At 42.4% G+C, this 72,089-nt stretch overlaps 1 pseudogene; it reads right to left on the reverse strand.

Moving 5' to 3' along the window:
• Positions 1-26,789: 26,789 nt before the first annotated feature.
• Positions 26,790-35,547, reverse strand: LOC148025078 (uncharacterized; annotated as a pseudogene).
• Positions 35,548-72,089: the final 36,542 nt, after the last annotated feature.

Raw genomic sequence — 72,089 nt, forward strand, 5'->3', positions numbered from 1 at the left:
GTGAATGCAGGTCACTCTTATGTGGATGGTGAATCCAATGGCTCAGAACAGAGCATTGATGATGAGTTGGGTATTCCTTCTATTGTTACACCTGGAGTAAGGAAGACCAGGGATATTTTGAGAGCACCTGGGAGTGAACCTACTTTGCCAGGTCTACCAGAGCTAGGTATCCTGTGGATAGGCTGAAATATGAAGGATTTATAGCCATTCACTATGCATATATGGTCAAAGTGATACAGGAACCAGAACCCACTTCTTTTAAGCAAGCCATGGGAAAATAAAAATGAGAGAAAGCCATGGATGAAGAAATGGATGCCTTGGAAGCAAATGCTACATGGGAATTGGTACCTTTGCCTAAAGGTAAAAATGCAATTGGCTGTAAGTGGGTTTATAAGGTGAAGCACAATGCAGATGGTTCTGTGAACAGATACAAGGTAAGATTAGTAGTCAAGGGGTATACACAAACATATGGCATTGATTATGAAGAAACATTCAGTCCGGTTGCAAGGATGGCAACCATAAGAGCAGTCATTGCTATGGCTGCATCAAAGGAATGGTCTTTACATCAGATGGATGTAAAGAATGCCTTCTTGCATAGTGATTTGCAAGAAGAGGTCTATATGGAGCAGCCACCAGGTTATGTGCATGTTGTTCATCCTGAGTTTGTTTGCAAGTTGAAGAAAGCATTGTATGGCTTGAAGCAAGCACCTAGAGCATGGTCTGATAAGATAGGACAATATCTTGTCACTATTGGCTTTCAGATTTCCAAGGCAGACTTCTCACTTTATGTGAGAAAAACAGAGAAATGTATTATGCTACTTGTCATTTATGTTGATGATTTGATTATGACAGGTGACAATGATGAAGATATCCTTCATGTGAAAATGTGCTATTGAAGCAGAAGTTTGAGATGAAGGATTTGGGAGAGCTGTGTTATTTCTTGGGCATTGAGGTGATTAGATCACCGAGTGGAATACAGCTCTTGCAGAGGCAGTATGGATTGGACATGCTATCCAAATATGGGATGACAGGCTATAAGCCTATTTCAGTTTCTTTGGAGCAGAATGTGAAGCTGAGCGCAGATGCAGGTGAGCTTCTGGAAGACCCTACTATGTACAGACGCATAGTAGGAAGCTTGATTTATATGACTATTACCAGGCCAGATTTGAGCTATGTTGTTGGACTGGTAAGTCAGTTTATGCAGGCTCCAAGGAAACCGCATTTGGATGCGGCTAGACGCATACTCAGGTATGTGAAGTCCACATTGCAGTATGGACTACTTTATGAGACTGGGGTTCAAATACAGTTGCATGGATACACTGATGTTGATTGGGCTCGTAGTATTTCTGATAGACGATCTACCAGTGGATATATGTTCTCTTTTGGAAGTGGTGCAGTCACTTGGAGTAGCAAGAAATAGCCTACATTTGCCTTATCGAGCACAGAGGCTGAGTTCAGGGGCGCAGCAATGGCTGCATGTGAGGTAGCTTGGTTGCATAAGCTACTTTATGATATGCATCAGCCTACAGATGGGCCAGTTGTCATTTATTGTGACAACATGAGTAGTATACACTTGGAAAATAACCTAGTCTATCATGCTAGAACAAAGCACATTGAGGTGCATTATCACTATGTGCGGGAGAGGGTTTTACTAGGTCTTATTGATCTAGTTTATGTCAGCACAGAGGATCAGGTAGCTGATATATTCACGAAGGCATTGGGCACAGAAAAGTTGCGCAAGTTCAGAGACCTGCTTGGTGTGCAGGAATTGGGATTGAGCTCGAGGGGGAGTGTTGAGATATCGAGCTCCACTCGTGATATGCCAGGGTGACCGTTGTGCATTTATGTCACCGACGTGTCAGTTGCAGATGCGGTTGGTACACCGCCCATGAATAATAGCTATATGACAGCTATCCTTATCTACTCTAGTTCGTGGCTCAGTTAGTATGCCACCTTAGTTAGTTGAGTTTGGTTTGAGACCTATATATAGGGTTCTTTTATTTCTTTGTACGTGAGTTCTTTTTGGCTTACACAACTAAGAAGAGGAAAACTGTTTTCAGCCCTCCACCTTTGTGTGTATTCCCCCATTGTGCAAGCAAGAAAGCTACAAGTGAGACTCTTTCCTTCTCTCCCACAATCTTGACAGGCTGCATGTCTCCTCTAGTATTGATGATATAGATTGGGTAGTACCTTCCAAGTGGTGGATTGGCTCAGGCACTCCATCCATTGCACGCCCACGAACTAGTCTTCTAACTGGCCACAAAGGGTGCAGATGTCACCTCCCTAGATAGAAATTTTGCCAGCCACACCCAATGTTTTGTATATGGTATTCAATTAGCTTGTGAATACAATGCATGATTGATATACATTTTTCTTACCATTTGCTCAAAATCTGAGATTGCTTGATCAATGATCTCTCATTGAAACTCACCAAAGCATCATACATGTTCTATAGACAATCGACATTTTCGTCTAATTGTTAGCTTATGTTGAGAGCAAGGAAATGGGACATGCTGATTAAGATACGCCTTACAATCTTGAATATCATGACGTTCATCATTTTCCATTTGGTCTACATTACAACAAATAATTTGTTCTTGTTATCATTCTTTTTTTCTTTCTTACATTAATTGAGAATGGATTTCTTCTATTGTAACTCAACAAAATTAATGTATGTAAAGTCTCTACCCATCCACAAATTAACGTATGTTGGAGTATTTTCCGTCTCGTGGTATTGTACTAGACCTCGCCACCACCACCACCACCACTACTGCTACTACTACTACTAATACAAACAAGAAAATAAGAACAAGATCTTACTCTCTTAGTTTTTTATCCATTCATTCTCTTCTCTCATTCCATCTCTCTCTCTTTTTCTCTTTCTTTATTATGTTGTATGTTTATTATCTCTCTCTCATTCCTTCTTTATTTTTCTCTTCCTCTCCCTCTCTCATTTCCTTTAACAAAACATCTTTCTACCACTACCACTACCACTATCACTACCACTACCACTACCACTACCACTACCACTACCACTACCACTACTAGTACAATAAACTAGAAAAGAAGAAAAAACAACAACTACTACTACTGCTACTACAACAACAAGAATAAATAAGAAAAGAAGAAAAAACTACTACTACTACTATTATAACAACAACAACAACAACAAACAAGAAAAATAAACAACAATAAACAAGAAAAGAAAAGAAAAGAAAAGAAAAACAAAAACAACAACAACAAACAAGAAAACTACTACTACACAACTACCACTACCACTACCACTACCACTACCACTACCACTACCACTACCACCACCACTACCACTACCACTACTACTACTAGTACAATAAACAAGAAAAGAAGAAAAAACAACAACTACTACTACTACTGCTACTACAACAACAAGAATAAATAAGAAAAGAAGAAAAAAACTACTACTACTACTATTACAACAACAACAACAACAACAAACAAGAAAAATAAACAACAATAAACAAAAAAAGAAAAGAAAAGAAAAGAAAAACAACAACAACAACAACAAACAAGGAAACTACTACTACACAACTACCACTACTACTACCACTACCACTACCACTACCACTACCACTACCACCACCACCACCACCACCACCACCACCACCACCACCACTATTACTACTACTATGACTACCACAACAATATTAAAAAATTAAAAAAGAAAAGAAGAAATAAAACAACAACAAAAATAACAACAACCTCTCCCTCCCTCCCTCCCTCCCCTTCTCTTTCTCTCTTTCTCTATTATGTTTAATATTTTCTCCCTCTCTCGTTCCTTCTTTCCTTTTCTCTGTTCCTCTTCCTCTCTCATTTCCTCTCTTTCTCTCACAATACACATGATTTTTAACAAAAAAAAGCAAAAGAAAAGGAGAAGAAACAAAAACAAAGCAAGAGGGAACAATGCACTTATTGCAAAGGCCCAAAGATGGATTCGGTGGCTCCTCTTCCCGACAGCAACACCTCTTCACCCTTCGTACACTTCCTCCTCTTCTTTACAAACAGTGGTTACGGCGGTGAGAAGCTTTCTTTCTCACTCTTTCTCTCTTTCTCTCCCTCCCTCTCAAACGCAAGATGGAGGTCACTCTCTCTTTTGTTCGTTCGTGCAAAATGACGCGCTTGGGTTTTGACCTGAGTTTTTTCATCTGAGTACCATCACTATTTGCATTGCATTTGCGATGAAAATAGTAATGTTGCTAATTTACATTGGAAACCGCCATCGCTATGCACATGTATCCTTGTAGTGCACCTAGTCTCTTCATTCTAAATCATTTATCAAAGTATGATATCAAGAAGCATTTAAGACAAAGCTTCCATATAAATATGAAGGTACACCAAATCTAGCTGTGAGATGGATAATAATTAGAGTTTAAAATAGAGATACGTTAGTGAATGAAGCTAGATTTGGGGCTTCGATATGAAATAACTCATAGAGAAATAGCCCAACATGCCTTGTAGATATAAAAGATATTGGCAAAGAAGTTAACAATTCTTGAAGAGTGCACAAGGATACCATAGAGAAAGAGAGAATCAATAAAGCTCTCGATGGGGCCTTTGACCTCTTCTTTGTGGATGAAGTCATCATGGGAAGAAAAATGATATTTTTTATTTTAGGATATAAAGATATAAAGAAGATATCAACTATAGTTTGAATCTCTCATTGATCTCGATCCTGCTATCCCTTGATTTGCACCTGAGGTATTAGTGTGCTTATGATCTATACAAAATGGAGGCTTTTTTGGCTTTCGCAAGGAAGAATGTAGTGTGCAACTAGGAGACTTTGATAGCAATGATGAAAAGATTTATAATGTGATCTCTATCCCTACCCAAAGTGGTTGCATGGGGGAAGATTACAACCAATACTCAACTTTGCATTAGAGTGTGAGTTGTGATGTACCAAGGAGCTTTAACAGCTCAAAAGCAATACCAAAAGAGTACCAGTAGGTAAGGTAGAGTTCTATTGTGGACACTAAGTTAAACTTCAATATGAGAGAGAGAGAGAGAGAGAGAGAGAGAGAATAAAAATGGTGACTCACCCTAACTCAATGCAAGGGTATCCCAAGGGAAAGAGAAATAGAGAGGAGAAAATGAGAAAGAGCTAGGTATCAGAACATTATACAACTACCGCACCAATTGATACAAGGTTCATGAACTCTACCAATTATAATGTAATATAGCATGGTTAGTTCACTACATATATATCCTTTATATCACATACATTCAAGTGTTATTTATAAATATTATTATCCATGAGTTTTTTTTGAATAAAACACAACTCTTTTTTATTCAATCTATAAGTAACTCATTTATATGATACCCTTTTGTATATAAAAAGTATACAATTTTTTTTAAAAAACCCCTTATTTTGAATTTACGTGATACATACATATATTCATGAGTGACCTTCTCAAGCAAAATAGATACTCTATACTCTAGATTATTCAAAGCCATTCATAGTCACATGTATTTTGTCACTTGGGAAAAGAAATCAATATCTAGTAGCAATGATACATAAATTAGAACAGCTCAAGGTCAAGGTGAGATCAATATAGTATGTTTAATATGTTTGGTAACTCTTGTCAAAATTATACATTAGTGTGGAAGATCTTTTTTATAGCTTTAAAAAGATTGGCAATGGCTTCTTTGGAATGACAATGGCTTTTTTGTCATGAATTGGAGCTTGATGGATGTGCCATGAGCCCCTTCATATGAGACATGAACTTACCCAATTCTTCTCCTTGCTTATACTCCATGCTAAAAAACCCATTCTTGAGGAAAAATTTAGAGTTATTTCCTCTAGCCCCATAAATCTTTTCAAGCTCTTCCCATTTCTCCTTGGCAGTGGAGAGCTAATCAATGTGAGGAATCAAAGACTCATCTAGATGAAGCATGATTATGGCTTGGGCTCTTTCATCATCTTCTACATCATTAAGGTTGGATGGGTCAATAATTTTGGTTGCTTTGATAAAGGGCCAGTAACCCCGCTCCATCATTTCATACTTCACTAATATCTGATATGAATTAAAGTCTTTTCCATTGAACAACTTATGGATTTGAGGTTGGACATTGGCATAGGCCACCATGATAGGAAGGTCTTACTGATTGTACTAGGAAAGGGAAGTGTCTAATCCATTACACAATAGCCAATAAGTGTGGAAGCGAATAAATTGATGTTTATATTAACAAGTAGCACACTCAAATGTGATGTTCGACAAGCTAAGATAAGAGATCATGACACTGGTCTATGTGTATATAACTAACACATAGCCATACAATGGTCAATGGAATGATGACACTTAAAGCACATATCAAATCATGTTTAAGGTTTGAAAGTTTTCAAATTTTTGAGAATAATCAGTAAGCATTGATAAACAAATTTATTATTAGTGCTAAGAAGCACTCATTGTCAAACATAGGTGAAGCACTTGATATTAACCCGATTGTAATCGGCTTGAGGAGTCAGCTTTGCTTGAACACACTCTAAGTTTAGAGCTTCTAGGTCTACAATAAACTTAAAAAAATCTTAGTTAGTGATCAAAATCATTGTTGATAATTTAGTGAGTAAAAAAACTTAAAAAACTGAGCTTTGAAGCTTTCGTTATGGATTCCATTCACTACAACAAAAAGGCTCCATAGACGCGCTTGTAGACGCAATATTTGAAGTATGTTTAAAAATGTCGGGCACATTTATTACCGCATCGACTAGCGCGTCTAAAATTTTGCATCCATAAGTGCGTTTATAGTGAAAACTACACACGCATATAGATGCACCTATTGACGCGCTCTGTAAATATATATTCATATTTATTATAAAGTTGATATATTCATATTCTACATCTATACATACGTGCAACTTTGCATTTAAAAAGGTGTGTACTCTGTAATTTTTTGGCGATAATAGACGTGCATTTTTCTTGTAATTTAGACGCGTGGATAGACGCATAAAACAGAGGTAAGAAAAAAAAACCAGAGAGCATGTGGCTTTGCAAGCCACATGCTCTCTAGTTTTTTCCCCTCATCAACTTCAAATTGTATGCTTAGGGAAAATAGAGAAAGATTATTATACTAAAAGCAAAAGAATATGGAGAGCCAAAGTCCATATATTGATAAGAACACATGATGAGCATACTGTGCTGAAACATTTGTACATATTTTTAAGATTTTTGTACTGAAAACAAAACAATGTATGTAGAGCATAAATTTATATATATATAGATAAAACATTTTTACATGACGAGTTCTAGTGCTTGTGATCTCAAGCATGGTCATGGTTGCAAGCACTAGCTGAAAGTAATACATATCAAAAATGAAAACTACAAGCCAAGGGGAGGCATGCATGCATGGGGCTCCTCTACATCTCCTCAGAAGAGGCATCATCATTGCTACCACCACTGCAGCTGATGAAGCTGCCGCTATCGCCACCGCTACTGGTAGTCTCCCCCTTCGCTATCCTCAACTGCATCAGGGTTCACCTACACAAAGGATTAAGGTATATAAATACCATTACAAATAATAAATTAGAGTTACCTATACTTTTCATGTAAAAAATAAAACATACATCTTCTAGTTGTGGAATCCTCATGGCACGATTATATTGCTCCTCCTTGATCAGTCCCTCCTCGTAGAAATGCTACCAAGTGGATGCCCGGTTATGACGTCGATGGTAGCCTACCTCTCTAGGAGTAGGCATCCTACCAACTATATGATACTACAAAAAAATTTTAACATACAACGTATTAGAACACACTACATAATTAATTGAAATAAATTTAAAAATTTAATTTTTTAAAAAATCAAATAATACTTAAAAACTCAGTCTCCCATGACTCCTTGCCACCCGATCCATAATGCACGATCCCATGGTTGCCATTTGGATATGTCGCGGCTTTGCATGGTGGCGACTTGTCCTTTTCTCTACTGCTCTCTTCTTCGTCTCTTTCCACTCCCTGCGGTGGCAATTGGGTGGTTGGCCATATCCAAGGCGCTCCTGCTCTTCTCTTTGTAGTGACTCCTTGGCGCGCATCATAAGGTGAGACCTCTTGTTATGAAGTGCGTCTCTCACCTTTGCTCATCCCCAATCATCTGAGAATCGTGATTTCTCGGGATTAGGGTACCTTCTATATACTACCCGCAACACCTCTTGCCACAAACCATTTTTTTGGTGCTTGAAGGAAATCATACAGTCTTTGTATGTGGCATGCACAACACTCCTCAAGTACGCTATCACTTCCTTCCCCTCAGGGTTATGCAAGATACCACCAACATCTATGACAGAGTAGTACATTTGTGGAGGCTCACCTCTCTCATTTCCCAGCGAGGGTGATCAAGAGCTACCTCCTAGGCAAACTCCAAAAAGCCCTCAAGCTCCTCGTCCTCCCGCATGACTCTCCCTCCTCCCTCGACGGGCACTACCCTCTACCTCACTCGATGCACGTGCTTCGGGTGATCCATATACTTTAGCTAACCCCTATGCATCAGTTGATTTGTGTGTATGCATAGTGCGTGGAGTACCTGTTAGTAGAGGTGTACCAAGGTGTGCCAAGGTGGTGTTTGTGCGGCAGTGCTAGGAAAATATGTGATAGGTATCCCAGACATGACACTAAAAACCTCCTTTGCAGTGGGAGGGCGACCAAAATAACTAGTCATCTCCCCCATGAATTGCTCCTTATTCGGAAAACCTCCAAAAAAACTACTAACACCTCTAGAAAACTCCGCTAAGGTGTTGTTCATGCGTTCCAACTCAGGATCAGTACTGCAGGATCCAAGATTTCACATCTACAAAAGTAAAAATCCATTACTACCATGTGCAGATAAAACATATTACACGTTGCATCCATACCTATATCTATACCCGCATTTGTTAGCACGTTTATATACGCGTCTACACTGTCATCTAGGTGCGCAAAGTCGAACCATATTTTGCAAAATGTTATAAAAAACGCGTAAAAAATCTCCATAGATGTCAGTCTAAAGCATGTAAAGAGAGGGAGAGAGAGAGAGACAAACAGACAAAGACAAAGCAAACAATATTGAGAGAGAGAAGAAGAACTCACCTTCTTTGCTTGTTACAACGGGTGGCGGCTAGGTTGCAAGCTCCTTGTCCTCCTTCTCCCTTCCCTTGGTAGGTTGCTTGATTCTTATTCTCTTCCTTGCTGTTTGGCTCTTATTCTTTACTCTTTGGCTCTTCCTTCCTCCTGTCCTCTTTTTACTCTTATTTCCTTCCCTCATTGTCTTCATGAAGTGATAGATAGACATGATTAGTGATATCGAGCTCAAACTATAAAAAATGTGAAAAAAACATAGAAAAGCACTGGTTTGAAAAGAAAGCCACAACTTTTTTAAAAAATTTATTATATTTGCGTGGCACTTCTATAAGCGTGTGTAATTACTTGTCTATATGTACAGATGAAACATATTACACTCACTGATGGACGTGCAATTACAATTAAACTTATTAAATGCTAGCTTATGGTTGTTTTTGGATCAACATGACTTTCCTAGTCTTTCAATATCAAAATGTTTGTCTCCATGTTGTAAGTATAAAAATATTTAGGAAATATGACATATATACCAAATGAAATCATATATGTCCTTATGATTCAGGTGTAATTATGTCGTCATCTTCTACTAGTATGGGACATCATGAGTCAACATATAGTACATCCTCTAGTGAGGATGAGACATTGCGTCTTCACAATCGAGATGCTTGGCCAGAACAGAAAATCAAATGTTTGTGTGATCATTGTCGAGGATGTTTTTTTTTAGCACGTCGAATCACAATGTCACACCTCAGCATGTACGGAGAGTGGGACCAAGAAAAAGACACAGTAATTTTTACTGCTTTATTTGCACAAATATTATTGCTCTATGTTGCGTTTTCACCATTAAACAAAACCTCATTTTTTTAATTGAGCAGGATGTGGTACCACATTCTCAAATGGTCCCTCCAGGGCATCGAGAGGCTGCGAAGCATCGATGCGAGGAGACAGATTCCTCAAGAAGAGTAGAGACTCATGACGACGATAGCATCCCTCTTCAAATGCCCCATCAATTTTTGGAGAAAGAGATTTTGGACAATGTGGTGCACGATTTATTCTCCCATGAGGTTTCGAGGGGAGGGCGCCACTAGAGAGACACATGACCCACTACAGATAGCATCGAAAACTCCATTGTATGAAGGTTGTACATACTTTGTTCTACGTGCATCTCTCGAGTTACTAAACTTACAAACCATTTATGGATGGAGTAATGCTAGCTTGAATGCATTATTGAAGTATGTATCATTTGATATTAATTCCTAAATGCTTCTAGAAAATATTGGCGGTTTGTTAACTCTGTTTGCACAATATATGCAGGTTATTATCACAAATGCTTCCAAATGGAAATAAATTACCAACTAGAAGAAAGCAAACAAGGCATTTCTTGACATCTCTTGGAAGTCTCGATTACGTTAAAATACATGCATATGTCAATGATTTGCATCTTGTTTCGTGGGGATCATGCATTTACACGACAGTGTCCTATTTGTGGTGAACCAAGATACAACTGGGAGATGAAATCAATGGATGTGCCTCGTAAGGTTTTGCGACATTTTTCTATTATTCCACGTATTTAACTTATGTTTAAGTTTAAATCTATTGCAAGACTCATGTCATGGCATGCTAGTCACCATTTAAGTGATGGGAAGTAGAGAATTCCTTAAGACACACCAGCTTGGCAACACGTAGACAATTTGTGGCCTCCTTTCAAAGAAGAGCCCAGAAATTTGAGATTTGGTCTAGGATTAGATGGAATAAATTCATTTGGCATGAAAAGCACCTCATATAGTGTATGGCCAGTGATATTGGTGAACTATAATATCCCTCCGTCCATGGCAATAAAAAAAGAACATGTAATGTTATCCCTTTTGATTCCTGGAAAACACAAAGTAAAAAACATGGTCATTTAGTTAGAGCCTTTGATCGAGGAGCTAGAAATGCTATGGAGAGGTATTGAGATGCAAGATGTGAGTGCATCATTGTCCTCTAGAGAATTCACTTTAAAGGGCATGTTGTTGTGGACCATGCATGACTTTTCAAGCTATGGAGAGTGTTCAAGTAGTTGCATACTCTATTTCATTCATTCTTATCCTTAATCAAATATATGTAATCATTAACCGGCCACTTGTTTTTACACGTTTAACTACGTCAGGATATCATGCATGTCCAATTTTCGGTCCCTCTCTGGTTTCTTCTAAACCGACACGCTTGAAGAAGGTTATCTATGGCAATCATCATCGTTTCTTCCTATTGACCGTCCCAAATATACACCCCCCACTAATGGAAGAACTCCACAACCTTTGACCATTCAAGATTGGAAGGATGCTTGGGCACACGCCAATGATCATCCTTCACTCGACATGAGTCAGTAACTAGTTTACTTCTTTTGTTTGTCTTTAAAGTACACTCCATTTTGAGAACGAGAAATAATATATTGTTTGTGCCTTAGATTTTCTATATTTTTTCATCTCCCATATTGGACTGAACTAAAGATCAATCACCTGTTGGACCCCATGCATATATTCAAGAATGTTGCCTCTACATTATGGGATTACTTAATTGGGACTAGTGATTCCGTCAATGTAAGGAAGGATTTACGTAGCATTGGACGTATGAGACGAGCTTGGCCACGCATCGAACCTAGAGGAAAGATCGAGTTACCGCGTGCACCTTGGATGTTGTCGAAGACCGAAGAAAAGATGGTGAAGCAGTAGATATGTAGCTTTCGAACTCCCACAGGATATATGATATGCCTCAAGGGAGCCTTCATAAAGAAAAATAAAAGAGGTGTGGAGCAACTATCCGGTTTGAAGTCTCACGATTGGCACAAAATGATTCAGGTAAGGATTTTCATAGCCATAAATATATTAATCAATGGAGTAACTATGTAGACTAATTAACAATGTATGAATATTTACATATAGTTCATCATTCCTACTAGCACATCCCATTGTGTTTCAAAAGATGTGCATGATATCATTTACAAGATGGGTGAGCTCACGAGGTATGTATACATTATACTTATTTTTCAGTTTACATATTACGTACATCACAGAGTAAACCCCTTTGAATTTATAGACAAAACTAATCATCTTTCTCAATTGCATGTTGGTAGATTTGTGAGTTTGAAGGAAATAGATTCCAAATACGTTGCAAGAGGCTCGAGTATTGTCCATTGAGGTGGTTTGTTTGGTGGAGGAAACTTTTCCTTGCACCATTTTGACTACCCAAGTACACTCACTCGTACATCTGATTGATGAGATCGCAATTCGTGGGGTAGTTCATGCAAGGTGGATGTTTTTTCTAGAGCGCTTTATGAAAGCTCTAAAAGGTTTTGTAAGGAAAAAGGCACGGCCCGAGGGAAGCATGGTTGATGGTTGGTTAGTGCAATCATCTCTTGTACAAATCTCTGAATATCTTACTAAAGTGGACCTCTCTTTACCACGACTATGGAAAGATGATGAAGATTTGAGGATGACCTCTATAATACCTCAAGGAAAAGGAAGGAGCAAAGTGCTAATGAAAGAGGAACTTCATAAGTTAAATGTATTTTGTGTGCTTAACAGCAAAGTAATGAGCAAATGGGTGACACTATATAAAGAAGCAAGGGTACGAAGAGTAAGTGAAAGGCAAGCCTTTCATGCTAGACATGGATGAAATGTCCCATATCTAGAACATTTAAGCTTCCACGTCATATTGATATAGATTGGTGTAACGTGTCCACGTGTTCTCTTTAGAACCATCTTAGTAGTCCATCGGAAAGGAGATCTAGAAAGCTCCACCCGGCACTCACATGAAATGTTACGAGGTTAGTGATCCAGGACTTTTTGCGTCTGCCACAAAGCGGAAGTATTTTGGCTGTTCCACCTCAGAACAGACCTGAATTAGGGTTTCCTCTAATGGTCATTTCCTAAACGGTAGCTAGCGTCAAACCCCGAGCGAACTACTTTATGCAGAAACACCAGGGCTGAAGCGGATTCACACTACACTTGGTTCAAGGAGAATGGGAAACAAGAGGGATGCAAGGCTCAACCTCTTTGCCATAAGGCATAGTCCCATTCGGTTCCCCTAAAACTGCGTAAATTGGGATTATTATAACTTAGACTCTGGGTCAACACCCTTGCTATTCATTTCCTTTGAAACGATCTTCTTGCTATCCATTATGATTGGGAAAAGTTCCCGGCCAACCGGGACCACCCATCCGTAGGACGGACCCATGGCCACATCCACCTAACTTTCCTCAGTTGTTTTAGTTTTCTAATTACCTATCACATTTAGTTGGACATGCATCAAACAACTTCCTTAATTAATTCGTTAGGCACTGGTTCCTTCACGTAATCATAGCCCTTGACATAGAAAAACAATGTCAAACAAGTTTCTTTTCAACAGCTTATCATATTTATCTTTGGAATATATTTATAAAATACAGCCTGTAGGCTTATCCATAATCCGCCCAAAGGCTATCCAGCAATCCACAGTGATTACTAATCCAAGATTCCGCCCGTAGACTAGTATGCAGGTCTCGAGATCCAATCTTGAGTCACGTTGGCCTCTTGTGCAGGGCCCGGAAGGTGAGGTATTTACGGTTAGATCCCCCCTGGCACCCGAGCGTCCTCCTACTCCAAGTAGCGCTCAACGGAGAGACCTCACTTGGTGGGTTCAATCCACCTTCCCGACGCAGCTAACAACCCTCTTGGTTAGGGTCAGGCAAACAGTCGAGGGTAACTGAGGCTGCCTCTCCCTTCAGGCCTTCAACCTGAAGCACGAGATATATTTTCATCCTTTAATTCCTTGAGCAAACAAAGCAAACAATACTCTTTAAACTGTTACAAGCACAAACATTTCTAGTGGTCGTTATTTGGCCAACTGCAAAGGAGTGAATCCTTCTCTCCGAATGCATCCAGCACTCAATCTGGGATCAATTGCAACTTGGAAAGATCGCCAAGGGTTTGTTTGTTAACCCTTATATCCTTGGGTTAGGGCCGTATGCTATTAACCCAACTTAACCAATACCTTAAGTTCTATTAGCAATCCAAATTACTAATTGGTCTTTTGCTTCCAAGAAATTTTCTAATCCCCTTATCTTGGTCACCTTTTCCAAGAAATGTACTATATCAGGATGACTACTCATCCTCTTGCAAGATAAACTTGCGCAAGAATCTGCCAATTTCATTCCAAGGAATTGGTCATTCTCTTGTGGTTAAACCACAAGATCATGCGACTCTGCAACTTGTTGTACAAGTGCTGCATCTAATCCATGGAACTATTTTACCCATCAAACGGTTTCTTCTAACACGAAATCATGATTAGATAGGAAACAGGGTTAGGGTGTCTTCATAACCAATCCATTCCTGATTGCACTAGGCCGACATTGTCGGTCCTAGGGTTCTAATTCAAACCGAGATTCATCCTTTTAGAGCGAGTGATCCTTAGGGTAAAAACCCTAGATCGTTTCTCGCAAGTATGCCCTATTGTCCCTACATTCCGTGAATGTGGGCAGGTCTTTAGGGTAAAAGATTTTTAGCTTGGCAATAAGAGCGACTAGGTCACGTCCTCAACATGCTACACCCTAGTTAGCACTTGGGATATGTTGCATCGATTTAACCATTCCTAAGCGAGTCCTTCGCAGTTTAGATGTTTAGGATAAAGCAATTTACTTGTCTATTCTTGAAGATATTTACGATACCATTCTCGTAATCACATGATTCATTGCTTACGTATGATTAGATTTACAATTCCTAACTTTTTTTGTTAAGATCAAAGCATATGTTAAGTTACGACATAAATTCCATTGATGCATTTACGCTTCATGCTGCTAAGCTTTTAGGGTTTATGTTAAAACGAACCATGCAGCCTTTTCCTAATTTCATTTTTGAATGAATTATTGATGTGTTGTATGAGCATTACACAACCTCTCATAACTACTTACGTAATTGGTTGAGGTTTATACGAATTGCCAAGAATTTTATCTGCTTATGCAGCCCTAGAATCATTTCCATGCCTTCCAAGTTCCTACGGTTGTTAGCAATCTTCTTTAATAGATCCTTGTAACGTGTCCACTAGAATCATCCAGGACACGTCTTAGCAGTCTATCGGAAAGGATGTCTAGAAAGCTCCGCCCGGCATTCCCATGAAATGTTACGGGATTTGCAATCTAGGTCTTCCCGCGTCTGCCACGTAGCGGAAGTATCCTGGCCATTCTCACTTAGGATCAACTTGAATTAGGGTTTTTCTGATTTGGTCATTAGCTAACAGCAACTAGCGTCAGACCCGAGCAAACTACTTTATGCAGAAACGCCAGGTCCGAAGCGGATTCACGCTGCACTTGGTTCAAGGAGAATGGGAAAGAGAGGGATGCAAGGCTCAACCTCTCTGCCATAAGGCATAGTCCCAGTCCGTTCCCCTAAAACAATGTAAATCGGGTAAGACGTAACTCTAGGTCATCGCTCTTGTTATTCGTTTTGATGATGATGATCATCCCGCTGTTCTTCGAGTTTTTTGAGAAAAGTTCCCGGCTAACCGGGACCACCCAACCGTAGGATGGACCCATGGTCCATCCTCTGCACTTTCCTCGGTTTGTTTTAGTTATGTAATTATCTAACACATTAATTTGACATATAACAATCAACTTCTTTAATTAATCTAGTTAAGCACTGGTTCCTTCACATAATCTTATCACGTGACATAGAAAAACAATATCAAGCAAGTTCTTTTTTTAACATTTGATCATTTTATCTTTGAAATACAAGGAGTTTCGCCCGTAGCCCTGTCCATAATCTGCCCAAAGGCTATCCAGTAATCCGCCAGGGATCACTATTCCAAGCTTCCGCCCGTAGACTAGTATGCGGGCCTCGAGATCCAATCCCGAGTCACGTTAGCCTCTTGTGCAGGACCCGGAAGGCGAGGGATTTACGGCCAGAGCCCCCCTGGCACCCAAGCGTCCTCCTGCTCCAAGTAGAGCTCAACGGAAAGATCTCTCGCAGCGGGTTCGGTCCACGTTCCTGGCGCGGTCAACAACCCCCTTGGTTAGGGTTAGGCAGGCAGTCGGGGGTAACTGAAGCTGCCTCTCCCTTCAGGCCTTCAACCTGAAGCATTAGATATCATTTCATCTTTTAGTTCTTTGAGCAAACAATGCAAACAGTGCTTTCTAAACTGTTACAAGCACAATCAATTCCAGTGATCGTTTATTTGGCCAACTGTTAAGGAGTGAATCCTTCTCTCTGAATGCATCCAGCATTCGATCCGGGATCAATTGTGACTTGGCAAGATCCCCAAGGGTTTTTTTGTTCACCCTATTGTCCTTGGGTTAGGGCCATACCCTGTTAACCCAACTTAACCAATACCTCAGGTTTTATTAACAGTAAATCCTGGCGACCATGTTGCTCCAATTTATTGATTGATCATTTGCTTCCAAGCAAATACCTAACTTCCCTTTACTTGGCAATTTTTCCCCAAGAAAGGTGATGTAATAGGATGACTACTCATCCTCTTGAAGGTTAAACTTGTGTAAGAACTTGCCAACCTCATTTCAAGAAATGGCAAAACTCTCTTGTGAACAAACCACAAGTCTATGCGACATTGCAACTTATTGCACAAGTGTCGCATCTATTCCATGGGATCATTTCACCCATTGAGTGGCGTTTTCTGGTCACGGAATTATCTCCAAACGAGAAGCAGGGTTTAGGGTGTCTTCTTACCCAACCCATTCCTAATTACACTAGGCCAACAATGTTCGGTCCTAGGAATTCCAACTCAATCCGAGTTTCATCATTTGAACGAGTGATCCTTAGGGTAGAAACCTTAGATCGTTTTATGCATGAGCGTCCAATTGTCCCTACATTCCGTGAATGTGGGTAGGACCTTTGGTTTAAGGGTTCGTCTTGGTAACAAGTGTGTGAAACTAGGTCAAGTCCTTAATGTGCTAAACCCTAGCTAGCACTTGGAGTATATTGTATCGATCTAACCATCCTAAATGAGTCCTTTGCGGTTTAGGTGTTTTGGGTAAACCAATTTACTTGTCTTACGACAAGGACGAGCCATTCCTAAAGATATTGTCTTGATCTAAGAGGGGAAAAACTAGTTGCATTACGTCATAACTCACATAAGCACGTGATTCATTTCCTCTAGATTCGCAATCCCTAAATTTTCTTGTTAAGACCAAGCACTTGCTAAAATTCACATAACTTCCATTGATCCTACAAGGACCTGGATTCACGATTCATGCTACTAAGCTTTTAAGGTTTTATGTTAAAATGAACCGTGCAGCCTTTTCCTAACTACATATCTGAATGAAATATTCGTACACTGAATGGGCACTACACAACCTTTCCTGACTACTACGCAGTTAACTGAGATTTATGCCAATTGAAGCTAGAGTTAACCTACTTCATGTAACCTTTGGAATAATTTCCGTGCCTTGCAATTTCTTATGGTTGATAAGGAGTTTTTAATGAATCATTATGAAGAAGATTTGTCTAAAAATGCGACATGCGATTTAATCTTTCCATGCATAATCAAAGGTGTATTACAATAATTTCGACTTTGTAATGATAGTCATTAGTTGTTCTAGATTTGTTACTTTGCAATTCACAAAGGTAACTTGTTAACCATGCATATACATCTTATGTTCTTTTCCGTTCATTCCATTAAAAAAAAAATATACAAATGACCAATCTGTAATCGTGAGTTACTTCTTTTAAAATAGCCAATGTAGTTCATTCGCATCAAACTAGGTGGATTTGACAAGCATACGTACATCCTAATTCCATGAATTAACCATGCATAATTGCAATACTTCGGCGTAAATCAAAAATAGGAAGAAAACCTGGACTTGTGGGTTCGGTGAAATGCCCACATGTGTATTAGGAGATGATCCTCCTGTGGTTGCGCCTTGTGACTTTTTAGGTGCCATCGTGAATTCGACCTCTGGTTTGCCTTCGTGAATTTTGAACCTCTTGCCTTGGCTCGCAGTCTTATGATCTTGGCTCGTCTCCCTCATACACGCAATTCCCTTTGAGGTACGGCTTCCTTAACCGAAGTATCGATTTGCGGAATTTGGCTTTGGAAGGCCTTAGGGTTCTTGTGAAGGCCCTTGTGAAAACGGAGGCTTCAGAGATTCTTCTCTTTGAAATTCTGGCTAGGAATGGTTTTGTGGGCCTTGAGGAAAAGGGAACTTTAAATCCCAAGCCTAGGGCCTTATACTTATTTTCTTCAAAAATCCCGAGGTAAAGATCTTGTGAGAAAGGGGGTTTAAGGAAACCCTCTTCTTCTCTACAAGACCCGAGGCGTTGAGGGCTTGTGAGGGATTTTGTATGAAGGCCTTATAGGCTTCTTCTTCGAAGCTCGGGTGGCAAAAATTGGCTTTTGAAGGGCTCAATGGGAAGGGACCTTTAAACTCGGCAAGTGAATGGGCTTGAGATGGATGCAATGGGAAAGGAGCTTTAAATCTCAGGGGTAAAATGAACTTATGGAGATCCAATGTGAAGGGGGCTTTAAATCCTGGGGGTAAAATGGGCTTTATGGGGAATCCACTAGAAGGGGGCTTAGAGAAGCCCCCTGTGGGAGCTTTCACTCAACCGCCAAGACCCTCGGACCGCTTATTGTTTCAAGCGTTCCAAGCCGAGCACTAATGGCTACCTCTCACATAGCCGACGCGCCATCCACATCTACGGGTGTAGTGAGCTTACCTTGATGCCGTTCCAGTTACCTCCTCTCCCGCGCACTCCGGTAGCTCCACGATCCAAGTGCAAGCTTCAAGCAAGCTCCATCCTCAAGCTCCAAGCTCCAAGCTCCATTACTGCGAGCAAGACAAGAGAAGAGAAGAGAAGAGAAGAAGAGAGGAGAAGATTGAGAGCTCCTCCTCCTCGGTCCCTCACCCTCACACACTCACTCCCTCACACTCTCACACTCCCTCTCTCAAGCACACGCCCAAGCAAGCAATAACAAGAAGAAGAAGAAGAGGAGAGCTACTTTTGGCCACACACAAGAATGAGCTTCTCATTCACTTTTCAACTTTATATACAGAACCCTAAATCCCTTTTGGGCGGTCATCCCCTTTTTCCGTTTTTTACATGGTCGGCCATAGCCTAGGCCCTTTTTCCCATTATCCTTCTATCTTCCTAGCTTCCTTTCCACCAGCTGTCTACATTTACAAATTGCACGGGTGAGAGCGTGGCACTCTTTTACAAGATTTCAGGGTGTGCCTTTTTATTTTAAAATGTGCCTTTCCCCTTTTGCCTTTGCCTTGGACTTTTAAGGTTGCCCTTGCTCTTTTTGGTCTTTTCTCCTTTTCTTTCTTCAGTTGGGCTACCTTTTTTCCACCTTTGCCCTGCGTCTTTTCCACCTCTTTTTGCTTCCTTCGTGTTGGGGCTAACATTACCCCCCTCCTAGACGAGTGCCAGTCCCATGGCACTCATTGTCGTAGGTAGCAGGCTGTAGCATGCACCAAAGACGTGGGTGACAAGGACGCCGGTTGTTTCCATGGAGGAGTGTTGGTGGTGGTGTGGTAGAAGGTCATGGGGGCCTGTTGGTGGCCAAGGTGGCTGGTGGAAGATTTTTGGAGTTGGCGATAGGGCTATGTTGTGTTGGGGATTGCATTGATGGCCAACACAAGTGGTAGTTTGTTAGGGATTCTGCACGTGACGATTCTTGCGGGCTTGTCAGATGGTAAGGGATAAGTAGTCAGAGTTTGATGAAGAGCGAACAACATCGTATACCTGCAATTGGAAAACCTCGCATGTGGTCTCTCCTTAAGGGGTAGTGCTAGTCTTCTTATCATGCACAAGACATATTTTGATTAGTTTGGGAGACAGGTCAAACTCTAAGCAAGCCTGGAGTATTGTCCTGCACTTGAGGACCCAAACCGTGTATAGGTTATAGTGTGAATATTAAGTGTGTACACATGCATATTTAGGTATTACTTAGTTAGAAGACCATCGGCCTAGTTCCTTGTATAGCAATCAGTGAAGCAAGGGGCGAAGTTGATGGAAAAAATTGTCGATGAAGACGAGGAGTACACTTGAAGATTGCTTGAGACATCATTATGGTCTTGTCAAGGCCATGTAGCATAAGTGAGCTCCTTGATGTCTAGCGCTTGGTAGCTAGTGACTACCTATAGTGCTTGAAAGGTATGGTGTACTTTTCCATTGTCTTTCATGCCTTGCGTACCACTGTGGATTGTAATGGCATTGAGATTAGTGCAAAATAATTGTGCAAGTGGTTCAGGGTGACAGGTCTAACCATAGGTGAGGCGAGCTCTCTAGGTATGTCCTACCCTTAATGTGCCCTGAACAATTGTGGGGGATGTGCAAAGGGCTAGGGGATTAGGGACGGAGCCAGCCGACCAAGGTCACTAGACGTACCTAATTTGAGGACCCCTAGGTGCGGTGCCGTGATCGTGTGTGCTCTTTTTTCTTTTTCTTTTTCTTTTTCTTTTTTCTCCCCCTTTTTTTTTCTTTCTTTCTTTCTTTCTTTCTTTCTCTTTTTTTATTTTTTTTGTGGGAAAAATAAATACAATCAATGCCATACATTGAGGCTGTTAGCCTTTCATTTGGATTGAGAAATGTTGGGGTCCAAAGGCTATGAAGGATGGATATTACAGAGATGATTGTATCACCAGCCTTGATGCTAGAGGAACTATTGTTGAGATGAAGAGATACACTTGAGATTTTGCAAACCTCCTTGCGATGCACTCGATGTTGGTCCAAGTGAGGTAACGACTGTTGTGAGCCAACTATAGAGTTTTACCCAGAAAGAGAGCGTGTCCCATGAATGCGCTTTGGACCATGCAATGGGGACGGTTGGCAAGGGTGCTTTCAGCAGCGTAGCTTTGCCGCGGCTCGTTGTGGGTGTGTGGGTGTTGCGGTGATTGGGCATTGAACATTTTTGCACAAGGACCTGTATTATCCTGCATCCACTTGTCGCTTCATGAGAGCATATGCATTGTGTATGCCGCAAGTATAATAAACCAGTGCAATGCAAGGAGACATCACTTATTTGAATTCTATGGTGTTGACTAGACATTTATCACCTGCGCTTGATTAGCTTTTTCTTTTGCTAAAGGCGTAGCATATATTAAACGTAGATATGATAAGTTCATACAAGTCAGGAACATGTCAACACTTAATAAGTCGGGAACACTTAACCATTTAAAAACAAAAAGTCCTGGCCAGTTATCATTTGATAAGCCCCTTATGCATTATGGGCTACTCGATTTGTACGAGGCGGGGTGAGTCTGGATGGCCGGGTGATTGGGGCTCTGCTGGTGTGGGACTCCCATGGGGGTGAGCGAGGAACATGTCGGCCGGGACATGAATGGTGTAATCCCGGCCCGCCACCGTCTCCAGAATATCTTTAAATAATTCATTAAATTCTTCTCTTTCCCGAGCTGCCCTTTCTACCTTTGAGCGTCTGGGGCCCGAGCGGGAGCTGGGAGTGTGTACCACTAGTGGTGCCACCTGTTGTGTGTTTCGAGTCTCGACTTTCCTGACTCAAGGATTCTTCGGCCTTCGTCCTGGGCAGTGTCGCTTAGGGCCTCGCTTCTTGGCATACCTCTTGATGGTGGGCACATAGCGCTCCGGTGGAGGGGCGCGTGCCACATGCTCCCGTCTTTTGCGAAGAGCGTCTTTGCATGCTAGCTCTCCATGATTCTCCATGCATTCCGCCACAAAGGGAAGCCTGCAAGATGCAATCCAAGGGTTAGACCTGGATATAGGATACAACTGTTTGCATGGAAGGGATTTCAGCGTGGTTTATCAAGCGCATGTGACCAGAAGGGGAGGGGTGAGGCATGCGGTGATTGTTGTAGAGGAATAGCCCCCATCCTGATGTTCACGTCGCCTCCAGTCATTAGCGGATCTTAGTTTATGCTAAGCCGCATGGACTGGTTGTCGTGGAGTGGGACAGGGTACATCCTCATAAGGATAGACCAACAAGGGAAGAAGGTGTATAGGAAGGGACTACACCCTGTCTACACCATCAGAGTTGTTGGTCAAGGCCTCCTATGGCGGTAACGTGGGTTGCATGCCCTTCACTTGGAGGTGGGAGTGGTCACACGGCTTTTAGATGTGTGATGAGAAGAGGACTTGAGGAGGTTAGCTTGTTAGAACCAACTCTTCTCCCTGCGCTTGACTATCATTACTTGTGTGTGTTGATATTGTTTATACAAGGTGACACAAAAATCAGTGTTTATTTATATACATATCTATGAATCCATGTCACATCACGAGGATAAGAACCAAGTGTAGAACTCGGGGTTGTACAGGAGCATGGCACATGCATCTAGTATTCGTGGCAGCTGACTTAATACTGATAGATATTTTGCCACGTCGAGTAGCATGGAACCTTGACCGAGTCTACTGGCAATATGTAACTCCTCCTCGGTGAGTACCTTATCAATCAAAGGGCCCTGTAGCCTAGTCCCATCCAATTATATACCTCGAATGTCAGTGAGCACTCGAAGGGAAGTTGGTGCCACGTAGGTTGGGTCTCTTTGAGACCGCCATTTGGCCAATCGCTCTTCTGAGACCGTCATGATCTGAGCCCCTAGTTTAGCCATTACAACGCGACTTTCGCACCAACGCTGCTCAAATTGACTCTGGCCTGCTGACAGTCACTTAAGTAGCTCTATGTCTACGAGATTCGGTCGGCAGAGCACTTCATTAAACGTGACGGTTAAGCACAGTTCGTCAGCGGGGATGAGTCGCATCTGTTCATGCAGGAGCCTATCGTAGTGCCCGTTAAGATGTTCTTGTTCTTCCCATGATAGAGGAAAGGTCAAGTAATCTCCAAGCTGCTCCTTGGGGATCGTGCCCACGTCCGCAAGGACGTAGACACGCGCGACTACTTTGAGCTTAGCCTCCAACTTAGTTAAGCATTCTGCGACACTTCTATGTTCAACGAGGGCTTGCTCGGTTGCTATCTCATGCAAAGTTCCAAGAGCTTCCTTAGGCTTTAGCATGGCTGGGGGCTCAAGCGTAGATGAGCAAGATTGGTCAACACTAGGATTTCTTATGCTCTTGGGGTTCTCATGTTTCTCCTGAGGTTTTGCTGCAATTTTGTCATGGTTCTTCTTGGATGTGACTGGTATAGATTTGTCACCCTGTTGTGATGACATTGTATCCACTCTTGATTGATCAATGTGAGTTCTATTGTCAGTGGATAGAGTGTTGCAAGCAACTGTTGATGGCAACGGTTGCTTTGGTTTTTCAGAACATACGGATGTGTCTGAGGTTTCACCGCTATTAGGAGAGGCATCAGTGAGTTCATTGATGGGTGGACTCGATGCTTTATTCATCGGCTCTCCAACGCCCTTCATCTCAATGTTCTTGGGGTCCACAACCACCTGCAACCTTGTTGTTTTCTTTGTTTTCTCCTCTTTTTCTTGGTCAGTGAAGGTGCCTCTCTCAACGACTCAGGACCTTGGGCTATATCGACCGTTGATGTGCTTGGTCGGGCCTCAGCATTTCCCTTCTCTAGTGTGTCCTTATGGGACATAGCTGTGGTTTGCTGAATAGCCTTGCCCAATTGTGAGGGCACAACTGCCGCTCTTTTCGGAGAGTCTAGCTTTTCAACCAACTCCCTTGGATTTGACTCCTCCATCTTAGGCTTTAGGCACTTTGAAAGTGGTGGAGTTGCCGAGGGATTTGGTTGCGACACCTCCTCCACAGGTGAACTTCTAAGGACACGTTCCACATAGGGTATTGTCACGGCCAAGGGCTGTGAGTGTTGTGATCCCTGATTGGAAGTAGTAGCAACTAGTTCAATGGGCTGGCTACCCTTGGTGGATGGCATTGTCAAGTCCCTAGGGCGATCAGAAGTGGTTGTGTCTTTCGTTGGCCTTTGAGCACTCATTTGTGTAGATCGAACCTGAGCTGATCTAGTCGCATTAGGTGGATCGGGCATATCCTTGGGTCGAGAGGTACAGATGGCATCATGTCCCACCTTTTTGACAGTTGGAAGCTTAGATGGAGGTAGAGATTGGAATTGAGCAGTTGCCCTTGACAACTGCTGTGGTGCTTCCTGTGTCTGTTTGGGAGAAGAGGGCGTAGGAGATCTAGGGGTCCTAGGTGGATATGGCACTAGCTGAATGATTTTCTCAAGGCTATTAGATGATTGTGCCATTTGATTTGTTGAGTGAGTAGCCTTGCCATGAGTAATGTTATGCCTATGATGTTTGTTCTCCCCTTGGGAAATCAAAGGCTTCTTGGGCACTAATGATTTTTGTGCATGCTCAATGGCTGCATCTGATGTCTGCTTGTCAAGCACACTAGGTTGAGGATCTACTTTTTGATAGGCCATGTTTGGTTTCTTGATTTCAGTAGTGATGGGCTCAATCATTCCAATATTTTTGGTTTGAAACTTGGCCTTTCGTTTAGTTTTCCTCCTATGCCTCTTAGCTTTGGACATAGTTTGGGCTTCTGATAGAGGTGGCCTACCAGGGAGTTTGGGCACCCAAATCCAATGTTTGCCTGCATAATACCCTTGAGCACGAAGCAACGCCTTGGGTATCCATCGCGGTGTTGTGCTGACTCTCCATCAACGCCTCTGTCTATAAGGCTTGGACTTCTTTTGGGGTCTTCTACGATATTTGTAAGTCGAGAGCCCGTCCTTGGCATTGTCTCTTGACCTTCTTGGTTCAGGCATGGCCTCACTCACTGGCTCTCATTGTTCAACTTGTGCTTGTATCAGTTTCTTCAACAAGTCCTTGCTCTCATTAGTAGGCTTGACTATTACGTCAACACCTTCCTTGCCTTTCCCTTGAGGTTTGATGAGGTCACCCTGGCTAAAGGTTGTGACTATCCTCACACCCGGTAGTGTCAGGTGTATCCTCTGTGCTACATAGTCAACCTCACACTTGGTCACCTTTTTGAAGGGCCTTCCTAGGAGGATTTCCTTTCCACAATTCTCGCTATTTGGAGGGACATAGAACAGGACTGGCAAGCTTTCTGTTTCAATAGTTACAAGGATTCTGCACTTCCCTAGAAGTGCTTGTGGGTGTTCCCCGTAAGGGTTAAGAGTTGCATCAGTCGGTTTGAGCTCTAGTTGAACTAGTAGAGTCCATGCTTCGTAAGTCAAGATATTGAAATCTGCTCCTTCATCAATGAGAGCATCAATAGTATGCTCTCTTTTCGCGGTGAGTTTGACCCTAAGATAAGCAGGTGGTACTATGTCTTCATCTTCCGGGTCTTGGCTTGTAAATTTAAGCCTTCTGACAGATGCCCTTGAGTTCTCGACTGCATGACCAGATGTGGATTCTCCACTGCTGTCTTGGATCATCAGTGCAGTGCTATTCAAGGTACATCTCTCGTCAAGAGTGTCATGTCTAGTCATCTCGGCATTTGCAGCTTGCTAATGTTGCATTTCGCTCTGACTAGACATGGTATGAACACAATGTCTTTGTGTTCTCGTGGTGTGGCCTTTTTGCCCTTGATGGCTAAATTGGCCCATTGAGGTTCTAGGGTCTTTGTTTGTCTCTATTCGGGCATGGGATTTTGGTTGCTCTTTTGCAAGGGAGAATCCTTGCTCATGTAGAGCCCTTGCTATAGTAGGGTCCAATTTGGAAGACCTATCACGGCCCGCGTTTTCTCTCCAACCTACTCGGGGGAGGTGCGGAGAGCCCCCTCTGCGGGGGTTCGGGGGGGGCAGTCCCCCCCGGCCCACAGGGCCGTTACGGTAGATGCCATATGCAATTTGGAGGACTGTTTATAGCCAAATTTTGAACTACGTGCTCTAAATTTTAGCCAGGTTATGGATCTATGATGTGCCTTCAGCTCTACGTAGCCTTAGGGGTCAATCTCGGGGTTTAGATGTATCAGAATTTGTGTTCTAGACACATGTCCGATTTTGACAGTTTTTTGTCCGATTCTCAGATGTCCGATTTTCAGGAGTCCGATTATCAGAATCGGACGTCCAATTTTGGGTGGGTCCGATCGGACCAGTGGTCCGATTTTGGTCATGTCCGATTCTAGGAGCCGGATCAAAAAGTGGTCCGATTCTGGGAATCGGATCAGACAGGGTGGTCCGATTCTGGCTGGGTTCGATTCTGAGCTGCACTACAAGGAATCGGGCTCATACCCGCGCTCCTAGCCGCACAAAATGACTTGGGAAAAAAAGTGTCGGGCCCGTGTAATAGCGCGTGTATCATCGCGGCCAGAGACATGCGTGTAAAAGCGCGTGTACAGTGACAGCCAGTCGCGCGAATACACGACCCCATACACGCGTTTTGCGTAGTTTTGCTGCAAATTTACACGCGAATCTAACAGACTATCCGCGCAAATATACGCGATTTTGACATATGACACGCGCTTATACACGTGATTACAGAGGGAAAAAAAAAATCCAAAGAGTGCTTTTGGGTGCCTGGATGCTGTTCCAGCATCCAGCCACCCAAAGGCACTCTCTGGATTTTTTTTTTGGTGCATTGCACCATAAAAAAAGAGCGATTTAGATTTCAAGACACGAATCAAGACTCACTCTCTATGAATACACGATTCAATATTACTATCTAAAACTTAATACACGACTCAAGACTCACGATTCAATACATTGTCAATACATGATACATTTGTGTACAAGGGAGTCCATATGTCAAAATAGCCCATGGCTTTAATTAGGAACAAATATATACAAAGTCAAATAGGGAGCTAGGTGCAAAAAAGCCCATGGCTTCAGTTACAAAAAAAATTTGTACAACCACATCCTACAGTATTCTGAAAGCTAATCAGAGGATGATGAGGACCCTGTGCTCTCTCCATGATCAGAGGAGCTCGCATCGGTATATTCCGATGAGTGGTGCTCGCCTCCACCAGGAGCAGTGGCACAAACATCAGTAGTGGTGGCTGGATCATCAGGAGCAGGAGCATCAGCAGCTTGTGCCTGTTCAAGAAATATACCGTATGTAAGTATACATATATATGCAATTAAATAAACCGAAATCATTCATTTAGAGTTTTCAAGTACCTGTCGACCATATGGTCTCATGGCCGCGTCAAACTGCGCATCCGTAATACGTCCCTCGTTTCTGAAGATGGCCCACGTGTCACGTCTGCTATTGCGGCGAGCATACCCAGTCTCGTGGGCTGTGGGCCTCCTCCCCATAACCCGTCGCTGTAACATAATCAAGATAGTTTGTAAGATCAAAACAATCATAGAATCAATGAATTTGGCAAACAATCAAATAAAGAGGCAAGTTACTTACGAACTCTGCCTTCCACGACTCGACGCCGCCAGATCCGAAATGCGACGATCCAATGGTCTCCATCTGGATCTGTCGTGCCTCCACATGCTGCCTGCTCTTCACGCCTCCCTCTGCGCGCTTCTTTGCCTCCTTCCACTCGTGTTTGTGGGCAGTGGCAGGTTTCTCACAAGGATAGCCACCCGCAGCTACATTCACCCCATCATCGTACGCGAGTTTCTTAAGGTGAGATCTTTTATTACTTAAGATCTCCCTTATTCGCGTCCTTCCCCATACATCCGAGAATGTCGCTCGTGGGGGATTGGGGTACCGACTATGTACACTATCTAGGACCTCCCTAACTAACCGGCTATCCTGATCTTTAAATTTTACAAAACAGTTTCTATACATGTTTGAAACTACCCCCCGCATATACTCCATCACCTCTTTCCCTCTCGCATCCATGACTACCCCGCCCCTATCCGTAACATCGTAGAAAATCTCCCCCTCCACCTCTCTCGCCTCCTCCGACTCCTCACTGTCTCCTCGTACATGCCTCCCTCCATGCCCTCTCTCACCGCGTGCCCTACTACCCCCCCCACCAAAGCACCCGCCGCATAACCCTCCACTCCCGCTCTCCCTACTGCAGCGTCGGCTCTCATCTGTACTGCGGGAGTAGCCATGACTAGGGGTGGCTGCACGTGACTGTGTACGTGACTGTGGCTGTGAGGGAGCACGTGATGGTGGCCGTGAGCCCTCACGTGACGGTATAGAGGAGGGTGTGCGTGAGTGTGTCCGTGCAGGGGTGTGTCTCCTCGGTGAGCATGTATGCGCAGGGGTACGTCTCGCCGGACTCGCAGGCGTAGACGGCAGTGGGGAGGCTTGTGTACTTGGGGGCGCGGTGTGACCTGGGAGTCTAGGAGGAGGATGGGCATACATATACTCTGTCAGCTCCACTGGATTAGGATGGCGCCCAAAATGGTTTATCATCTCCATCATCCAAGTGGCGTATGCCCACGGATTGGAGGAAGAGCCTGGATCCATGAAGAATCTGCAAAGCGTCGAAATTCCGCCTCAATGAACCAAGCAAAACATGCATATAAAAAATAAACATATCTCCTACAATATATCTCCTCAATATATCTCCTACAATATATAACCTACAACATATATCTACCATTCTAGAAAATAAACATATCTCTTACAATACCAAACATCGAATTAGTAGAAGATCATAAGCCAAAAGAAGAAGTTCATTTCGAATTAGTGACGAAATTCATGAAAAACAAAAACTCTTTCCTCTATCTTGACGGACATTGTCCATCAAGGGAGAAATGACTAAACACATACACAAGGGTTCCTTCTTCTCTCTTTCCTCTATCTTGACGGATGTCGTTTGTCAAGAAATAAATAGTTAAGCACATATACAATGTGTGTGAATTCTATCCTCTGTCGCTTTCAAGTACACATAGCACGGGTGGAAAGAAAGAAAGCGACAGATTTGCCAAAACAAACAAATGACAACCAACCTCTTTGAAAAGTCTTTGAAAAGTGAGTTCGTTGATTCTTGCTTCTCTCTCCCTTTCTGTGTTGTCTGCACCCTTTGCTTCTTTTGGGTAGTCCAAGAGGGAGAAGGCTGGTTGGAAGAGGCAGGTTCGGGGGTTTGGAAGAGCTGGAGGCAGAGGTACTGTAGCGACAAAGAAAGAAGAAGAAGAAGTGTTTTGAAAGAGGGCTTTTGAAAGAAAGAAAGCGACGCGCGCGGTAGGTAAACGCAAAAAGCACGCGTGTAAAAGCGCAGCAGAATACATTGTAGACGCGCCTGTACACGCGACACAGAGACTGTTTATACTTTTTTTAAAAACTGATTGTTCTTGTGTATCCATTGTTTTGTGCATAGGATGTGTATGATTTCACTAAAAACTGATCCTACTTCTGTATTGGTTATTTTGGACATAGCATGTCATCATCCTCTTCAAGCAGTTCTGGTGAGGATAAGACAATGCGTCATCGTGATCGCGACGTGTGGCTGGCACAAAGGATCAAGTGTACGTGTAATCGATGTCAAGGGTGCATTGTACGAGCGCGTTGAATTACATTGAATCACATCTCGATGTATGGAGAATGGATTCAAACAGGTTTAGAGGTGAGAAGATGTGAATTGAAAGTATTAAAATAACTCATGGTGTGCAAATTAATGGAGCGCGTTGTAATATATATACTGTGATTGAAGCAGGATGCAGTACCACACCCTAACATGGTGCCATACGCACGGCGAGAGCATGCAAAGCGTCGACGAGATGATGCTGGAGCTTCGGGATCTGTTGTCGGAGATGAGTGGGAAAGGGATGACAATAGCCCTGCACCCCACGAAGTTGTGGAAGAGGAAGTGTTTGATGACATGGTGCAGAATCTTTTTAGGGATGATCGCAAAGGTGTGGACGACAATGATATGGAACAAGAGCATCTCTACAACGCTTCATCGACACCGGTTTTTGAAGGGTGCACATTCTCTATTTTACGTGCTTCACTTGAACTGCTCAATATACAAACAGTTTATGGATGGAGCAATGCAAGTCTTGACGCATTATTGAAGTAAGCATTGTAACTTGCAAATTTGAGTTAGTGGTTTTTGGTTTACAGTATAGGGTTTAGGGTTATGGGCTAATTGATGATATTGGATGCAGGCTATTATCAAACATGCTTCCAAAGGGGAATAGACTACCCACCTCAAGAGACAAAGCGAGGCGCTATGTGACATCTCTTGGAGGATTGGATTATGATCGCATACATGCATGCGTCAATGATTGCATTCTCTTTCGTGGGACGCATAAGGAGGCTCGACAGTGTCCCACTTGTGGTGAAGCAAGGTATAGAACAGATGTGAAGAGTTTTGATGTACCTCGTAAAGTCTTGCGACACTTTCCTATAATTCCTCGCATCAAACACATGTTCAAGTGCAAATCCATAGCAGAGCTCATGTCATGGCATTCCTCGCATCGATCGGATGATGGCATGTGGAGAATTCCTGCAGACACTCCTGCTTGGAAGCATATTGAAGATGAGTGGCCCAGCTTTAAAACAGAGCCCAGAAACTTGAGACTTGGCCTAGGTATGGATGGAGTGAATCCGTTTGGTTTCAAGAGCACCGCATACAGCGTGTGGCCGGTTGTGTTGGTGAATTACAACCTTCCACCATCAATGGCGATCAAGAAGGGACATCTTATGTTATCCCTTTTGATTCCAGGGAAACATAAAGTCAAGCATATGGATGTTTATCTTGAACCGTTGATTGATGAGTTGGAGGAACTATGGAGAGGTGTTGCAGTAGTGGACATTAGTAGGCCTCCCTCCTCTCGACACTTCGACTTAAAAGCAGTGTTGATGTGGACAATGCATGACTTTCCAGGATACAGCGATTGTTCTGGTAAGAATTCTAACTACCTCCCGACTCTAATACTACTAGCTATATCAATTATAACTATTGACTTTATTATTCTAACTTTTTTTTTATTTTAACAGGTTTGAGGACATCGGGTAAACATGCATGTCCTATATGTGGCCCTTCATTGGTACATGAGTATGCTGATGGTTTGTGTAAGACCATATTCGATAATCATCATCGATTTCTCCCATCAGATCACCCTAAATATGCTCCTAGTAAGAGGAACATTCATCCACAGACATTTCGTGCAAAAGATTGGAAGCGTATTTGGGAGTCTTCAAATGTTCTTCCTCCAGATGGCATGAACAAGTACATCTCCATTGTTTTCAATCTTGTTTTGTGTAGTCTCTAAAGTTGGAATAAAGATGACAGTCTGCAATCCCTTGTGTAGGTACTCCATTTTTTTCCGGCTACCATATTGGACCCATCTCAAGATCAACCATCTTCTTGATCCCATGCACATCTTCAAGAATGTGGGATCTAGTATTTGGGAACATGTTATTAGTAAAAGAGACAATGTTAGCGTACGGGAGGAGTTGCAGGTCGCAGGACGTATGCGTCAAGCTTGGCCACGAGAGGAGGGTGGGCACGTTCGTCTTCCGCCTGCTCCCTAGATTATATCAAAGAAGGAGGAGAAGCAGGTAAAGCAAGCCATCACCACTTTGCGTACTCCCACTGGATGCATGAGATCGTTGAAGGGAGCGTTTACAACCACTAAGAAAAGAGGGGTTGAGCAACTACATGGGTTGAAGTCCCACGATTGGCACAAGATGCTCCAAGTAAGTGTTTTCCAATTATTGTAGGTTGAAATTAAATTTTGTAATGCCCTAACCCAAATATACATGTGCTCTTATGTGCGCATTTCATACTACCTACTAGCATCGACCATTGTGCAGATAGGAGTTTGAAAAGATGTATTTATAAGATGGGCGAGCTTGTGAGGTATGTAAATCCCATGTAAGATCACCCTTCATTATACCTTGCAAAATGAATGTGCATGAGGTATAACGTACTGTGCATTTATTTTTCAGATATGTTAGTTCCAAAGCAATTGATCCAGCCACATTGGATGATGCGCGTGTTATGGCAGTGGAGGTGGTTTGTATGGTAGAGGAGACTTTTCCGCGAACCATTCTCACAAGTCAACTACATCTCATTGTGCATTTAGTGGATGAAATTGCTTTATGTGGCACTGTGCATGCCCGTTGGATGTTCTTCCTAGAGCGCTTCATGAAGACCTTAAAAGACTTTGTGAGGCAAAGTGCAAGGCCCGAAGGAAGCATGGCTGAGGGTTGGTTGATACAAGAGTCTCTTGTATATATATCAGAATTTCTTGATCAGGTGGATAGCTCTTTGCCGTGACTATGGAGCAATGAAGAGGACTTGAGGATGACGTCTATTGTGCCTCAAGGAAAAGGACAGAGCAAAGTAATTGAGAGAACATTAATTGATGATCTTAATTTCACTTGCATCCTTAATAGTGATGTGATGAGCAGATGGGTTACAAGATACGAGGATGCAAAGACAAAAAGGCAAGTAGACAGAGCTCTCTTTCGGAGGCAACATGGCTCTCGTAAGGCGTACCCTAAGCATCTAGCAACACTTCCGAATGATATTCATGTTGATTGGTTGCATGAGGAAATGGAGAGAGCAGAGAGAGATGAGGGGCTGCATATCACGGCGGAAGAATGGGAGTATGCACGAGGATGCATGTTAAAGGTACATAGAACAAATGTAAATTTGCATTCTTTGTAAGTGATTGGCTTTTCATATTTATTCACATTAATTGCTTACATAGATATTGCTTATATTTTGGTCCAGTGCACTATGTTCAATGCTATATGGTGTGAAGGCAAGCATTTTCGAACACAAAGAATAGATGAAAAGAGGAATACACAAGATTGCGGTGTCATTAGTAGCTTTGAGGGAGCCAATGGAAAAATGGATGATTATTGTGGCACAATCCAAGACATATACAGACTTGACTTTCGCCGCTTCTTTGTGTATGTTTTGGATGTCAAATGGAAAATGAACGTGGTGGAAAAAGGGCCTAACGCAACGATAAAACGCCATGCAAGTGGCTATGTAACTATTGACTCTACAAAGTTTTGGCAAACAAAGAAAGATAGGCTCGTATTGCCACAACAATGTGAGTAGGTATGCATTTTTTTACAAATGTGTTTCATGTACATATATATCTAAGCTCGCGCACCCCTTGACTTTTGATATGCTAATTAATTAATGAATTATGTGTATTTGAGCAGGTTATCTATCTGCCAATGGTGCATGACAGTAAATGGTGGTATGTCATCCCTATTGCACCACGTTCCAAAGTAATGTATAATACATTCACTGATATGGAGCATATGGAGGATGTGGCAAGCCGCAAAGAAGATGATGTCGAACATGCCAATGTAGATGATCATGATAATGAGGATGAGCGTGCCATTTCTCATGATCATAAGGATGACCCTTCCATTGAGGATGATGGTGATGATGATGAGAATGATCAAGGCATCGGTACCATTATCAATGGGCAAAATAGCGATAGTAGAATAAATTTAATCGTAGCCTTACAAATTGATCAAATGGATATTGATGTTGATCGTTTGGCAAGGATGGATCTTATTGAAGATGAGATCGAACCCTAACCAATCCATCACTGTATTGTTCCAAATTCATGACATTTCTATTGTATACTTTGTCTTTCAATAACCATATGAAGATATATTTTTCAATATATTACGTTGTTGTAAGTGCATGTAGTGGGATTTTGTAATGGTTTGTAAACACTGCAATGCACAATGACATTTTTAAAACTTAATGGTTTTCTGTTTTGAAAAGAAATGGATTTCTGTAGTTAGGCTCTGTGTCGCGTGTAACAGAGCGTGTATTATGACAGACTTAACGCGCAAATACACGCGCCCTCACATGCAATTATACATGCGCTGTTACATGCATGTATACACGCGCCCGATATTGCTGTAAGTATAAACGACCATACACGCGCCCGTAACTTTTCGTGTGTAATGGACGCGTGTATGGCGGCATTGTGTTGTAGTGCTGGTTTGATTTTGGGACTCGGACGGCCTGGTTCGATTGTGAGTGGTCCGATTATGGACTCGTCCGAGTGTCCGAGTCGGGCGGATTGGTCCGAGCGTCTGATTCTCAAAATCAGACGGGTTGGTCCGAGTGCCACGTGGCACGTCCGATCAGGATGGTCCGATTCTGGGAATCGGACGGCCTGGTCCGACTACACGGACAACGGCCTGCGAGTTGCACGTGATGCCTCTAGACTGACGTCTACTACACCAAATCGTCCAGCACCTTCCAGATAGGTGCAAGACACTACAAGGGAATGCCAGACATGCCTGGAACCAGTGTGGTGCTTGAATCCAACGGCACTCCAAGGATTTGTGCCCCTATTTCCCTGTTTTAGCCTATTATACAGCAATAGAGAATCCTACGATTTGTTTCTTTTTCTTTGTTTTTTCCTATCCTAAATGCATCCAAATCAGAACGTGAATACCTACACTACTTCATTCCACAACATACATCTCAAGAAAGCAAAAAACCTACTTACCAAGGAGATCGAATACCATCTTCAACCCCCTCGCTTCCTACCTATCTCAAGCACCAGTTCAGGGAAACCCTTACTTTGATGCTCGATTCGAAACGCGCAAGCGCTCAAGGCTTGAATCCATTGGTCCCGGCAACGGAATCAAAATGTGGGAGCTTTCACTCAACCGCCAAGACCCTCGGACCGCTTATTGTTTCAAGCGTTCCAAGCCGAGCACTAATGGCTACCTCTCACATAGCCGATGCACCATCCACATCTACGGGTGTAGTGAGCTTACCTTCATGCCGTTGGAGTTACCTCCTCTCCCGCGCACTCCGGTAGCTCCACGATCCAAGTGCAAGCTTCAAGCAAGCTCCATCCTCAAGCTCCAAGCTCCAAGCTCCATTGCCGCGAGCAAGACAAGAGAAGAGAAGAGAAGAGAAGAAGAGAGGAGAAGATGGAGAGCTTCTCCTCCTCGGTCCCTCACCCTCACACACTCACTCCCTCACACGCTCACACTCCCTCTCTCAAGCACAAGCTCAAGCAAGCAAGAAGAAGAAGAAGAAGAAGAGGAGAGCTACTTTTGGCCACACACAAGAATAAGCTTCTCATTCACTTTTCAACTTTATATACAAAACCCTAAATCCCTTTTGGGCGGTCATCCCCTTTTTCCGTTTTTTACATGGCCGGCCATAGCCTAGGCCCTTTTTCCCGTTGTCCTTCTATCTTCCTAGCTTCCTTTCCACCGCCCGTCTACATTTACAAATTGCACGGGTGAGAGCCCGACACTCTTTTACAAGATTTCAGGGTGCGCTTTTTTATTTTAAAATGTGCCTTTCCCCTTTTGCCTTTGCCTTGGACTTTTAAGGTTGCCCTTGCTCTTTTTGGCCTTTTCTCCTTTTCTTTCTTCAGTCGGGCTACCTTTTTTCCGCCTTTGCCCTGTGTCTTCTCCACCTCTTTTTGCTTCCTTCGTGTTGGGGCTAACACCCCCTTAGAAGCTTCCTAGAGAAGCTTCTAAGAAGCTTCAAGAAGCTGCGTATAGCGTGGGGATAGAGGACTTGGGAGGCTTTTGACGGCGGCCATGAGCTCCACGACAGCAGGCGGCGTTAGCAGCAGCAGGCCAACTGTTGGCAGCTTTCTCAGCTGTGGCGGCTCCCTCCAGCATGGCGACAGCTCCTTCCTCCTCCACGCACGGATTTCACAGCTCCCTCCCTTCCTTTACTTCCTTCTACCTTCCTCCACTATTACCTCCACAGTCTGTCGCAGCTCCCTCCCTCTCCTTCTCTCGGCCTGGCGGCATTCTGGTCCTACTCCACGGCAGGGCCCTCCTCCACGGGAGCATTGTGGCTCTCCCTTCCTTCATGGCCGCCAGCATCTTTAAGCTCTTCCTCTCTCATAGCCCTCTCCTCTTCTATGGCCGCCTCCTCCTTCACGGCCGCCTTTTCCCTCGCTATCCCATACCACTTATATAGGTGAGGGGAGGGGGTCCTCCCTCCCCCACGCGGCATCATGCATGCCTTCATCCCCTTGCGAGCTCCAGGAAAAAGGAGCTTAATAGCTCTTGCTATTCCCTTCTCCTCCAGCACGACAGTCGGCTGGAGGAGAGAGGGATAATTAATAATAATAATAAAATTGCCTTTATTCAATTAATGACCTCCTATTAATTAGAGGTTCATGCGAAGAACGCGTACTTGGTAATTGAGAATGTTACATTCTCTCCTTCTTGGAGGAATCGAGATGTCCTCATCTCGAGATAAACTGGGGATATTGGAGGTTGAGAGTGCTTTCATCTATCCAAGTGGCATCCTTCTCAGGATAAACTTTCCACTGGGCGAGGCATTCTCTCAAGGTTCTGGATCTCAGTTGTCTCTCCCTAACATCTAAGATCTTGTCATGCCTTAGTTCAAGGACTCCTTGACTAGGCATTACAACTTGTTGGTCATCGAATACATGGTTAGGATTTGGTACATACTTCTTTAATAGGCTGATATGGAATACATTATGAACCTTTAGGTTCTCAGGGAGTTGCAGCCTATAGGCATTAGGTCCTAGGCACTTGAGGATCTTGTATGGTCCACAATACCTTGGACTTAGCTTCTTGCAATCTCTTCTTTGGGCACACGTGAATGAAGACCATGTCTCCTTCCTCAAATATTCTATCTTGACACTTCAAATCTGCGTATGCCTTTTGTCTATCCTTGGCGGCTTGGATGTCCTGTCTTATTGACTTTACTTGGTCATCCATCTCTTCCAACATCTGCCTTGAAGCTTAAACCCTCAAGGTTGGATCTGAGAGGTTTAGGGGACTTCAACAGTCATGACCATACAATGCTTGAAAAGGGGTCATCTGAATACCTTGTTGGTAAGAAGTATTGTAGGCAAATTCAACCGAAGGCAAGTATTAAATCCACCTTTTTGGTTTACGACAACAGTATGCCCTAAGCATATCCTTGATAACTTGATTTACTCGCTCTGTTTGGCCATCCGTTTGGGCATGGTAGGCGGTGGTAAAACAGAGTTGAGTCCCAATAGCTTCAAAGATAGCTCTCCAGAAGTATGATGTGAAGAGAGAATCTCGATCACTAATGATTCATCTAGGTAACCCATGTAGCTTGAATATCTCCTTGATAAACAATCTTGCAATGTCGGAGGCTTTATAATTTGTCTTTACTGGAATAAGGTGTGCAACTTTAGTAAGAATGTCAACCACAACCATGATGGAGTTGTATCCCCCCTGAACTTGGGGTAGGCTAACAACAAAATCCATACTGATGAATTCCCATTTCATTTGGGGAATGTCAAGCGGTTGCAATTTGCCTGGCATCTTGACATGTTCGGCTTTGATACGTTGACAAGACAAACACTCGGTGATATCTTTGAGAACGTCACTTTTAAGCCTCTCCCAATGGTAGCTTTTCCTAACTGCATTGAGAGTCTTGGCATAGCCAGAATATCCTGAGAAAGGGGAATCATGAACTTTCCACAATATCTTCTACTTAAATGACTAGCTTGCGGGTATACACAGCCTTGTTCTGTAGTAGACAAGTCCATTATCAATGGAAAATTCCTGATACTTAGCTTGCAACTTCTAATTCTGCTCCTTGGTAGATATTTCCTTTATCATTGTTTGGTAGGCCAAATCATGGCATACTTCCTCTCTAGCTAGTTCAAGTATAGGGTTGTTTGGCATAGATACTTTTGTAGCCAGAGATCTGGCCGTTTGATGAATTCTGCAAGATTAGGGAATTTAGGAATGCCTTGTGACTGAGTGCATCGGCAACTACATTCTCCTTTCCTGGTCGATACTTGATTTCAAAATCATATTCCTCCAATACTTCAATCCACCGACGTTGTCTCATGTTGAGCTCGTTCTGGGTAAAAATCCATTTGAGGCTCTTATGATCGGTTACTAGAGTAAACTTGTTACCCAACAGGTAGTGTCTCCAAAGCTTTAGAGCATGGATGACAGCTAGTAATTCCAGATCATGCGTGGCATAATTCTTTCCATGACTCTTCAATTTCCTTGAAGAGTATGCTAATGGATGACCTTCCTGCATAAGTACACACCCCAAGGCAAGAATGCTAGCATCAGTTACTACCTCGAGCTCCTTATTGTGGTCTAGAAGTTTTAGGATCGGTGTTGATACCAAACTTTGCTTCAATCTATCAAAGCTAGTTTTTTCAATATTTGACCATGCAATGGACGTTTGCTTCGTCAGTAAGTCTGTCAAAGGTGCTGTAATCAAAGCATAGTTTTTAATGAAGACCCTATACCATCTTGTCAATCCAAGAAAGATGCGTATTTCTTTGACAGTTGTTGGTATTTGGCCATCCTAGAACATTTCTGACTTAGGCCGGCTCTACTGAGATTCCTTCTGCTGATATGATGAATCCCAAATAACCAATCTGATGTTTGAGGAATGTGCATTTCGGCATCTTAGGATACAGCTTGTGTGACCTCCTTGTCTCAAGGAAAATCCGAAGTTGGGGTTCATGATCTCCTTCCTGTTTGGAATAGACTAGAGTTTAATCAAAGAAGACGAGCACGAAGTTATCAAGATATGGTGTAAAAATATCCTGCATTAATCTATTGAAGGTGGCCGGCGCATTCATAAGTCCTAATGACATAACTAGAACTCAAAGTGTCCATATCTAGTGTTGAAGGTCGTCTTTGGGATATCTTCTTCCTTGATTCTTATCTGATAGTAACGAGACCTAAGATAATCTTGGAGAAGATCTTGGCACCCTGAAGACTATCAAGAAGCTCATCTATTCTAGGAATATGATATTTGTTCTTTGACTGTTGATTGATTCAACCCTCTGTAATCAATACATAGCCGAAGTGTTCCATCTTTCTTTTTCTAGAATAGTAATGGTTCTTTCTATGGTGAACTGCTAGGATGGATGTAGCCTTGATCTAGCAATTGCTTGAGTTGTTCCTTCAGCTCAATTGCTTCCGGTATAGACATTCTATAGGGTCTCTTCGCAAATGGCGCAGCTCCTATTACTAGCTTGATCTCATGATCTACTTCACTTTGAAGTGGGAGTTCTGTTAACTCTTCAAGAACTACGTCCGCGTATTCCTTTAGCCAAGTGACCAAATCACTTTACTTCTTTATCAATATTCACAGTCAAGACAATCGTTGATTTTTAAAAAAAGTTTTATTCCATTAATATCAGCATACCCCTTTCGAGGTACAATTATTTCTTGGGGCGATGGAACAAGTTAATATATTAATTCGAGGAGAATAGGATGTTGTTGCATTCAGCTACAGGAACTGAGTAGTAGTACTGATTGGGGTCATCGATTTTCAGGAATCAATAGTTCATTGGAAGATTAGGGTCTCTTTTCCTTTGATATCCATTCTTCTCATGACGCCCCAAAAACTTGATTCGGTCGGCAGGGATTCTTTGAATCACTTCCCCGTACACATACTTATTCTGGTTAACCCTTCGACCCCCGACCTGTAGGGTCGCGTTTGCGTGAGCCTCAACAAAGATGAACAGCTTCACGATCTTCAAATCCTCCATCCACTTGATTCTCTTCAAGTTAATTTGAAGGTACGCAGGTCGATAGGCAGTTATGTAATAGATCCCTGAAACACCCATCCATCTCCGTTCCACGTACACAGGCGATGGATTGTAAATGCAGTCTAGGATGTTTATCATCTCAACCCTTTGTCGATAGTCCGTGGAATGCATCGCGGTCATAAACATGACTCGGAATACTAAGAACATGTTCCATGCTTCATAATTCTGTAAGACAGCATTGAAAGTAAGGAAATGCTTGTGACAATAACATTTGCTTTAAAATTTCTTAAAAACAAGTACTTTGTTGGTTCGCTCTGATACCAACTGTAACGTGTCCACTAGAATCATCCAGGACACGTCTTAGCAGTCTATCAGAAAGGATGTCTAGAAAGCTCCGCCCGACATTCCCATGGAATGTTATGGGATTTGCAATCTAGGTCTTCCCGCATCTGCCACGTAGCGGAAGTATCCTGACCGTTCCCACTTAGGATCGACCTGAATTAGGGTTTTTCTGATTTGGTCATTAGCTAACAACAACTAGTGTCAGACCCGAGCGAACTACTTTACGCAGAAACGCCAGGTCCGAAGCGGATTCACGCTGCACTTGGTTCAAGGAGAATGGGAAATGAGAGAGATGCAAGGCTCAACCTCTCTGCCATAAGGCATAGTCCCATTCCCTTCCCCTAAAACAACGTAAATCGGGTAAGACGTAACTCTAGGTCATCGATCTCGTTATTCGTTTTGATGATGATGATCATCCCGCTATTCTTCGAGATTTTTGAGAAAAGTTCCCGGCTAACCGGAACCACCCAACCGTAGGATGGACCCATGGTCCATCCTCCGCACTTTCCTCGGTTTGTTTTAGTTATGTAATTATCTAACACATTAATTTGACATATAACAATCAGCTTCTTTAATTAATCTTGTTAAGCACTGGTTCCTTCACGTAATCTTATCATGTGACATAGAAAAACAATATCAAGCAAGTTATTTTTTTAACATTTCATCATTTTATCTTTGAAATACAAGGAGTTCCGCCTGTAGGCCTGTCCATAATCCACCCGAAGGCTATCCAGTAATCTGCCAAGGATCACTATTCCAAGCTTCCGCCCGTAGACTAGTATGCGGGCCTCGAGATCCAATCCCGAGTCACGTTAGCCTCTTGTGCACGACCCGGAAGGCAAGGGATTTACGGCCAGAGCCCCCCTGACACCCAAGCGTCCTCCTGCTCCAAGTAGAGCTCAACGTAAAGACCTCTCGCGGTGGGTTCAGTCCATGTTCCTAGCGTGGTCAACAACCCCCTTGGTTAGGGTTAGGCAGGCAGTCAGGGGTAACTGAAGCTGCCTCTCCCTTCAGGCCTTCAACCTGAAGCATTAGATATCATTTCATCTTTTAGTTCTTGGAGCAAACAATGCAAACAGTGCTTTCTAAACTGTTACAAGCACAATCAATTCTAGTGGACGTTTATTTGGCCAACTGTTAAGGAGTGAATCCTTCTCTCCGAATGCATTCAACATTCGATCCAGGATCAATTGCGACTTGGCAAGATCCCCAAGGGTTTGTTTGTTCACCCTATTGTCCTTGGGTTAGGGCCATACCCTGTTAACCCAACTTAACCAATACCTTAGGTTTTATTAACAGTAAATCCTGGCGACCATGTCGCTCCAATTTATTGATTGATCATTTGCTTCCAAGAAAATACCTAACTTCCCTTTACTTGGCAATTTTTCCCCAAGAAAGGTGATATAACAGGATGACTACTCATCCTCTTGCAAGTTAAACTTGCACAAGAACTTGCCAACCTCATTTCAAGAAATGACAAAACTCTCTTGGGAACAAACCACAAGTCTATGCGATGTTGCAACTTATTGCACAAGTGTCGCATCTATTCCATGGGATCATTTCACCCATTGAGTGGCGTTTTCTGGTCACGGAATTATCTCCAAACGAGAAGCAGGGTTTAGGGTGACTTCTTACCCAACCCATTCCTAATTACACTAGGCCGACAACGTTCAGTCCTAGGAATTCCAACTCAATCCGAGTTTCATCATTTGAACGAGTGATCCTTAGGGTAGAAACCTTAGATCGTTTTATGCATGAGCGTCCAATTGTCCCTACATTTCGTAAATGTGGATAGGACCTTTGGTTTAAGGGTTCATCTTGTTAACAAGTGCGTGAAACTAGGTCAAGTCCTTAATGTGCTAAACCCTAGCTAGCACTTGGAGTATATTGTATCGATTTAACCATCCTAAATGAGTCCTTTGCGGTTTAGGTGTTTTGGGTAAACCAATTTACTTGTCTTACGACAAGGATGAGCCATTCCTAAAGATATTGTCTTGATCTAAGAGGGGAAAAACTAGTTGCATTACGTCATAACTCACGTAAGCACGTGATTCATTTCCTCTAGATTCGCAATCCCTTACTTTTCTTGTTAAGACCAAGCACCTGCTAAAATTCACATAACTTCCATTGATCCTACTAGGACCTGGATTCAGGATTCATGCTACTAAGCTTTTAAGGTTTTGTGTTAAAATGAACCGTGTAGCCTTTCCCTAACTACATTTCTGAATGAAATATTAGTACACTGAATGAGCATTACGCAACCTTTCTTGACTACTACGCAGTTAACTGAGATTTATGCCAATTGAAGCTAGAGTTAACCTACTTCATGCAACCTTTGGAATCATTTCCATGCCTTGCAATTTCTTATGGTTGATAAGGAGTTTTTAATGAATCATTATGAAGATGATTTGTCTAAAAATGTGACATGCGATTTAATCTTTCCATGCATAATCAAAGGTGTATTACAATAATTTTGACTTTGTAATGATAGTCATTAGTTGTTCTAGATTTGTTACTTTGCAATGCACAAAGGTAACTTGCTAACCATGCATATACATCTTATGTTCTTTTGCGTTCATTCCATTTTAAAAAAAAATACAAATGACCAATCTGTAATCGTGAGTTACTTCTTTTAAAATAGCCAATGTAATTCATTCGCATCAAACTAGGTGGATTTGACAAGCATACGTGCATCCTAATTCCATGAATTAACCATGCATAATTGCAATACTTCGGCGTAAATCAAAAATAGGAAGAAAACCTGGACTTGTGGGTTCGGTGAAATGCCCACATGTGTATTAGGAGATGATCCTCCTGTGGTTGCGCCTTGTGACTTTTTAGGGGCCATCGTGAATTCGACCTCTGGTTTGCCTTCGTGAATTTCGAACCTCTTGCCTTGGCTCGCAGTCTTATGATCTTGGCTCGTCTCCCTCATACACGCAATTCCCTTTGAGGTACGGCTTCCTTAACCGAAGTATCGACTTGCGGAATTTGGCTTTGGAAGGCCTTAGGGTTCTTGTGAAGGCCCTTGCGAAAACGGAGGCTTGAGAGATTCTTCTCTTTGAAATTGCGGCTAGGAATGGTTTTGTGGGCCTTGCGGAAAAGGGAACTTTAAATCCCAAGCCTAGGGCCTTATACTTATTTTCTTCAAAAATCTCGAGGTAAAGATCTTGTGAGAAAGGGGGTTTAAGGAAACCCTCTTCTTCTCTACAAGACCCGAGGCGTTGAGGGCTTGTGAGGGATTTTGTATGAAGACCTTATAGGCTTCTTCTTCGAAGCTCGGGGGGAAAAAATTGGCTTTTGGAGGGTTCAATGGGAAGGGACCTTTAAACTCGGCAAGGGAATGGGCTTGAGATGGATGCAATGGGAAAGGGGCTTTAAATCTTGGGGGTAAAATGAACTTATGGAGATCCAATGTGAAGGGGGCTTTAAATCCCGGGGGTAAAATGGGCTTTATGGGGAATCCACGAGAAGGGGGCTTAGAGAAGCCCCCTTAGAAGCTTCCTAGAGAAGCTTCTAAGAAGCTTCAAGAAGCTACGTACAACGTGGGGATAGAGGACTTGGGAGGCTTTTGACGGCGGCCATGAGCTCCACGACAACAGGCGGCGTTAGCAGCAGCGGGCCGGCCGTTGGCGGGTTTCTCAGCTGTGGCGGCTCCCTCCAGCATGGTGGCAGCTCCTTCCTCCTCCACATCATCATCAATGTAATTCAATTTTTTTAATAATAATCTTAATACAAATTCGAATGTAAGTGAGTATTTTAATCTGATATTACATGAGTATGTTGATGTCTTTCCATCCTAGCTATCGGATGAACTTCTACCATCTCACGAAACATTGGACTATAGGATTGAGACATTTCCTAGTAGCTATCCCATCTCTCGATAGCCCAAAAGAGGAGTACGAGATAGCTAGGTAACTTCAAGACTATTTAGCTAAGGGATTTATTAAGTCAAGTAAGTCCCAATGGGTTGTATTTGTCCTTCTCCCTAAAAAGAAGGATGGCACAAACATCTCAATAAGGTAACCATTAAAAAAAAATATCAATTACCTAGGATTGATGACCTTATAGATCAACTTTGTGGTGTGTGATCTTTCACCAAAATCGATCTAAGGTCCAATTACCATCAAATACAGATAGCTTCCAAGAATGCCCCAAAAAATATGTTTTGAATGTAATATAAACATTATCAATTTTTTGTTCTATCTTTTGGATTGACCAATGCTCCGATAACTTTTCAACAGATAATAAATTACTTATTTCATCCGTGCCTTGGAAAGTGGATAGTCGTTTTTCTTGATGGCATTCTTATATATAGTAAGTTATTGGAGAACCATGTAAAATATTTGTACATCGTCTTACAACTCTTAAGACGAGAGCAATTATTTGCCAAACTATCTAAGTGCAAATTCTTTCACAAGGGATAAACGACTTATTACGTCCATATCTTGAAAAGTGGTATTGTGTGAAATGCTTTACGAAAATCCACAAAGCAACAAAATTTCTCTTGTTTTGAGCCCAACCCTCCTCAATGATTGCCTTGAGTATGAGTATATGATACAATGTGGTGTATCCACATCTAAAACCAGCTTGCCCTTGTGCTCTTTTGCTTCGTATCTCAGGCCATGTACTAAGCTCATACTCGAATATCGATTCATATATTTTAGTCAGTGTGTGGTTGATCAGGATGGTCCTATAGTTATTGGGTACCAAAGAGTCGCCACTTTTAAAGAGTGGAACTATAGTATGGTTTGACCATATTTTAGGGAATCCCTCGCATATTGCCCTATTGAACATACATGCCAATATGGGTGCCAATGTGTCACATACATGAGAAATGCTCCGGCACTAGACCCTTCTCATCTTGTGCCCTTTCATTTTCTAGTGTATAATTGCCTCTCTGACCATCTCACTCGTTTTTCTCAACTACATCATGATATATAGTAAGTTGTTGAAGAAACATGCAAAATATTTACGCATCATCTTACATCTCTTAAGATGGCATTCGGATTGATCCCAAAAAAATACAATTAGTATTTGATTTGTCTATTTTGGGGACCATAAGATAAGTAAAATATTTTTTAGATTTTATTCGATTTTTTGAAAATTCATAAAGGACTATACTCATATTATTAAACCCTTGATATGTTTACTTAAGGATATCCGAAGCAAGAAGAAGCACGTTAATCCGCAACTAGTGAGCTCGATGAATGTTTTCAAACTTTACAACTCATTACCATTGCATCGATATTGCAAATTATCAATTCAAATAAACCTTTTGAGGTTCATACAGATGTGAGCAACTACACCTTAGGTGATATTCTTTATCAAGACGGCGGACCTATCGTATTCGAGAGCTGTAAGCTCACCCAAGCCCAAACACATTACACCACCCAAGAGAATGAATTATTGGCAATCATCCATAGACAATGCTAAGCATTCAACTACTAGTCATGGCCCATTTATGATATATATGGTTATGAGCCAAAACTACCAATTTCCACTAGCTCCAAGGGATGAAAATGCATTCCATGGTCAAATTTTTACATAATATGCAACAGATATTGACGATTACTAGGGAAAGTATTAAAACGGCCCAAGATTGTGCCATAAGCATCATACTCCTCGAGAGCTCCAAGAGAGCATGTGGATTTCACAGCTCCCTCCCTTCCTTTACTTCCTTACACCTTCCTCAACTATTACCTCCACAATTTGTCATAGCTCCCTCCCTATCCTTCTCTCGGCCTGGCGGCGTTCTGCTCCTACTCCACGGTAGGGCCCTCCTCCACGGGAGCATTGTGGCTCTCCCTTCCTTCAAGGCCGCCAGCGTCTTTAAGCTCTTCCTCTCTCATAGCCCTCTCCTCTTCTACGGCCGCCTCCTCCTTCACGGCCGCCTTTTCGCTGGCTATCCCAGACCACTTATATAGGTGAGGGGAGGGGGTCCTCCCTCCCCCACGCGACATCATGCATGCCTTCATCCCCTTGCGAGCTCCAGCAAAAAGGAGCTTAATAGCTCTTGCTATTCCCTTCTCCTCCAGCACGACAGTCGGCTGGAGGAGAGAGGGATAATTAATTTTTTTAAAAAAATTGCCTTTATTCAATTAATGACCTCCTATTAAGTAGAGGTTCATGTGAAGAACACGTACTTGGTAATTGGGAATGTTACAATCCTTGCGAAGAAAGAGATGTCTAATAATGCAACATGTGATTTTATCTTTCCATGCATAATTGAAGTGTACAACAATAACTTCGACTTTGTAAAGATGATCATTAGTTGATCTAAAATCGTTACTTTGTAATGCATGAAAACAATTTGTTAAGAATGCATAGACGTCTTATGTCCTTCTTTCGTTTGTTTCTTTGAGAAAACCAAATGACCGTTTCATCAATCGTGAGTTATTTTCCCTAAGATAGCCAATGTTTTTCAATCGTAAAAGTGCATCTTACTTTCGTGAATTAACCATGTATAATTACAATATTACGACGTAAATCAGAAATACGAAGAAAACCTGGACTTATGATGAAATGTCCACATGGATGTTAGGAGATGATCCTCCTGCGGTTGCGCCTTGTGCCTTTTTAGGGGCCATCGCATATTTGACCTTCTTGCCTTGGCTGCAGACTTATGATCTTGGCCCATCTCCCTTGCACGCGCAATTCCCTTTTGAAATAGGGCTTCCTTGACGAATGCACCTTCTTGCAGAAGTTGGGCTTTGGAAATGGGAACTTATGAACTCCCCTTCTTTTCGTAGAAGTTTCGGGAATACAATTGATCTTCACGAAAATGGGGCTTAAGAAAAAAAACCCTTGGGTAAAATGCCTTGTGGGAGTTGAAATGGAAAAGGGGGCTTAAAGCAACCGGTTAGTGTGGGAATCCATGGAAAGGAGAAAAATAGATTTGTAGTATGCAAGGGGGCAAAGGGTGTTTTAAATCCGTGGGGTTATAAAGACCCCTTGGGAAGGGATTATAAAGTCCACCCGAAGGGGGTTTAAATGGCTTTAAAGGAATTGTGTAGGGGAAAGCCACGGGAATGTGTTTGTGGAAATGCTAAGGGGAGGGCTTTGAAAAAAACCCGGCTATGGTGTCTTTTGGGCTAACCAAGGGGGGGGGAAGGTTTAATTTCCGGAGTAAGGTGAACTTTAAGGGACTTGGGTGGAACCCCATGGGAAGGGGTGCCTAAATCCCAAGGGGGCGGAGGGGGGGGTGGGGGGTTATAATAACCCGCTTGAGAGGGAAATAGGAAAGGGGGCTTAGAGAGCCCCCCTCCTTAGAAGCTTCTTGGAAACTTTTGAACTTCTGTAACGTGGTGTGGATTTGAGAACAGCGGCCAAACGGAGCAGGCGGCAGCGTATAAATGGCTTTGGACGTTGGCAGTGGCACAGCACATCAATGCCCTTCAGCTCCTAACCTCCACGGCCTGGCGCAGTCTATGATCAAAGAGAGAGAGAGATAGTGCTCTGACTGGCAACGGCGGCTCTATGTGATAACTCCTCCCTCCTCATAGTAGTTCGTAGCTCTCTTCTCTCACGGTCTATCACAATCAGCACAGGACTCTCTCCTTCAGCCCTCTAACTCTCCTTCCTCCACAGGGGTTTATATAGGATAGAGAGAGGAGACGTCTCTTCCCCATGCGGCCAGTTGCATGGTCATTCTCCCTTCTACGACCTCCACGGAAAGGGGGCTTAAAACAAACTAGTGTAGGAATCCATGAAAAGGAGAAAAATAGATTTGTAGTATGCAAAGGGGGAAAGGGTGCTTTAAATCTCGGGGGTTATAAAGACCCCTTGGGAAGGGATTATAAAAGTCCACCCGAAGGGGGTTTAAATGGCTTTAAAGGACTTGTGTAGGGGAAAGCCATGGGAATGGCTTCGTGGAAATGCTAAGGGGAGGGCTTTGAAAAAAACCTAGCTATGGTGTCTTTTGGGGAAACCAAGGGGGGGAAAAGGGTTTAATTTCCAGAGTAAGGTGAGCTTTAAGAGACTTGGGTGGAACCCCACGGGAAGGGGTGCCTAAATCCTGAGGGGGGGGTTATAAAAACCCACTTGAGAGGGCAATAGGAAAGGGGGCTTAGAGAGCCCCTTCCTTAAAAGCTTCCAAGAAGCTTCTTGGAAGCTTCTCAACTTCTCTAACGTGGCATGGATTTGAGGATGGGGACCAAACAGAGCAGGCGGCGGCATATAAATGGCTTCGGACGTTGGCAGCGGCGCAGCACATCAATGCCCTTCAGCTCCTCACCTCCACGGCGTGGCATAGTCTATGATCAAAGAGAGAGAGAGGCGGCACTCTGACTTGCAACGACAGCTCTATGCGACAACTCCTCCCTCCTCATAGCAGTTCGTAGCTCTCCTCTCTCATGGTCTGTCACAATCAGCACATGAATCTCTCCTTTAGTCCTCTAACTCTCCTTCCTCCACAGGGGTTTATAAAGGATAGAGAGAGGAGACCTCTCTCCCCCATGCGACCAGTTGCATGGTCATTCTCCCTTCTACGACCTCCAGCAAGCGAGCTTACGCATCCGTGCTTCACTCTCTCCCCTCCAGCACGGCCTTCCGTTGGGGGAAAGGAGAAATATATTTAAAAAAATTGCCATATATCCAACAATTATCCCCTTGACCTCCTCCCAAGAGGAGGTTCATACAAAAATATACGGGTACTTTTAATTTTGTCTCGTTTATGCCAATGGAGATCAGGATACGTCGTGTACTATTTCATATCCAAACCATCCGTAGCCACAATGCTGGCATTGTCATTTGCCCGAGACTTTACACGGCCTCGTAATATTTTCAGTAGAAATATTACATTCTCTCCCCCTTGGAGGAATCAAGGTGTCCTCATCTCGAGATAAATTGGGGATATTGATGGTTGAGAGTGCTTTCATCTATCCAAGTGGCATCCTCCTCAGGATAATCTTTCCACTGGACGAGGCATTCTCTCAAGGTTCTGGATCTCAGTTGTCTCTCCCTAACATCTAAGATCCTGGTAGGCCGTAGCTCAAGGACTCCTTGGCTAGGCATTACAACTTCTTGGTCATCAAATACATGGCTAGGATTAGGTACATACTTCTTCAATAGGCTGATATGGAATACATTATGAACCCTCAGGTTCTTAGGGAGTTGCACTTTATAAGCATTAGGTCCTAGGCACTTGAGGATATTGTATGGTCCACAATACCTTGGACTTAGCTTCTTGCAATTTCCTAAGGATAGGGAACTCTTTTTTGGGCATACCTGAATGAAGACCATGTCTCCTTCCTCGAAGATTCTATCTTGACGCTTCAAATCCGCATATGCCTTCTGTCTATCCTTGGCGGCTTGGATGTCCTGTCTTATTGACTTTATTTGGTCATCCATCTCTTCCAACATCTGCCTTGAAGCTTCAACCCTCAAAGTTGGATCTCAGAAGTTTAGGAGACTTCGACAGTCATGACCATACAATGCTTGAAAAGGGGTCATCTGAATGCTTTGTTGGTAATAAGAATTATAGGCAAATTCAACCAAAGGAAAGTATTGAATCCACCTTTTTGGTTCACGACAGCAGTGTGCCCTTAGCATATCCTCAATAACTTGATTGACTTGCTTCGTTCGGCCATCAGTTTGGGGATGGTAAGGTGTGCTAAAATAGAGTTGAGTCCTAATGGCTTCGAAGATAGCTCTCCAGAAGTGTGTTGTGAAGAGAGAATCACGATCACTAATGATTCTTTTCGGTAACCCATGTAGCTTGAATATCTCCTTAATAAACAACGTTGCAATATCTGAGGCTTTATAGTTTGTCTTTACTGAAATAAGGTATGCAACCTTAGTAAGCATGTCAACCATAACCATGATGGAGTTGTATCCTCCATGAACTTGGGGTAGGCCAACAACAAAGTCCATACTGATGATTTCCCATTTCATTTGAGGAATGTCGAGTGGTTGTAACTTTCCTGGCATTTTGACATGTTCAGCTTTGATACGTTGACAAGACAAACACTCAGTGACATATTTGAGAATGTCACCTTTAAGACTCTCCCAATAGTAGCTCTTCCTAAGTGCATTGAGAGTCTTGGCATAGCCAGGATGTCCTAAGAAAGGGGAATCATGAGCTTCCCACAATATCTTTTGCTTAAGTGACTGGCTTACCGGTAAACATAATCTCGTTCTATAGTAGACAAGTCCACTATTGATAGAGAATTCATGATACTTAGCCTATAGCTTTTGGTCCTGGTCCTTGATAGGGATCTCCCTTAGCATATTTTGATAGGCTAGATCATGGTATGCTTTCTCTCTAGCTAGCTCAAGTATTGGGTTGTTTGGCATGGACACCTTTGTGGCCAGAGATCTAGCTGTTGATGGATTTTGCAAGATTAGAGAATTAAGGAATGCCTTGTGACTGAGTGCATCCGCAACTACATTCTCCTTTCCTGGTCGGTAGCATAATTCTTCTCATGGCTCTCCAGTTTCCTTGAAGAGTATGCTACAGGGTGACCTTCCTGCATGAGCACACGTCCTAGGGCAAGCATGCTAGCATCTTACTACCTCGAACTCCTTGCTGAGGTCTGGAAGTCTTAGGATAGGTGCTGATACCAAACTTTGCTTTAATTTATCAAGGCTGGTTTGTTCGGCAATTGACCATGCAATAGATGTTTGCTTCTTCAGTAAATCCGTCAGAGGTGCTGCAATCAAAGCATAAATTTTGATGAATACTCTATACCATCCTATCAATCCAAGAAAACTATGTATTTCTTTGACAGTTGTTGGTATTGGCCATTCTAGAACATCTCTGACTTTGATCGGATCCACTGAGATTCCTTCTACTGATACGATGAATCCCAGATATTCAATCTGACGTTTGAAGAATGCACATTTCTTCATCTTAGCATACAGCTTGTGTGACCTCATTGTCTCAAGGACAATCCGAAGTTGGAGTTCATGATCTTCCTCCTATTTGGAATAGACTAAAGTATCGTCGAAGAAGACGAGTACAAAGTCATCAAGATATGGCCTAAAGATATCCTGCATTAATCTGTTGAAGGTGGTAGGGGCATTCGTAAGCCCGAATGACATAACTAGAAACTCAAAGTGTCCATATCTTGTGTTGAAGGCCATCTTAGGGATATCTTTTTCCTTGATCCTTATATGATAGTAACCAGACCTGAGATCAATCTTGGAGAAGATCTTTGCACCCTGAAGACGATCAAGAAGCTCATCTATTCTAGGAATAGGGTACTTGTTCTTGACAGTTGATTGATTCAACCCTCTGTAATCAATACATAGTCAAAGCGTTCCATCTTTCTTTTTCTGGAACATTACTGAAGCTCCCCATGGTGAACTACTAGGACAAATATAGCCCTAAATTAGCAGTTACTTGAATTGTTCATTCAGCTCAATTTCTTCCGAGATGGACATTCGATAAGGTCTCTTCGCAATTGGCGCAGCTCGTGGTACTAGCTTGATCTCATAATCCACTTCTCTTTGAGGCAGGAGTTCTATCAACTCTTTAGGAAATACATCTGTGTATTCTTTTAGTCATGAAGGTTCTTCACTAGACTACTGCATCTGATCTAACTTATTGAGCTTAATCAAGTAGACAGGTAGTCCCTTTCTAACTCCCTTTATAATCCGAATTGCTTTGGCCAATTGAATTTTTGGCTTTCCAGCATTACCTTGAGTTGTGACCAATTCCCCTTCAGAGTTTCGAAAAGAAATTCGGCCCTTTCCACAATGAATGTGGGTGTCATTAGGTTTAAGCCAATCCATTCCGAGTAGACACTCATGGATGCCTAGGTTCATGACTCTGAATTTGATCGAAGTCGCCTTTCCTCCTAGAAAGAATTCCACCTTAGCAGTTTGCCTGGTACAAGTGACCTCACGACCATTTGCTAATTCCACAAGCAAGGTAGGTGCTTCTATTGTGGCTATTCCTAATCTTCTTGCACAAACTGGTGAGATAAAGGAATGTGTACTGCCACAATCAATCAAGGTCTTGAAACCTTTACCTTGATAGTTCAATGGTGTGTGAATCACTGAGAACTGGCGTTTTGGGCCTTTCTTGTGTAGAGCGGCATGGACTATCGCCCTTTCAAATTTTGCTTCCATGGCCAGATCTTCTTCTTCGCACATTTCCATGTTGGCAATATAGGCAGTTCTTCCTCTGCCTTTGGTAGAGGCTCCCTAGCCACGGCCAGTTCCTTGGAAAGGCGCTTGGCGATGTCCTCCTCCAAGCTTGGGACATTGCCTCCTGAAATGACCGGGCTCATTGCACTGGAAACAACGGAGGTTTTGGCCATTGTTTTGGGTAGGGACAAAGTTGTTGACATTATTAGTCCTTGCTTTCTTTCTTTGTCCTCAATTCTGACCTTGAACTCTCTTCATTTGAGACCTATATGCTCCTCTGTTCGGGTCATTATAAGACGAAGTTTTGTTACCTCTTGGTCTAGCCTGCACCTCTTGAATTATACGTGCAGCTCAAATGAGTGTATCTTGTAGATCTGATGGGCACATAGATTCGAGATGGGTATTCATTGGTGGATTTAAACCACCACAAAATTTTGACACTTGCTGTGTCATGTCCATCTGTGGTGGCGCATACTTAAGAAGTGAGACGAATTTGTAGTATGCATCAAGAGTGATTCCCAGTTGTTTCAGCTCGTAGAACTCATTCATTTTCTGCGTGTGATACGCAAGTGGTTAGTATCTTCCTTGCACGGCTTTCTTCAGTTTTTCCTAGGTAACGGATCCTTCCACGATCCCTTGATCTCTGCACCATTGCTTCCACCAAAGCCTGGCTTTGCTGGTGAGCTTTAGCTTGGCGAGCATAGCCTAGTTGACGGGTGCAGTATTGACTACTTCAAAGTAATTTTCCATAGACTCAATCCAAATTTCAGCATCCGCTTGGATAGACCTGCCTTTCTCGTCAAATTCAGGTGGCTTAATCTTCTTGATAATAAACTTCTTCTCCTAGATTACGGCAGTACTTGATGTAATAGGCGAACTGGGAATCTGTACGTGGGGTTGTGCCTGAATAAAGGATTCTTAACGTTATAACTCGCTAATCATTATGATTTATATTTCATACCCAATTTATCTTATCAACCAAGAATCCTTAACTTTTTATCAATTCTCATGGACAAGACAGACATTGATAAAAAGAAGTCTTATTGCATTTATATGGGCATAGCCTTTTCGGAGTACAACATTTCTTGAGATGATAGAGCAACCGTTACATTTAGTTTGGGGAGAATAATGTTGTATTGCATTTATCTACGGAAACTGGATAATAGTATGGTTTCCGATCATGGATCTTCAGGAATCGGTAAGTCATTGGAAGATTAGGATATTCTTTCCTTTGGAAGCCATTCTTCTCATAGCGCCCCAATACCTTGATCCTGTCGGCGGGGATAACACGGGTCACTTCCTCATATACATATGAGTTCAGCTCAACCCTCTGACCTCGAATATATAAAGTTGAGTTTATGTGAGCCTCCACAAAAATGAATAGCTTCACAATCTTCAGGTCTTCCAACCACTTGATCCTCTTTAGGTTGATTTGAAGGTATGCAAATCAGAGGGCAGCTATATAGTAGATTCCTGAGTCACCCATCCATCTTTGTTCCACGTACAAAGGTGATGGATTATAGATACGATCTAGGATGTTCATCATTTCAATCCTTTTTTGATAATTTGGGGAATGCATCGCAGTCATAAACATGACTTGGAATACTAAGAACATGTTCCATGCTTCATAATTCTGCAAGACAGCATCGAAAGTAAGTAAACGTTCAGAACAACAACATTTGCTTTACTTTTTCTTATTAAGATTTTTTAAAAACAAATCCTTCATTGGTTGGCTCTGATACCAACTATAACGTGTCCACGTGTTCTCTCCAGGACATGTCTCAGCAGTCCATCAGAAAGGAGATCTAGAAAGCTCCGCCCGGCACTCCCATGGAATGTTATGGGGTTAGCGATCCAGGACTTTCTGTGTCTACCACATAGCAGAAGTATTCTGGCCGTTTCCACTTAGGACCGACCTGAATCAGGGTTTCCTCTAATGGTCATTTCCTAAATGGCAGCTAGCATCAAACCCCGAGCGAACTATTTTACGCAGAAACGCTAGGGCCGAAGCGGATTCACACTACACTTATTCAAGGAGAATGGGAAACAAGAGGGATGCAAGGCTCGACCTCTCTACCATAAGGCATAGTCCCATTTTGTTCCCCTAAAACAGTGTAAATCGGGATTATTATAACTTAGACTCTGGGTCAGCACCCTTGCTATTCATTTCCTTTGAAACAATCTTCTTGCTATCCATCATGATTGAGAAAATTTCCCGGCCAACCGGGACCACCCATCCGTAGGACGAACCCATGGCCACATCCACCGTACTTTCTTCAGTTGTTTTAGTTGTCTAATTACCTACCACATTTAGTTGGGCATGCATCAAACAGCTTCCTTAATTAATCCGTTAGGCACTGGTCCCTTCACATAATCATAGCACTTGACATAGAAAAACAATGTCAAACAAGTTCCTTTTCAACAGCTTATCATATTTATCTTTGGAATACATTTATAAAATCCAGCTCGTAGGCTTATCCATAATCCGCCCAAAGGCTATCCAACAATCCACAACGATTACTAATCCAAGATTCCACCCATAGACTAGTATGCGAGCCTCGAGATCCAATCTCGAGTCATGTTGGCCTCTTGTGCAGGGCTTGGAAGGCGAGGGATTTACGGGCCAAAGCCCCCCTGGCAGCCAAGCGTCCTTCTACTCCAAGTAGCGCTCAACGGAGAGACCTCACGCGGTGGGTTCGGTCCACCTTCCTGGTGCGGCTAACAACCCCCTTGGTTGGGGTTAGGCAGACAGTTGCGGGTAACTGAGGCTGCCTCTCCCTTCAAGCCTTCAACCTGAAGCATTAGATATCTTTTTATCCTTTAATTCCTTGAGCAAACAAAGCAAACAATGCTCTTTAAACTGTTACAAGCACAATCATTTCCAGTGGTCGTTATTTGGCCAACTGCTAACAAGTGAATCCTTCTCTTCGAATGCATCGAGCACTCAATCCAGGATCAATTGCAACTTGGCAAGATCCCCAACTTGGTTTTGTTTGTTAACCCTTATATCCTTGGGTTAGGGCCGTATGCTACTAACCCAACTTATTCAATGCCTTAAGTTCTATTAGCAGTAACTATGTTATTCCAAATTACTGATTGGTCTTTTGCTTCCAAGCAGTTTACTAATCCCCTTATCTTGGTCACCTTTTCCAAGAAAGGTACTATATCAGGATGACTACTCATCCTCTTGCAAGATAAACTTGCAAAAGAATTTGCCAATTTCATTCCGAGGAATTGGTCATTCTCTTGTGGTTAAACCATAAGATCATGTGACTCTGCAACTTGTTGTACAAGCTTCGCATCTAATCCATGGAACTATTTTACCCATCGAACGATGTCTTCTAATCATGAAATCATGATTAGATAGGAAACAGGGTTAGGGTGTCTTCATAACCAATCCATTCCTGATTGCACTAGGCCGACATTGTCTGTCCTAGGGTTCCAATTCAAAGTGAGATTCATCCTTTTAGCGAGCAATCCTTAGGGTAAAAACCCTAGATCCTTGCTCGCAATTATGTCCTATTGTCTCTACATTCTGTGAATGTGGGTAGGTCTTTAGGGTATGAGAGTTTCAGCTTGGCAATAAAAGCGACTAGGTCACATCCTCAACGTGCTAAACCCTAGTTAGCACTTGGGATATGTTGCATCGATTTAACCATTCCTAAGCGAGTCCTTCGCAGTTTAGGTATTTAGGGTAAACAAATTTACTTGTCTATTCTTGAAGATATTTATGATACCATTCTCGTAATCACATGACTCATTGCCTACATATGATTAGATTTACAAACCCTAACTTTTCTGGTTAAGATCAAAGCATATGTTAAGTTACGGCATAATTTCCATTGATGCATTTATGCTTCATGCTGTTAAGCTTTTAGGGTTTATGTTAAAACGAACAATGCAGCCTTTTCCTAATATCATTTCTAAATGAATTATTCATGTGCTGTATGAGTATTACACAACCTTTCGTAACTACTTATGTAATTGGTTGAGATTTATACGAATTGCCTAGAATTTAATCTACTTATGCAACCCTAGAATCATTTCTATGCCGTGCAAATTCCTACGGTTGCTAGCAATCTTCTTTAATGGATCCTTGTGAAGAAAGAGATGTCTAATAATCCAACATGTGATTTTATCTTTCCATGCATAATCGAAGTGTACAACAATAATTTTGTAATATATCAAATTGATTAACATAAAGGGAAATTTTTTTTCCCCCTATCCTCCCATACACGGTGTGTCGTGCTGGAAGGGGATAGGGAGCCAGCAAGCTCCTCGCTGGAGCTTGCTCGGCTCCATCGTCATGCCCAATGACACGTCGAGGAGGGGAGGATTCCCTCCCCTCCCCTATATAAAGAGGGAGGGCCGCATGTACTAGGGGAGACAGAGGAAGGACGAAAGAAAAAAAAACGCTGCTGCCATGCCTTCAAGTGCTGCCGCCTTGCCTTCAAACGCTACCGCCATGCCTTCAAATGCTACCGCCTAACGTCCACTCTGAGAGAGGGATAGCCACTTCATCGCCACCTGCTGCCTTCCACCCCCCCATCGTCACATCAAACCCCCCCCTCCCCCCCCCACCTGGCTTCTGTGATTCCGCAGAAGCTTCAAGAAGCTTCTAAGGGGGGGCTCCTCTAAGCCCCCCTTCCTATACTCATATTCCTTTTACCCTTTCACCCCCATCATAATCCTTTTTCCCTTTCACCCCCCATACTCCTTTTAACACACCCCCTAAGCCCTTTTTATTTCCCCCGTGTCCCCATTATTCTTTCTTTTCCCCCCCTCACCCCCTCGAGTTTTTTTTTGAACCCTTAAACCCTTTCCGTAGAGCCACTAAACCCCAACCCGTGTTTAAGCCCTCTCCCCTTGGCCTCAAAACCCATTAAGCCTCTCCAAGGTTTTAATAGGCGTTCCTCTTGAAGGGTTTTATAACCTATTTTTCCACCCTCCCCGGGATTTAAAAATCCTCCCCGTTGTTTTTTCCCCATGAAATACCTTAGGGTCCTATAAGACCTTTTCATATTGCAAGCCCTTAATCCTACCTTGTGGGCTTCCACAAGCCTCGTCCAAGTGGGTTTATACTCTAACCCATGATTTAAGCACCCATTCCCTCGTAAGTTCCACAAAGAAGAGGAATATTGAAGCGGTGGTGAAAATCAGAAAAGGAGAGTAAAAGCTGCCTTCACGTTCGAAGGATTACAACTACGATGTCGCCTAAGAAAGTCCAAGCAGTAATTGTGGGAGGGTCATCTCCCGGTATCCATGTGGATATCTCACCCCAAAACCAGGTTTTTCCTTCTTGGTTTATATATCGGTTTTAATTTAATCATGCAAGATGAATTGTTTGGGATAAGATATATTTTGTCCTAGTTATTTACGATGAAGGAATTTAGTTTAATTGAACATGCAAAATGGATAATATATAAAACATAGTTTTCCTTCAAATAGCATTATGCATTGAAATGAATTATGAGCAAGATTATTTACCCACTAAAGTAGTATATTTCAGCTAAATCTTGAAGGTATAAAAACTGCATCTTGCACCATTAACCCCTATTCTTTTTACAACGAACCATCATAAAAGGTGAAATTCATGAAAGGTTTCTTACGTTGCTTAAACTCTAGGAAGTCATCATTGCTATAACTGCATATCTTAGCTAGGGAAAGATTGTTTATTTTGCATGAGTTTTGTTTGCAAGGAAAAAATGAAGATTAATTGAATTTATCTAACCTCGAAGCAATAAAGTTTAGGACTGGAAAATCAATCATCACATAGATAACAAATCGTGCCTAGGTGATCTCGATATTACCTTCTAAAAGATAACCGAATTAATGTAAACTTAGAAATACCTATGCTGCGAAATATGCCTTGTGAATGATTTAAAGACCAAGAAACATTTATACCTTAAACACTTGACTACCTTTCCTAATTGTAGGGTCAATAAATTCGTAAATGTAAAAGAACTAGGGTTTGTCCTTGAGGTTCTTAAAAAGAGACTCTAGGTCCGATAAACGTCAGCTTAAAGAAACTAAAATGGATTGTTTCATCATATATTACAATGCAGGACTTGCGCAGCAAGTACGAAGTCATATATTATTGTGATTGACTCACAAGAAGAAAGGTTAAATACCCTCAACAAGAATGGCGGATCCTTACGCAAGTTATCTTGAAAAATGATGTATTCTTTGATATCCTTCTAAATAAGGAAAGTTAAAAATCGGAAACTAAAGTATCCAATGAACTTTAGGGTTGACCAAGTTGGGTTAATAGGGTACGCCCTAACCCAGAATATAAGGGACCTTGCCAAGTTGCAAGACACCCTGGAACAAGTGCTGATGCATTCAAAAGAAAAGAATCATTCCTTAGCAGTTTGCCAACAACAAGATCAGCTAATGAAAGTGTTTGTGCTTGCTAGAGAATTTAGAGCACTGTTTGATTTATGAATTACAAATTAAATGAATATCTATACTTCAGTTTGAAAGGCCTGAAGGAAGAGGCACTTTTAGTTACCCCCGACTGCTTGCCTGACCCTAACCAAGGGGGTTGTTGACCACGCCGGGAACATGGACCGAACCCACCGCGAGAGGTCCCTCCGTTGAGCTCTACTTAGAGTAGGAGGATGATTGGGTGCCAAGGGGGGCTATGGCCGTAAATCCCTTTCCTTCTTGGTCCTGCACAAGAGGCTAACATGACTTGGGAATGGATCTCAAGGCCCGCATACTAGTTTACAGGCAGACGCTTGTAATAGTGATCCCTGTGGATTACTGGATAGCCTTTGGGCGGACTATGGACAAGCCTACGGGTGTAACTCCTTGTATTTCAAAGATAAAAATGATGATATGTTAATAAAGAGCTTGTTTGATATTGTTTTTCTATGTCACGTGATAAGATTACGTGAAGGAACTAGTGCTTAACGAATTAATTAAAAAAGTTGATTGTTACATATCAAATTAATGTGTTAGATAATTACATAACTAAAGCAAACGGAGGAAAGTGCGGAGGATGGGCCATGGGTCCGTCCTATGGTTGGGTGGTCCCGGTTAGCCGGGAACTTTTCTCAAAGAACAGCGGGATGATCGTCAAAGGACACGAACAACAAAAGCGTTGACCTAGAGTGATGTCTTAACCGCATTTACGTTGTTTTAGGGCAACGGAATGGGAGTATGCCTTATGGCAGAGAGGTTGAGCTTTGCATCCCTCTTGTTTCCCATTCTCCTTGAACCAAGTGCAGCATGAATCCACTTCAGACTTGGAATTTCTGTGTAAAGTAGTTCGCTTGGGCCCGACGCTAGTTGTTGTTAGGCAATGACCAATCAGGAAAACCCTAATTTTAGTTGATCCTAAGTGGGAATGCCCAGAATACTTCTGCTACGTGGCAGACGCAGGAAGCCCTAGATCGCAAATCTTATAACATTCCATGGGAGTGCCGGGCGGAGCTTTCTAGACATCCTTCCCGACGGACTGCTAAGACGTGTCCTGGATGATGCTAGTGGATACATTACAGTTGGTACCAGAGCCGACTAGCAATGGAAATTGTTTTTATGAAATTTCAATAAAATGAAGTAAAGAAATTATTGTTGTCCAAACATTTCCTTACCTTCAATGCTGTCTTGCAGAATTACGAAGCATGGAATAAGTTTTTGGTATTTCGAGTCATGTTTATGACTGCAATGCATTCTCCGCTTTATAGACAAAGAATTGGGGTGATGAACATCCTGGAGCAGATTTATAATCCATCACCTTTATACATAGAACGAAGATGGATGGGTGCTTCAAAAATCTATTACATAGCCGCCCACCAGTTTGCTTATCTACAGACCAACATAAAGAGAATCAAGTGGTTGGAAGACTTGAAAGTCGTGAAGCTGTTCGTTTTTGTGGAAGCTCACATAAATTCGACTTTACATATTCGAGGTCGGAGGGTTGAAATGAATTCATATGTATATGAGAAAGTAACTCGTGTAGTCCCCACTGACAAGATTAAAGTGTTAGGTTGCCATGAGAAGTATGGATTCCAACGGAAAGGATATCCTGAACTTCCAATGATTTATCGATTCTTGAAGATCCATGACCCAAAACCTTACTATTACGCAGTTCCTGTAGATAAATGCAATACAACGTTGTTCTCCCCAAACTAAATGTAACAATTGGCTTATCATCACATGAAACGTTGTATTCAAAAGGGCTATGCCCATGTAAATACAAATAAAGACTTCTTTTTATCGATGTCTGGCTATGCATACAAATGGATAAAAAGTTAAGTAGCTACATTGTTTATGAGATAGCTGAATTAAAGATGTAATATAAGCTAACATCGATTATCGTATAATAACGTTAAGAAAACCTTTATTCAAGCATAACCCCAGGTACAGGTTCCAAATTTGTTTCCTACATCAAGTACTGTTGTGATCTAGGAGAAGAAGTTCCTCCTCAAGCAGATTAAGCCACCCGAGTTTGATGGGAGAGGCAGATTCATCCAGGTTGATGCTGAAATTTGGATTGAATCCATGGAGGATTATTTCGAAGCCTTTACCTTGATAGTCCAACGGTGTGCGAAGGTGTTTGAGTCATGAATTTAGGTATCCATGAGTGTCTACTCGGAATGGATTGGCTTAAGCCCAACGACACCCACATTCACTGTGGAAAGGGTCAAGTTTCCTTTCGAAACTCTGAAAGGGCATTAGTCACAACTCAAGGCGAGGCTGGAGTGCCAAGAATCTAGTTGGCCAAAGTATCTCGGATCATAAAAGGAGTCAGAAAAGGATTACCCGTTTACTTGATCAAACTCAACAAGTTAGATCAAAAGCAAGAGTCTCATGAAGGACCTTCTTGGCTAAAGGAATACGCTGACGTATTCCCTGAAGAATTGACCGAACTTCCACCTCAAAGAGAAGTGGATCATGAGATTAGGTTAGTACCTGGAGCTGTGCCAATTGCCAAGAGACCTTATAGAATGTCCATACCAGAAGCAATTGAGCTAAAGGAACAACTCAAGCAACTGTTAGATCAGGGCTACATCTAGCCTAGCAATTCACTGTGGGGAGCTCCAGTACTATTTCAGAAAAAGAAAGATGGGACACTTCGACTATGTATTGATTACCGAGGGTTGAATCAATCAACAGTCAAGAACAAGTATCCTATTCCTAGAATAGATGAGCTTCTTGATCGTCTTCAGGGTGCAAAGATCTTCTCAAAGATTGATCTCAGGTCAGGTTACTATTAGATAAGGATCAAGGAAGAGGATATCCCAAAGATGGCCTTCAATACAAGATATGGGCACTTTTAGTTCCTGGTTATGTCATTCGGGCTTACGAATGCACCTGCTGCCTTCAATAGATTAATGCAAGATATCTTTAGGCCATATCTTGATGATTTCGTGCTTTTCTTTGATAACACTTTAATCTATTCTAAATAGGAAGAAGATCATGAACCTCAACTTCGGATTGTCCTCGAGACAATGAGGTCACATAAACTTTATGCTAAAATGAAGAAGTGTGCATTCTTCAAGCATGAGATTGAATATCTGGGATTCATAGTATCATTAGAAGGAATATCAGTGGACCCATCCAAGGTCAGAGATGCGCCTGAATGGCCAACACCAGTATCTGTCAAAGAAATACGCAGCTTTCTTGGATTGACAGGATGGTATAGGGTCTTCATCAAAAGCTATTCTTTGATTGCAGGACCTCTAACGGATTTACTGAAGAAGCAGACTTCTATTGCATGGTCAACTCCCGAACAAATAGCTTGGACAGATTGAAGTAAAGTTTGGTATCAACACCTATTCTAAAAATTCCAGACCTCAATAAGGAGTTCGAGGTAGTAACTGATGCTAGCATTCTTGCCTTAGGGTGTGTACTTATGCAGGATAGTCATCCAGTAGCATACTCTTCAAGGAAACTGAAGAACCATGAAAAGAATTATGCTACGCATGATCTGGAATTGCTAGCTGTCATCCATGCTCTAAAGCTTTGGAGACACTACCTGTTGGGTAACAAGTTTACTCTAGTAACCGATCATAAGAGTCTCAAATGGATCTTTACCCAGAACCACGTCGGTGGATTGAAGTGTTGGAGGAATATGACTTTGAAATCAAGTACCAACCCACGGAAAGAGAATGTAGTTGCCGATGCACTTAGTCGCAAGGCATTCCTAAATTCCCTAATCTTGCAAAATCTATCAACGGCCAGATCTCTAACTACAAAAGTATCTATGCCAAACAACCCTATACTTGAGTTAGCTAGAGAGGAAGCATGCCATGATTTGGCCTACCAAACAATGCTAAAGGAGATCTCTATCAAGGAGCAGAATCAAAAGTTGCAAGCTAAGTATCAAGAATTTTCCATTGATAATGGACTTGCCTACTATAGAACAAGGCTGTGTATACCAGCAAGCCAGTCACTTAAGCAAAAGATAATGTGGGAGGCTCATGATTCCCCTTTTGCAGGACATATTGGCTATGCTAATACTCTTAATGAAGTTAGGAAAAGCTACCAATGGGAGAGGCTCAAAGGTGACGTTCTCAAATATGTCACTGAGTGTTTGTCTTGCCAACGTATCAAAGCCGAACATGTCATGATGCCACGGAAACTGCAACCGCTTGACATTCCCCAAATGAAATGGGAATTCATGAGTATGGATTTTGTGGTAGGCTTACCCCAAGTCCAGGGAGGATACAACTCCATCATGGTTGTGGTTGACATGCTTACCAAGGTTGCACACCTGATTCCAGTAAAGACAAACTATAAAGCCTCCAACATTGCAAGATTGTTTATCAAGGAGATATTCAAACTACATGGTTTACCCAGAAGAATCAATAGTGATCAAGATTCTCTCTTCACATCACACTTCTGGAGAGCTATCTTTGAAGCTATTGGGACTCAACTCTGTTTTAGCACCGCCTACCATCCCCAAACGGATGGCCAAATAGAGCGAGTAAATCAAGTCATCGAGGATATGCTTAGGGCATATTGCTGTCGAGAGCCGAAGAGGTGGATTCAATACTTGCCATTGGTCGAATTTGCCTACAATGCTTTTTACCAGCAAAGCATTCAGATGACCCCTTTCCAAGCATTGTATGGTCATGACTGTCGAAGTCCCCTAAAATTTTCTGATCCAACCCTAAGGGTTGAAGCGTCAAGATAGATGTTGGAAGAGATGGATGATCAAATAAAGACAATAAGACAAGACATAAAAGCGGCCAAGGATAGACAAAAGGCATACGCGGATTTGAAGCATCAAGAAAGAGTCTTCGAAGAAGGAGACATGGTCTTCATTCACGTATGCCCTAAAAAGAGTTCTCTATCCTTAGGAGACTGCAAGAAGCTAAGTTCAAGGTATTGTGGGCCGTACAAAATCCTCAAATGCCTAGGACCCAATTCTTATAGATTGCAACTCCCTGAGAACCTAAAGGTTCACAATGTATTCCATATCAGCCTATTGAAAAAATATATACCCAACCCTAACCATGTACATGATGACCAACAAATTGTAATGCCTAGTCAAGGAGTCCTTGAACTAAGGCCGGATAGGATCTTAGATGTTAGGGAGAGACAGTTAAGATCTAGAACCTTAAGAGAATGCCTCATCCAGTGAAAAGATTATCCCGAAGAAGATGCCACTTGGGTAGATGAAGGCACTCTCAACCATCAATATCCCTAGTTTATCTCAAGGTGAGGACATCTTGATTCCTCTAAGGGGAAGAGAATAAAATATATCAAATTGATTAACATAAAGGGAAATTTGTTTTTCCCCCTATCCTCCCATCCACGGCACGTCGTGCTGGAAGGGGGAAGGGGATAGGGAGCCAGCAAGCTCCTCGCTGGAGCTTGCTCGGGACCTTGCTTGGCTCCATCGTCATGCCCAGTGACACGTCGAGGAGGGGAGGATTCCCTCCCCTCCCCTATATAAAGAGGGAGGGCCGCATGTACTAGGGGAGACAGAGGAAGGACGAAAGAAAAAAAAAGCGCTACCGCCATGCCTTCAAGCGCTACCGCCCTGCCTTCAAACGCTACCGCTATGCCTTCAAATGGTGTCGCCTGACGTCCGCTCTGAGAGAGGGATAGCCACTTCATCGCCACCTACTGCCTTCCACCCCCCCCATTGTCATGTCAAATCCCCCCCCCACGTGGCTTCTGTGATTCCACAGAAGCTTCTTGAAGCTTCTAAGGGGGGGCTCCTCTAAGCCCCCCTTCCTATACTCATATTCCTTTTACCCTTTCACCCCCCTCATAATCCTTTTTCCCTTTCAACCCCCATACTCCTTTTAACACACCCCCTAAGCCCTTTTTATTTTCCCCGTGTCCCCATTATTCTTTCTTTTCCCCCTCCCTCACCCCCCCGGGTTTTTTTTTGAACCCTTAAACCCTTTCCGTAGAGCCACTAAACCCCAACCTGTGTTTAAGCCCTCTCCCCTTGGCCTCAAAACCCATTAAGCCTCTCCAAGGTTTTAATAGGCCTTCCTCTTGAAGGGTTTTATAACCTATTTTTCCACCCTCCCTGGGATTTAAAAATCCTCCCCGTGGTTTTTTCCCCATGAAATACCTTAGGGTCCTATAAGCCCTTTTCATATTGCGAGCCCTTAATCCTCCCTTTCCGGCTTCCACAAGCCTCCTCCAAGTGGGTTTATACTCCCACTCGTGATTTAAGCACCCATTCCCTTGTAAGTTCCACAAAGAAGAAGAATATTGAAGTGGTGGTGGAAATCCGTAAAAGAGAGTAAAAGCTGCCTTCACATTCGAAGGATTACAACTGTGATGCTGCCTAAGAAAGTCCAAGGAGTAACTGCGGGAGGGTCATCTCCAGGTATCCATGTGGATATCTCACCCCAAAACCAGGTTTTTCCTTCTTGGTTTATATATCGGTTTTAATTTAATCATGCAAGATGAACTGTTTGGGATAAGATATATTTTGTCCTAGTTATTTACGATGAAGGAATTTAGTTTCATTGAACATGCAAAATGGATAATGTATAAAACATAGTTTTCCTTCAAATAGCACTATGCATTGAAACAAATTATGAGCAAGAAAATTTACCCTCTAAAGTAGTATATTTTAGCTAAATCTTGAAGGTATAAAAACTGCATCTTGCACCATTAACCCCTATTCTTTTTACAACGAATCATCATAGAAGGTGAAATTCATGAAAGGTTTCTTACATTGCTTAAACTCTAGGAAGTCATCATTGCTAACTGCATATCTTAGCAAGGAAAAGATTGTTTATTTTGCATGAGTTTTGTTCGCAAGGAAAAAATGAAGATTAATTGAATTTACCTAACCTCGAAGCAATAAAGTTTAGGAATGAAAAATCAATCGTCACATAGATAACAAATCATGCCTAGGTGATCTCGATATTACCTTCTAAAAGATAACCGAATTAATGTAAACTTAGAAATACCTATACTGTGAAATATGCCTTGGGAATGATTTAAAGACCAAGAAACATTTATACCTTAAACACTTGACTACCTTCCTTGATTGTAGGGTGAATAAATTTGTAAATGTAAAAGAACTAGGGTTTGTCCCTGAGGTTCTTAAAAAGAGACCCTAGGTCCGACAAATGTCACCTTAAAGAAACTAAAACGGATTGTTTCATCATATATTACGATGCAGGACTTCCGCAGCAAGTACGAAGTCATATAGTCTTGTGATTGATTCACAAGAAGAAAGGTTAAATACCCTCAACAAGGATGGCGGATCCTTACGCAAGTTATCTTGAAAAAGGATGTATTCTTTGATATCCTTCTAAATAAGGAAAGTTAAAAACCGGAAACTAAAGTATCCAATGAACTTTAGGGTTGACCAAGTTGGGTTAATAGGGTACGCCCTAACTCAGAATATAAGGGACCTTGCCAAGTTGCAAGACACCCTGGAACAAGTGCTGATGCATTCAAAAGGAAAGAATCATTCCTTAGCAGTTTGCCAACAACAAGATCGGTTAATGAAAGTATTTGTGCTTGCTAGAGAATGTAGAGCACTATTTGATTTATGAATTACAAATTAAATGAATATCTATACTTCAGGCTGAAAAGCCTAATCCTAACCAAGGGGGTTGTTGACCTCACCGGGAATGTGGACCAAACCCACCGTGAGAGGTCTCTCTATTGAGCTCTACTTGGAGCAGGAGGACGCTTGGGTGCCAGGGGGGATCTGGCCGTAAATCCCTTGCCTTCCGGGTCCTGCACAAGAGGCTAACGTGACTCGGGATTCGATTTTGAGGCCTGCGTACTAGTTTACGGAAGGAAGCTTGATAGCCTTCGAGCGGACTATGGACAAGCCTACGGGCGGAACTCCTTGTATTTCAAAGATAAAAATGATGATATGCTAATAAAGAACTTGTTTGATATAGTTTTTCTATGTCAAGTGATAAGATTACATGAAGGAACCAGTGCTTAACGGATTAATTAAAGAAGTTAATTGTTACATGTCAAATTAATGTGTTAGATAATTACATAACTAAAGCAAACCGAGGAAAGTGCGGAGGATGGGCCATGGGTCCGTCCTACGGTTGGGTGGTCCCGGTTAGCCGGGAACTTTTCTCAAAGAACAGCGGGATGATTGTCAAAGGACAGGAACAACAAAAGCGTTGACCTAGAGTGATGTCTTAACCGATTTACACTGTTTTAGGGGAACGGAATGGGACTATGCCTTATGGCAGAGAGGTTGAGCTTTGCATCCCTCTCGTTTCCCATTCTCCTTGAACCAAATGCAGCGTGAATATGCTTCGGACCTGGCATTTCTGCGTAAAGTAGTTTGCTTGGGCCTGAAGCTAGTTGCTATTAGGTAATGACCAATCAGGAAAACCTAATTCCGGTCGATCCTAAGTGGGAATGGCCAAAATACTTCCACTACGTGGCAGACACGAGAAGCCCTAGATCGCAAATCCCGTAACATTCCATGGGAGTGCCGGGCGGAGCTTTCTAGACATCCTTTCCGACACACTGCTAAGATATGCCCTAGATGATGCCAGTGGGACACGTTACAAATTTCGACTTTGTAAAGATGATCATTAGTTGATCTAAAATCGTTACTTTGTAATGCATGAAAACAATTTGTTAAGAATGCATTGATGTCTTATGTCCTTCTTTCGTTTGTTTCTTTGAGAAATATAAATGACCGATTCATCAATTGTGAGTTATTTCCCCTAAGATAGCCAATGTTTTTCAATCGTAAAAGTGCATCTTACTTTCGTGAATTAACATGCATGATTACAATATTACGACGTAAATCAAAAATAGGAAGAAAACCTGGACTTTTGGTGAAATGTCCACATGGATGTTAGGAGATGATCCTCCTGTGGTTGCGCCTTGTGCCTTTTTAGGGGCCATCGCTTATTCGACCTTCTTGCCTTAGCCGCAGAATATGATCTTGGCCCGTCTCCCTCGCACACACAATTCCCTTTTGAAATAGGTCTTCCTTGACAAATGCACCTTCTTGCGGAAGTTGGGCTTTGAAAATGGGAACTTATGAACTCCCCTTCTTTTCGTAGAAGTACTAGGAATACAATTGATCTTCAGGAAAAGGGAGCTTAAGAAAAAAACCCCGGGTACAAATGGCTTGTGGGAGTTGAAATGGAAAAGGGGGCTTAAAACAACCGGCTAGTGTGGGAATCCACGGAAAGGAAAAAAATAGATTTGTAGTATGCAAGGGGAGAAAGGGTGCTTTAGATCCCGGAGGTTATAAAGACCCCTTGGGAAGGGCTAATAAAGTCCACCCGAAGGGGGTTTAAATGGCTTTAAAGGAATTGTGTAGGGGAAAGCCACGAGAATGGGCTTGTGGAAATGGTAAGGGGAGGGCTTTGAAAAAAACTCGGCTATGGTGTCTTTTGGGCAAACCAAGGGGGGGGGGAGGTTTAATTTCCGGAGTAAGGTGAACTTTAAGGGACTTGGGTGGAACCCCACGGGAAGGGGTTCCTAAATCCCGGGGGGGTTTATAAAAACCCGCTTGAGAGGGCAATAGGAAAGTGGGCTTAGAGAGCCCCCTCCTTAGAAGCTTCTTGGAAGCTTCTGAACTTCTGTAACGTGGCGTGGATTTGAGGACTGCGGCCAAATGGAGCAGGCAACGGTGTATAAATGGCTTCGGATGCTGGCAGTGGCGCAACACATCAATGCCCTTCAGCTCCTAACCTCCACGGCGTGGCGCAGTCTATGATCAAAGAGAGAGAGAGGTGGCGCTCTGACTGGCAATGGCAGCTCTATGCAACAACTCCTCCCTCCTCACGGTAGTTTGTAGCTCTCTTCTCTCACGGTCTGTCACAATCAGCACACGACTCTCTCCTTCAGCCCTCTAACTCTCCTTCCTCCACAGGGGTTTATATAGGATAGAGAGAGGAGACATCTCTCCCCCATGTGGCCAGTTGCATGGTCATTCTCCCTTCTACGACCTCCAGCAAAGTGAGCTTACGCATCCGTGCTTCACTCCCTCCCCTGCAGCACGGCCTTTGGCTAGGGGAAAAGAGGAATATATTAAATTTTTTTACCATATATCCATAAATTATCCCCTTGACCTCCTCCCAAGAGGAGGTTCATATGAAAATATGCGGGTACTTTTACTTTTGTCTTGTTTATGCCAATGGAGATCAGGATATGTCGTGTACTATTTAACGTTCGAACCATCCGTAACTACAATATTGGCATTGTCATTTTTCCGAGACTTCACATGGCCTCGTAATATTTTCAGCAAAAATATTACAATTGGCTATAGGAAGAAATGGATAAGATGGAAAAAGAGGAGGCGATGGATATATCGCAAGAGGAGTGGGAATACGCACGAGGTTGCTTATCAAAGGTGAGACATACTTATAATTAAATTATCTTTAGTTATATATGATATAATAATTTCACATGCTTCATCTTTAACTAAATCATTAATATGATCTCAACAATGTACTACTAGTGCACATTGTTCAATGCTATTTGGTGTGAAGGCAAACATTTTCGAACTCAACGTATAGATGATAAGAGAAATACCCAAGATTGTGGTATCCTTGCAAACTTCCAGGATACCAATGGCATCATGAGAGGTTATTTTGGCTTGATCCAAGATATTTTGAAGCTTGACTTTAGGTGATTTTTAATATATGTACTAGATGTGAAGTGGTTTAAAGAAGTAGTAACAACGGGTGAGCATTGCACAATTAGACGTCATCCAAGTGGTTTTGTAGTGATTGACTCTACAAAATTTCACCAAGGTGAGAATGACACATTCGTACTACCTCAACAATGCGAGCAGGTATATTAGAAGCTATTTATTTTCATATATATTACTTCTTAATGCATTCTCAAAATACAATAAATATCTAAGTTTCTTACTTTTTGTTTTTTAAATGCAGGTTGTGTATCATCCAATGGTAAACAATAACCAATGGTGGCACATCATCCCCATATCTAATCGTTCAAAACCAATATATGGCAATGCTACCAACATAGAGATAGTTGATGACAATTCAACAATCAATGATGATGCACATGATGATGCCATGATTGATTATATACATGATGTAGTGTAAGATGATCCCCACGAGGATGTTCAAGGAAGCACATAAGAGGATAACAATATGGTTGCAGATGATGATGAAGAAATTGAGCATAGCAATACATCTGACAGTGGGATAGACTTATTTGTTTCATTGCTTATTGGTAACATAGACCTAGAGGTAGATTGTAATATTCCCACCCGTGAATATTGACGTCCCGCACACGACGTAAACCTTGTGCAAAGGTTATCTCTTGCATTGAAATTATTGGCGGTGTAATGTGTGACCCGCATGCGAGAAATGGGATCCTCCGCATTGGTAAATCAAAACCGAAAGTTCAAAATCGCAAGTCTCACAAAAACACCCTCTTGGGAGGGGCAATTTGAATAATTCAAGGCAATTTTTTTTATTTTTACCCTTTTTCTCCAGCCGATGCACGACTCGAGAAAAGGGAGTGTGGGGGGGATGGGACATGGGAAAGTCGTGGCTTGCATGGGAGGGGGGAACCCATGCAAGGGGGCCACGTGGTGGAGGCCTTCTTCCCCCCCCCCATGCCTATATAAACACCCACTTACGTGCAGAGAAGGGGGAGGGAAATACTAGTCGTGCTGAGGGAAGGAAGCTCTGATACTCGTCGCTGAGGAAGGAGACTCTGATATTCGCCACCTACTCACGCGAGCAGTCATCGTGCCAACGACCCGAGTTGGAGGATTGAGGGAAAGGGACACTGCCAAACGCCACCGCTTGCAGCACTGCCGTTGCTGCCAACGCAGCGTGCTAGCGGCGCTGTGGCTCCACGTCGCCACAGAAGGACGACCCCCCCCTCCCTCAGCTACGCCATCATTCACGTTACCATCCCTCCCTCTTCCACGTGTATTCTGGTCACGACCAGGAGTTTTTTATTCTAAGAAGCTCCAAGGGGCATTCATATGCCCATTCACCCAAGCCATCTACAAGTCCCTTCTAGCCACCACGGGTTTCAGGGAACCCATTTTTGTGGAGAAATTCTTGCAAACGAGAGGGAAGAAGTCCCAGCTTCCTTAAGACCTATTTTCGCGTGGCCACCACGGGATTTTTTTTAGAAGGAGAAGAAGCGTTGGAAGCCTCCATTTCCATAGCTCTCTCGTAAAAGGCCCATCTCCACAATCAAAGCTCCAACCCCACAAGATCTCCAATAAGCCTTGAAAACCGCAAGCCGGCACTCTCAAGGATCCGCACTTTGGAAGGGATCTCCGGCGTACAAGTTGAAGCGCTCGCAACAGTTGGAGAAGACTCACCGAACGAGTAAAAGTAAAGGCAAACCGGAAGTCCGTAAGCACGCTAACAATGGCTCCCAAGAAGTTGCAAGGCACGCCTGCGGGAGGTTCATCTCCAAGCATTCAAGTGGATATCTCCCCGAGCCCACAGACCCAGGTTTTTATGATTTTTGATTCTATGCAAAAGTAATGCATTGGGTATGATAACTCTCACGGAATAGAAGGTACCTATGCATGTTTAAATTTACCAAGCCGAATTAAAAAGGCAATTGAGGAAAAATCTTTATTGTAATGGTTCATGAGGAAAAGCTATTAACACCCGTAGGAGGTTATCCGAAAAGTAATGATGGCGTATCAAAAATTGAATCTAGGGATTGGCATGTGGCATGTGCTTGCAAGAATGAATATACCAACACTAACTCTACAATAATCTCATTTAACTACGTTGTAGTTATGTAAGGGTTGCATGTTGCACTTTCATCGTGCATAAAAATTCATTCATCAAGTGTTGCCGTAGGAAAGGTTGCAGGATTTAAACAAAGCCTAAGATTCTAAGGTGTAGATAACAAGGTAGTAGACATGATTATTTGAGGTAAGGCCTAGTAGGTCCTAAGAAAGTTGGTATCCAACTTATCATGTGTTTTTTTTACTTACCAATAATAGAGTGAGTCGCATGTTTACATGTATTGTGGTAGTCGAGGCCATTTTTCTTCTTTAGATCTAGTTTATTATCTCTAGGAAGGATTCATCCTTGTCGCGAGACAAGCATAGTGAATTACCCAAATCACCTAGCCACAAAGGATTTCGTATACGCATGAATCAGTCAATACGATAGATACCCCAAACACTAACTAGGGATTAGCAAGTTAAGGATTCGGCCAAGTTTTCCAATTGTCGCTAAGTTGAAACCTTCAAGCCCAATAGTCCCAACCACATTCCCAAAATGTTGAGTTAATTGGATGCTCATCTAAACAATAATCTAGGATTCCTACCTTAAGGACCAAGCGTTCAAAATGATGAAACTCGAATTGAGTTGGAACCCTAGGACTAATCGTTGTCGATTTAGTAAAATTAGGGATGGGTTGGGTAAAAAGACACCCTAAACCCTGCTTTTCGTCTGAAGTTAATTCCGTGACCAGAATACGCCATTCATTAGGTGAAACGATCTCTTGGAATGGAGGCGACGCTTGCGTAATAAGTTGCAACGTCGCATAGCCTTGCGGGTTGATCGTAAGAAAATTTTGCCATTCCTTGGAATGAGGTTGGCAGGTTCTTGCGCAAGTTTAACTTGAAAAGGGATGGGTAGTCATCCTGTTACATCGTCCTCATTAGGGGAAAATTGCTAGTTAAGGGAAGTTAAGTAATTGCTCGGCGCAAATGATTAGTCAATAAATTAAAGCGACATGGTCGTCGGAATCTACTATTAATAAAACCTAAGGTATTGGTTAAGTTGGGTATGACCCTAGCCCAAGGACGATAGGAATCTTGCCAAGTTGCAATTGATTCCGGATCGAATGCGGGATGCATTCGGAGAGAAGGAGTCACTCCTTAACAGTTTGCCAACTAAACGACCACTGGAATTGATTGTGCTTGTAACAGTTTAGAAAGCACTGTTTGCATTGTTTGTTCAAGGAATTAAAGGATGA

This window comes from Lygodium microphyllum, chromosome 15 (genome assembly GCF_053477565.2).
Source record: "Lygodium microphyllum isolate KBCC chromosome 15, Lygodium_microphyllum_v1.1.10, whole genome shotgun sequence".
Classification (NCBI taxonomy): domain Eukaryota; kingdom Viridiplantae; phylum Streptophyta; class Polypodiopsida; order Schizaeales; family Lygodiaceae; genus Lygodium; species Lygodium microphyllum.